Source organism: Amblyomma americanum, chromosome 1 (assembly GCF_052857255.1).
Source record: "Amblyomma americanum isolate KBUSLIRL-KWMA chromosome 1, ASM5285725v1, whole genome shotgun sequence".
Classification (NCBI taxonomy): domain Eukaryota; kingdom Metazoa; phylum Arthropoda; class Arachnida; order Ixodida; family Ixodidae; genus Amblyomma; species Amblyomma americanum.
Genome location: NC_135497.1, coordinates 264,752,178 through 264,824,266, shown reverse-complemented (window position 1 = coordinate 264,824,266; position 72,089 = coordinate 264,752,178). Strand labels below are relative to the sequence as shown.

Sequence of the window (72,089 nt, the reverse complement as noted above, 5' to 3'; positions counted from 1 at the left end):
GGTCGGATTCACAAAGCAAAGAAAATAAAAGAGTGAAGCCGCTCGCTTACACGATAATACTATTCCCTCTGAAAAACTGCGCAAGTGAACTGGTGACGGCATGACAATAAGCCGTATTCAACAAACAAAAAATTCAGCAAACATAATCTCGAAGCATCCGTATTAATCAACATGCGTGGCCGGATATAGCTACGCGAAAACGTGCTCCGCCAACCGGAATTCATGAAACGCAAAATTCTCGAGCCTGATTTCAAAATGTGTTATAGAAGTTCACCGCATGAACAGGTGTTACTCACGTCGCGCTGTCGGAATGAATCCTCGGCCATGTGTCCCCCGAGCGCATGAAGAACATTTTGGCAGCGCGGCACGCATTGTTGCTTCGGAGCCACGCGTGCACACATACCTCACAACGAGAACAGTACGCGGGGCAAGAATGGTAGAAAGCCAGAGCAAAGAATCCTCACGCTCAGGGCTCTGCACAGGCAAACGCGAAGCGTCAAACATGGCAGGAGTCGGCGATGAGCACCCCCGGCTCGTTCCCCGTTTTTTCTGCTACGCGCTGCATACTGGGAGCATGGGTGGCCGCGTCGAACGCTGGTGGCCTTGGAGGGGAAAAATGACTATGGATTAGCTCTGGTTAAACCTGGAGTGACGCGATAGCTACAGCTGGCCGCGTGGAACTCGCTGAGTAGAATTCTTTCGTCGCCGCGTTTCGCTGGGCGTTCCTTCTTCATCTTCGTTCCTGGACGTAGATTCACTCTCCCCCTCTCCACTCCTCCCCCGCTCGGTTTCGCCTGCGCGCCGCGCCGCCGGCAGCTGCTCCGCACCACGTGACCAGCCACGGAGCTCAAGTGCTGCCACGCTGAAGTCTCTAAGTGCTAGCGTAATGTAGCTATCGCTACAAAAAGTCCTTTTTTATGGTCGGACTACGTCGGACGCAAGTGGCTTTGAACTTTTTTTTTGTTTTCTCGATGGCACGGGGGTCAGAGAGCTGTTTATAAATTGCTGTAAAAGGAGTATCTCACTGTGTAAGCTAGGATCGCGAAAACCGGCTTTCCGTATAAAAAACAAGGCAGATTCTTCCGAATTTATGTAAAATCGCTCGTCTTCAGGTGTTGCAACCTTGACATTGGCCAAGAATAATCAAAACATTAAAACGACCCTCTTTTTAAAATTAATTCACGCGGCCATTACTGCTTGTAACTTCTATACAGGTAACGTTACCAGGTTTCGAGTGTATACTGATTAAAATTTTGTAGCGGCAGCAAACGTGCAGAAGTTTAGAGACCCGAGAAACTGTGATGGTAGGAGTAACTTTCTCAGTACAAGAATAGGGTAGTGAGAACTTGGTGTGCTAGAAACAAAGTTGCGGTAACAGTCAGCGCAAAACAAACAGTTTCAAGAAAGCGAAATACTACGTACTCTTAAAAAAAGTAAATGACAGTGGCGTGTTTCCAAAGGACATGCTTTGAAAAAGCGAGCACGGCTGGCAAATGTGAAAGCTAAACGTGGCCCTACTGTCACCAATGTTGGCCAGTATACAGTCACTCAATTGTTAAGGGAAGAATACTGCTGCGTTATTTATTCCATTTAGAGAATGCAGTGATGGCCTAGAAGTAGAGCATTGGTCTCACGTGCAAGAGGACCGAGGCTCGAATCCCGGTGCCGCAAAATTCTCCACTGGGTTACAAGAAAAAATCTCCGCATCTAGATGGAATTGGATAACCAGGCCTGGGATGCGGCCTGGACCTCTCGGTGTCCAGAACCGACGACGCACTCCCTGACCAGAGCAGGACATGGCCACCCTGGTGTCGTACTTAGCCAAAACCTTCTATGAACAACCCAATTCATTCTAGGCCTTCAGTCCATACTGGCTGCGAAGCAACTGGACAAGGCGAAGGTGAGACCTATGACGCAGCGGCGAGTGCTTATAATCTCTGGCTCCGGACAGGCCGCCATTGGGTACTGAACCTGGCATCGTTTAACGCTAGAACCTGATTCAGTGAGGCTAGCTCAGCAGTGCTGTTCGAGGAACAAGCGGGTAATAAATGGGATGCCATAGGGCTTAGTGAGGTGGGAGGACAGATTAGGCGTATACAGTACAAAGGGGCGGGCATGTACTGGGCTATCGTGAAATAGCGGACAGTGCGAGAACTGGGTGGGGGCTCCTCATCAATCAGGATATAGCTGGCAGCATATAGGAGCCGCGAGGTGATATCAGCTTTGCGGGGTGGTCCTACCCCGCTCACTGCACGAAGCAGCTTCTGAGCGGTCGGCGCCCACCGTATCGGACGGTGTCGGAGCGCCCGGTGTCGAGCTGCAATACCAGCGAGCTCGTAGCGGCACCCGTGGCCCCAGGCCTCTCGGCTCCCGGAGCCGCGACTCCCAGAGTCGAAGAAGAGAGAGCAGAGAAAAATATATACACAAACTCGGACCACCCACGCGGCTTCCGTACTCACTTGCTTCGGGGTCGGGAACTGTGCGGGCGCTAAGCCTCGCGCTCCCTCGATGCGGACCAAGTGGTTCTCGTGAAGAGACTCCAGGGAAAATTTCACCAAAAATGTGCTGAGCATGTCGAAAAGTTCAAACATGCTGCAGCGCAATACGCCTCGCACCCAAGAAAGCATGCCGCAGGTCCTAGCGATCAAAATTTGCTCTAGGCCTAGCACTTTTCAAGTCCGGACAAAGAGCGTTCCTCGAACCGAAATGACGGTCGTCCAATGTTCAAGAGCAGGCCATACGTTCGGCGCCAGATGTTGGGTTTTTAATTGGGGAGATCAATACGTTCTCCCCACTTAACCGCGGCTGACAAAGTTCAAAACCGCTAGACCCCACCCCGTGATCGCGTACGCTACCGAGCGCACGTCGACCACGGCGGGCCTTGCTCTCAGGAACAAAGTAAGGACCCATTGGCTCACACGAACAGGCATTTATTGCTACAGCAACAATAACGCCAGCAAGCAACAAAACACGCTAAGGTATGGATAACGTACGATAAGGTACCTTCTTCCCTTCTCTCACGGTGGGGTCGATGTATCCACCGAGAAATGAGGCAGTTACTGCACGTTTCCTTTCTTAAAAAAAAGAAAAAGACACTAATGCGATGTCCAGCACTAGTGAGAGAGTTAGTGCCTTATTCTTTTCCTACAAAAAATATATATTTTTGTTGGCCCCGATATTGCCCCATTGCGTAGTTAACGTGCCGGCATTTGCGCCGGGCGCCTTCAGACGACAAACAGTGCGTTTGTTTAAAAGGCATAGCAACGCGCAACAAGTGTCAAACTCTAGGTGGACGCCAGGCCGGAGCTATGAAGCGAGCAGGCAGCTTACGCTGCTCCCTTCAGGCAGACAGAAGTGAAGCTTATCCGTCAGGCAAATGTGATTAAATAAAATTGGGTTAAAATAATTTCGGAATAGTGCGCAATAATTGAAGGCTATACGGTGTGTGCTGAGATCTCACTGAAATTGTGCAGATTTTGAAGCAAAAACTTTACCTAGAAGGTAGATGGGTAAAAGCGGGCATGGTTTGTGGCTCCGCTCGGTTGATGATGCCTCGAGCTAGAGCATGTGCCCTCTCATTTCCTGCCAGACCCTCGTGGCCTGTGGTCCAGGCGATTTGGTGGTGTTTCGTGAGGGGTTTAGTGCCCATGAGCCGACTGACGTACTTGGGAACTTGGCCTCTCAGGAAGTTTCGACACGCGTGTTGCGAGTCTGTTATCACATGAGCGTTTCGACCTTGCGACTCGTAATGCCTAATGGCAATGGCCACGGCGGTGGTCTCCGCGACCGCTGGGGTTTCGGCTCACACTGAAGCAGTGAAAGAGTGGAGAAGCGGTGGTCCACTGCCGCCACTGCGTACTTTTTATGGTCAAGGTATGATGCGGCGTCAACGTAAACCACGTTCGGGGAATCGGCTAGGAGTCGGCGTAGGTAGGATAATCGCGCTCGTCGTCTGCCTGTGTGAACGTCTTTAAGCATATGTTTCGGGATCGGGGCCACGCTGATGTATTTCCTGCGTTGTTTTTATAGAGAGGATTGAGCATCAGGTGCGCGGATGTCCGCAACTGTGCCTACTCGGCAGAGGATAGCTCGTCCAGCTTGGGTGGTCTGAAATCTTAGTGTTAGAGATGCACGGATGGTTGTTAGTTCCGTAAATGTGCTGAAGATTCCTAGTGCGGTCAGACGCTTCGCCGAGGTGTTTTTAGGAAGGTGAAGGGCCGTCTTGTATACCCTCCTTATGATGATGTCAACTTGCTGCTCCTCTCTCTTTGTTAGCGTGTGAAAGGGTAGTTCGTATGTGATTCGGCTAAGTACCAGTGTTTCCACCAGCCGAAGAGTGTCTTCTCGCATTCCTTGGTGATGCTTGGTAATGCGGCTGATCATTCGAGCTATCTGGTTTGTGGTGGCTTTGAGAGTCTGGATGGTGTGGGTAACATGGAGGTTGATTTGTATCCGAAGGCCAAGAATGGGGATCAGGTTAACTTCCCTGATGGCTTGACCCTCGATCGTGAGGTTGATGGGACCTGGAGAGACGTATCTCGGGCCATATACTCGTGCGACCTCCGATTTCTCCGGGGCGCAGTGGAGGCCGCTTTGAGAGGCGAAGTCCTCGACGATCCGGGCTGCTGATTGTAAGGTGGTTTCGTTTTGGCCTAGGGAATCTTTTGTGGCCCATATAGTTATATGGGCCACAAAGAGAGGGCACGGCACCTGGCCTAGCGACATGTCTAAGCGGACGTTACTGCTGTTGCAGGTTTTGCCATGGATTTTCGTGAACGCTACATCGGTTTGCAGTCCGGACGAGGCACCGCTTTTCTTTACGCCTTATCAAGAGTTTGGGATTGATGGCATCCGGCACGTGGATCGTCCTTCGTCGACGACAGTGACGTCATCAGTGGACCGGCTACAGAAGGAGCCACACAGCGAGGGAGGCTTCAGAGGGCACGACACCTGGCCTAGCGACAACATATCTAAGCGGACGTTACTGCTTTTGCAGGTTCGTTATTTGCATAATGCTACTACTTTTAGAAGCGATAACCGCTTTTTGTTAGCCCTGCCGAGCCCTCGCAGCTACCTGATTTTTTTGGTTGACTCTTGGTCTCTGGTGTTGACACTGTTGGTTTCAGGAGATGTTGAAGAAAATCCTGGGCCCAAAACCGCAGAAATGTTGCAATTAATCATTGATAATCAAGATTCATGAGATGCTAAAATGGATGCATTAAAAGCTGAAATGACCGAAATGAAAGAGAAATGCGAGAAAATGACCGCTACACTTACCGTGATTGCAGAATTGAACAAGCGAGTACAAAGCCTAGGATCCCTTGTTCGTCATCAGGCGGATAAGTCGGTAGAATATGAAAATAGAAGCCGATCCAATAACCTTTTGGTTTTTGGTACCGATGAGGACAAGGGTGAATCAGACAGCGACCTGAAACAAGCTGTTATTGAGAATGTATTCAAAGGAACCTTGGGAGTACAAGTGAACTCGATCGACAAAATTCATCGTATTGGCAGAAAAAAGACGGTAGTAATCGGCCGGTAATCATGCATTTTTATGATTCGCGGGAAAAACAGTCTGTGATGCAAAACTGTGGCAAGCTGAAAGGCAGCTTGATAAGCATAAGTCAAGACTACGCTAAGGAAACTGCAGAAGTACGAAAACAACTATGGCAAAGCAGTGAAAAGGAACGAGCAAACGGCAACAAGGTAAAACTGGTACATGACAAGCTTAAGATCAACAATCATATCTACGTCTGGGATCGTGAATGAAATGAACGGTGTCTGTTCCGTACAGAGCAAGATAAGGTTCTTCGATTCAAAAAGAGGGGAAAAACTGCTAGCCAGGCATTTTTTCAGTTGAAAACTTCAGAGAAGGCTTCTGACACGGATAGCGATTCTTCTCGGTCATAGCTCAGAATTCTACTTGTAAACGCCCGCAGTATCGCAAATAAAGTAAGTGATTTAGAGTATCTTCAAATTTCTCAAAACCCTGATGTATTGATGTTGACTGAGACATGGTTACATAGTGCAATTAGTGACAGTAGTATTTTTCCTCCTGACTACAAGGTGTTTAGATGCTACAGGGATTCTAGAGGTGGTGGCGTGGCTATAGTTGTGAAAAGCACTATAAACGCAGTCGCTCTTGATTGCAGTCTCCCTGAAACGGTTTAGTGCAAGATCAGCTGTGCAGACATGTGGTACATATTAGGGACTGTGTATAGACCACCAGGCACTGCGCCAGAATTATGGAACAAACTGCCAAGTGATGTTGTTGAGAGTGCGAACGTGCAACAATTTGAGCTAGGTGTCGATATGTTTTTGAGAAATGGAGTACAAAGTTTGAATTCTGATTCATGATTGCTTACTGAAGTGCTTATGAAATGTATTTGTTTTTGTCCCCTCCCTGTAACGACCCTCATGAAGGGTTAACAGTATGACCAAATAAATAAATAAATAAATATCATCCGCGTATATGATAAACACTACATTTAGAAGTGCTTGTAGTGCACTCGACAGCCTGACCGTAGCAATGTTGAATAACAGGGGAGAAATAATATCTCCCTGAGGTGTGCCTTTGTGTGGCATATCTTTGACCTCGGAGCGGGTTTGACTGATGCCTATCGTAGCCGTGCGGCCCGTGAGGAACGCACGCACGTAAGCAAAGACATTTTCTCCGCAGTTAAGGTCATTTATGGCTTGAAGTGATAGCCTCGTGGGATATGTTGTCGAAGGCGCTCTTTAAATCTTCGGCCAAGGTGACATGTTTTTGACCTCTGGGGATCTTGGTAAGCACTTCTCGCGAGAGCAGGAAGACGTCTTGAGCCGCAAGCCATAGCCTGAATTCAACCATAGTAGGGGGGAAGAGATCATTGTCTTCAATATAATTTTGGAGGTGAGTGTGGAAGACCCGTTCATAAAGTTTTTATAAACATGATGTTAGGGAGATGGGCCGGATGGAATCAAGTGACAGCCGCTTGCCGGGCTTGGAAATGGCGATAATTTCGGCATGACGCCAATCCTGACGCCAATCCCTTCTGCCAGAGTTTATCATTGAAGTAGTCAGTGATGGCTTGGATATGCGGATGACTGAGATTACGAATAATAGCATTTAAGATTTTATCCGCTCCAGGAGCTGTGTTGCGCTGCGATGCACGGGCTACGGGTTGTACCTCGGCTATGGTTATTGGGGCATCAAGCGTGGTGTTCGGAAGGCCGTTGTAGGTGTTTGGACAAGGTGGTATTGGAGTGCCATCAATGTAACGCGACCGCAAAGCGTCCGTGAGTTCCTTGTAGGTCCCATGGAATTGTTGAGCTATTGTTTAGAGTGTACAATTTGTGGCCGATCTGGCTTTGTCGGGTTCAATGAGACTGCGGAGAATGGACCAGGTTTGCTTGCTTGCTTGCTGTTGTTGTCAGGAAGAATGAAAAGTAAAGTGCACAGGCCTGCCCACTGGCTCAAGCTGAGCCACAATTGCTACTACGTGCTGAAAGTAGGAGAGTTGAAAGATGGGATAGAAAAGACGCGCGCTATATGTCCCTTCCGATCCCGGAGGCAGTGCAATACGGGGCCAACCTGTGGCGGAGGCGAAGCAAGCTTCAAGCCCTCCGCCATATTTCCAAAAATAAGTTTAATATCTTGGGTCCAAATAGGACCAGGTTTGAGCAGTACTGGGGGTTCCTTTCAAGGCGGCACAGAACTGTACCCAATTTTTTGGGCAAGTTGGATGGAATATTGCTGAGCTTCCTTCGTGATGGAGGCAAGGCGCAGGCTGAGTTGTTTATTAAGGCTCTGCCCTCACATCCCTTAAACTGGCGCACCCAGCACCGCTCCACGAGCCCGCCACCTCGAGCTCGCCTCTCAAGCCACCGGACGGACCCGCCACACCGGCCCAGCCCAAGCAATGCAAGTCTTCTCCACCAACTATAGAGCGTCAGGCTGAAAATCATCTACCACCCGAGCGACGGCCTAGATCTCCGAAAACACAATGGAGGCAACATCCTATCCCTGGTATGCGCCGCCCTGAAACTCCCCATAGAGGCAGTACGTCAACAAGACGCCATACGCATAAATCCTCGAAACAACTCCTTCACAATCAGCACCCTATCAGAGAACAGAGCGGAACGCTACGTTAGGTTACAGTCTCTGCAAATCCCCAACATGACCTACTCATTAAATGCCTACATCGCCCAACCAGACAACGCCATCCGAGGCGTTCTCTACAACGCTATCTACGACCAGACGCCTGAAAAGATAGTTCAAGAACTAGACTTTCAACTAAAGTTGTTCGTATGACTTTACAGACACAAGACAGTTGGACAAGACTAAGTCCATACTCGTCACTTTCGTCAACACAAAGTCGGTTCCTAATCAACTACGTTTTTACGGATCCGTATATAAGTGCCATCTCTTCCTGGCGAAAGCCGAGGCATGCATCATCTGCCGGCAAGCCGGTAACAGAAGAGAGGTCTGTGTCAAACCCAAGCAAAATCTCTGCCAGCGCTGTGGAGAGACTGATCCACCAGTCGAGCCACCCACATGCGCAGCCAAATGCATCATCTGCAATGAATCCCACTTCACGGGCTCCAAGGACTGCAGCAAGCAGCGTTTCAACCGAGCGGGCAACAAAAGGCCTACACCCAAAGAAGATACGACAAAGAACGCAACCCTCCTGGAATCCAGCCGCAGGCAGCGATCAAGCTCGAGAAGAAGCGCCAACTCCCGTCACCGGTCCCGGTCCCGGTCCGAGTCATTCTCACCCCTGACCTGACAGCCCACGTTTGAGAATCAAGGAAAGACCGGACAGTCCACATCTGACAAACAGGTCAGTTGGGGTCCGCGATCTCCTTCTCGTGTCCGTGAGAATAATCAACTTAAAGCACAGCTCGAACAGCGGAACGAGCAAATTCAACTCAAGAGTCAAGAAATCGATAGCCTTAGCAAGCAAATTCAATCGCTGCTACAAAAGAATCCCACCAACAGAGAAAATTGAAATCTCTCAAGATATCCCCTCTCTCAGTTCGGTAGTTAGCACACCGAACTCACCCACCCAAAGCATTCCTGCTAAGCGCAGAGCAAAAGAAGACACTTCCACTCAGGAAGTCACAATGTTAGGAACCCTGATCAACGCGATCACTACCCTTAAACAGAAAATGGAAAAAGAAATTAGAAGTCATGACCAAAGACATCAGCACATGGTTCAGCAATGTGAACAACAGAAAGACGACATTTGAGCAGAGATCAAGCGCCCACGACGCCATCGCTGCTCAGGTGCTGATGAAATTAGACCAAGTGTTTTCCCCCAGATAAATCTAATACAACCCATTGGCCTCCAGACCAGTAAATGATGGCAGCAAACCAGAAAGAACTTCGAGCGTGGCAGTGGAATTGCAGAGGATATGGCTCCACGCGAAGCAATCTGCAACTCCACATTCAATCTCTCTCCGACACAGAAGTCTCCACAGTCTTCGCACTGCAGGAAACTCAAGCTCCTGTCAAATTAGTCAACTACACTCCCCACACTCCAATGAACAAACCCACACAAAGCGTAGCAACCCTAGTTCACAGAGCATACACCGCTACAGATCACCCCATAGATGTTGAAGACATAGATTTTCACCTAATATATCTCCTTCCTATAACTAGAAATAGCACTAGCCTATACATCCTCAACACATACAGCAGCCCGAAAGGCAAAGCAGCCCCTCCTCGCTGTCATACGCAAAGCGCTCCTTATCAGTGCTAAACACCCGCTTATAGTGGTTGGTGACTAACGCCAGACACGTCAGCTGGGGGTACAAATTCAACTGCAGGAAAGGAGCACAGCTCTGCACACTAATTCAGAACGAGGAATTCACCCTTGTCAATGTTCCGCAACAGCATACTCGCATCGGTAACAGCGTGCCACACAACATCACCCCCGATCTCACACTCACAAAAAAATCACACAGTGTCAGTGGTCGCACACACAGACCTCCCTAGGCAGCGACCACTAGATAATTCAAACCTCACTCTCGCTAAACTCAATCACCCCCTTCACGAAAAAGAAGGTGCAGGTCACAGACTGAGACAAGTTTTGGAACCTCCGGAACGACGCCCCCACCCAAAATCAATCACCTTGCGAGATTATTGGCAGGACTCACAAAGGACGTCGCTACAGCCACATCTGAGATCCCGAGCAATCAGGAATCGGACGCGGTCGAAGCAGACTCCTCCACATGTGGGAGGCCCACTCCGGCCTCCAAAACCGATGGCTTCGTAACAAACACAACAGATCACTCAAGTTAAGGATATCAGCCATGATCAAGGAAATAGAGACACACGCGGCATAACTAACCCGTCAGCAATGGGGACAGCTATGCAACCGCATGGAGGGCAATCTGGGCCTAAGGGATACATGGAACATGGAAATTTGTACTCTGCCTCTTAGAACCCCACAACACGAAGAGCACGCAACAGCGTAATGTAATGCGCCTCATTCACAGAATAGGTATGAATGATGATACCCTGATCCAGAATCTCAAACGCAGGTACCTCACAACAACTCCTAAATTACCCCTCCCTTCCTACTTGGGCGTAGAAAATCCTGAGCTCGACGCGGACATAACAACGTTGGAGGTTAGAGCAGCAATGTTCAAACTTCGCACCACGTCTGCGCCAGGAGCAGGCAGAATCACAAACAAAACGATCCAAAATTTGGACGAGAACTCCATCCAAGCCCTTACAGAACATTTCAACAAGTACTGGAAGGAAGGCACTCTTCCTTCCGAGAGGACCCACCTCGGGGTCACTTTCATCCCCAAGACCGGAAAACCGCTGGACCTTTTAAATCTCAGGCCAATCTACCTCACCTCATGCTTGCGAAAGCTATTTCAGCACGTAATCCTAAACATTCTTCAAAATTACATGCAGACAAAAGAGCTCTTTCCCCACACAATGCTGGGATTCCGAAGGCGTCTATCAACACAAGACGCAATGCTTCAAATTTCAGAAGAAATCCTCCATACCAGACATTGCAAACGCACACGAGCGCTGCTAGCCTTAGACCTCACTAAGGCGTTTGACAATGTCCAACACACAGCCATACTGGATGCCTTATCCAATCTAGGAGTCGGGACTGGAACACATACCTACTTAGCAGCTTTCCTACGAGACCGCACAGCGGAAATAAACTAGGCCCTATAGAGTCCCCCTCCTTCTCTCTGGGCAGCCGGAGGACACCCCAGGGGTCAGTATTATCTCCCTACTCTTTAATATCACTCTCATTCCCACGGATCGCAAGCTACAGCGCATCCCAAACCTCTCCCACTCCTTCTATGCAAACGACGTTGCCTTGTGGACCACCGTGGGCAATGTTGGGACCATGGAAGAAACCCTTCAAGCAGGTGCGGACGTGGTAGTGGAGTTCGCAGCCTCTATAGGACTCGCGTGCTCCTCTGCTAAGTTTGAACTCTTGCTACTCCACCCGACCCCGAACCGCAACAGGAAAGAAAACCCCTTTATACACGTCGAGGTCAATGGTCTACCAGTGCCAGAGGTTGAAAAGAAACGCATCCTAGGCATGTACTTACAAAACAATGGACGCAATACGGAGACCTTCTCCAAACTTACAATCACGACATATCAAACCATCCGACTGATTAGAAGAATAGTCCACAAGCACCGAGGCATGCGTGGACATATCCTGGGGCGGCATGTGCAGGCTTTCGTGATTTGTCGGATGGTTTACTCTCTTCCCGACCTCTACCTCGGAAAGGCGGAAAAGGAGAAAGCAGATGCACTAATAAGACACGCATACAAGTCAGCCTTCAATCTCCCACAACGAGCTCCCACCAACCATCTCCGACGTATGGGAGTACGCAGTACACTGCAAGAACTAACTGAAGCTAATCGTACGGCTCAGTGTGACATACTACTGCACAAATACAGGTAGACACATTCTTGCCTCTCTAAAGATTCAACCAACAGGTCCACGCCCACCCCCAAACAACACACGCCATCCAGACACACATCCGGGACAGACCCATAGTTCACCCTTTTCCCAATTATGTACACCCAGTTCACAACCAGGCCAGACGCGAAGCTCGTGCGAAGGCTTTACATAAAGCTCATGCAAACTACCAAGACGCGGTCTATGTGGACGCGGCAGAGTACATCCAAAATTCGGCCTACGCCAAGACTGTAGCATCGCATAACTTTAAACACCAAGCCTCGTGCTCGATCAAGACAACAACCTCACTTGAAGCCGAAGAAGCAGCCACAGCGCTTGTCATTTTCTCCTCCGCTGCAACACTCATTCCGAGTGACTCTAAACAGCAATCACGAATTTTGCAAGGGGACAGATTCATTCTATCACGCGGAAAATTCTCGATTCTTGCTCCTCAGAACCCTGACCACTTCAAAAAGTTTGGGACCCAGCCCACGCAGGCAACCCCAGCAACGAAGTGGCCGACTCTCTTGCTCGAGTGTACGTCAGCCGAGCAGGGCAGACCGTAGACCGGGGTAGCGCTAGGAACCGGCTCGTCACCTATCATGAAATAACCCTCCATTACAGGGAGAAAATGCTCGTCTATCCCCCCCCCCCCGACACATATCTACCTGTCGAAAGAACAACAAACTACCTTGAGGCAGCTCCAGGCTCAGACATTCCCTTCACCGGCTTTGTTACCCCTTATCCACCCAGGCCAATACAGACCCGAATGCTCTTTTGTGGGGCTCTGAGAGTGAACTTTGACCACATTTTAATCTCTGCCGAGACTTCCAACCACCATCTCGCTGGAACCACACGGACAAAGAGGATTGGGAAATCGCGGTCTCCAGGTCCGAACCAGCCTCACAAAGGCGGCGGTTAGAGAGGGCTGGACAGGTTGCCTCACGTTATGGACTGTTGGCCACCACCCGCGATCAAGAGCCAGAGCAATCCCAGACATTAACTCATTCATAAGGCTCATCAATAAAGTTTTCACCTACCTACTTACCTACCTGTCTCATGTATCGTTGGACACCTGAACCGCGCCGTAAGGGAAGGGATAAAAGAGGGAGTGAAAGGAGAAAGAAAGAAGTGCCGCAGTGGAGAGCTCCGTAAAAATATCGACCACCTGGGGATCTTTAACGTGCACTGACATCGCACAGCACACGGGCGCCTTAGCGTTTTTCCTCCATAAAAACGCAGCCGCCGCGGTCGGGTTCGAACCCAGGAACTCCGGATCAGTAGCCGAGCGCCCTAACCACTGAGCCATCGCGGCGAGTAAAAACGCAGAGAAGAGCGTCCCCCAGGTACCCGTTGTGGGGTCCACCGATAAACGACAGTTGCGGCACCTTTCATTTCCTCGAAACAAAAAAGGCATCGAATGAAGTGTACAGCGCGAGTGAGAAAATTACTGCGTTTTTGCTTTCCTGAAACAAATGTATATTTTTTGTTATCCTGGTAGTGCTCTTGAGCTACTCATTTGTTACCGCGCAGGCTCGTGCAGGTGCACGGCCGCCTTCAAACGACAAAGAATGCGTTCGTTGCTTCCTTCTTACACTCTCTTCTTTATCCCTTCCCTTACGGCGCGGTTCAGGTGTCCAACGATATGTGAGACAGATACTGCGCCATTTCCTTTCCCAAAAAACCGATTATTATTATTATTTATATGGGAAAAAACGCGACAACTGCCGCACGCTAAGTGGACACCTGACCGTTGCCATCAAAGCATTGATGACTAAGGTAGCGAATGCGGGCAGAAAGTAAGCTTATCCTTCAGGCTACTCTGATAAAGTAAAATTTGGTTAAAAGAATTTCGGAAGGGGCGCAATAATTGAAGGCTATGCGATGTGCGCTGACATCTCACGTATATTGTGCAGTTCAAGAAGCAAAAGCTTAAGAACAACCAGTGCTTGTACGACCGTTCGGCAGTACGGCATGAAGATATGAGGCCAGTATCTTCCTTGAACAGAATTAACACTGAGTCATGGGCACTGTCTATTGATATTGTTTGCGGCCCTTAGGAGACAATAGTCGCTCTTGTTCGATCATTTTGTTTAAGAGGAGCAAAGGCTCCTCAGACCAACAATTCTAATGAATGTATGTATGTATGGATAAGCTGTTTATTAAGGGAGGCTCAAGGCCGGTTGTTGGGGAATTGGGTTGTTAAAGAAGGAAGGAAAAATGTAATGTGGATTAGCTCAGCTAATCCAGGATATACAAAGCGAAAGACATCGGCGTTCACTGTGTTCATTGGCGTTGGCGTTGACAATGTTCTAGACGGCGATGGCTTTGAGCAAGGGAAGGGGGCATACCCAAGCAGCACAGGTAATTTGCCCAACATTGGTACGGTATTGGCGAAGGCCGGCCCTTCAAAGACCCGCCGCGGTGGCTAAGTGGTTAGGGCGCTCGACTACTGATCCGGGGTTCCCGGGTTCGAACCGGACCGCGGCGGCTGCGTTTTTATGGAGGAAAAACGCTAAGGCGCCCGTGTGCTGTGCGATGTCAGTGCACGTTAAAAATCCCCGGGTGGTCGAAATTATTCTGGAGCCCTCCACTACGGCACCTCCTTCTTCCTTTCTTCTTTCACTCCATTCCTTATACCTTTCCTTACGGCGCGTTTCAGGTGTCCAGCGATATATGAGACAGATACTGCGCCATTTCCTTTCCCCTAAAACCAATTATTATTATTATTAACCTGGGAACTCCGGACCAGTAGCCGGATCAGTAGTCGGCCGCAAGGAAAAGTTTATTTTTGGGGAAAGGAAATGGCGCAGTCTGTCTCACATTATGGAAAACACCTGAACCGCGCTGTAAGGGAAGGAATAAAGGAGGTAATTAGAGAAGAAAAATTTGGAGGACGCTTAAGCTTCGTCTTTAAGAGTGAGGTGCGACAGCGTGGTGCAGCGCTGCCAAGGAGTCCATGGAACGCCAACGTCCGTTGGGCGCCGCGCGTGGCCCGTCCGACAATTTAAGGAAAGGACGCCTGTCTCACATATCGCGGTGGACTCCCGAACCGGGCCGTAAGGGAAGGAAATTGAAATAATAATAATTGGTTTTTGTGTGGAAAGGAAATGGCGCAGTATCTGTCTGATATATCGGTGGTCACCTGAACCGCGCCATAAGGGAAGGGATAAAGGAGGGGGTGAAAGAAGAAAGGAAGAATGAGATGCCGTAGTGGAGGGCTCCGGAATAATATCGACCCCCTGGGGATCTTTAACGTGCACTGACATCGCACAGCACACGGGCGCCTTAGCGTTTTGCCTCCATAAAAACGCAGCCGCCGCGGTGGGGTTCGAACCCGGGAACTCCGGATCAGTAGTCGAGCGCCCTAACCACTGAGCAACCGCGGCGGGTCGAAATTGAAATGAAAATTGGTTTTTAGGGTAAGAAAAGGACGTCTATCTCACAATTCTCGCTGGACACCCGTACCGCGCCGTAAGGAAAGGAAAATCCCTTCCCTTACGACGCGGTTCAGGTGTCCACCAAGATGCGCCATTTTTCGCTCACGGCCAATGACGCCGATGACACCGGCTTTTCTGCGACACGAGCTTCTTAACGCTATCGCGTTAAAACAAGAAAGATGTGCCGTAGTGGAGGGCTTCGGAATAAATTTGATCACCTGGGGATCTTTACCATGCACTGACATTGTAAAGGACACGGGCGCCTTAGCGCTTCGCCTTAATCGAAACGCGGCCGCCGCGGTCGGGACTGCACCCAGGTACTCCGGATCAGTAGCCGAGTGTGCTAATCACTGAGACACCGCGGCGCGTAAATAATTTCGACTACCTGGGGATCTTTAACGTATGTGCACCGACGTCGCTCAGCACACGGGCGCCTTCAGCGTTTCGCCTCCATCGAAACTCGGTCGCTGCGGTCGGGTTCGAACCCGGGTACTTCGGATCAGCCACCGCGACGGTTAAGGGAAGGAAAATGAAATTTATATTGGTTTGAAAGGAAGGAAATGACGCCTCTCTCACATATCTCGGTGGACACCCGAACGGCGCCGTAAGGGAAGGAAAATTAAATTTCGTTTTAAGAAAAACAAATGAGACCTGTCTCACATTGCGCCATTTCCCTTCCCCAAAAGCCTATTTTTCAATTTGGCTTTCTGAAAATATCTGCAGTGCTTGCGCTTTGTTTGGAACCTGATTTGGTTCCATATCTCTGCATACAACGATCAATAATATACTTGTAAATATTACCGAAGTTATATTAAATATATTGCGGTGTTGCGGCCCTTGCTGGACGCCGAACGCAGCCGGGCAGCGGGCAGGAAGGAACTGAGCCTGACTCCGATGCCGGGCTGTACCCAGACTTGTGGCTGTACCCATACTTGGGTACAACCACCACTCTGCTCTTGCCGACGTCCAAAAATTTCATTGCGAAAGCAATACTGCTCGAGTTTTCCGCTTTCAGCCGTCGTCCCGAAAAATCCACCAATGACCTTTAGCCTGACCTATGTGTGACGTCATACCAGCTGCGGAAAAGTGGGGCCCCAACTCGGCTCGTCGCGATCGTCGAAGCGAATCCTCCATGCTGCAGCTGCGCGCCGCTGCCGCGAGGGGCGCTCGCTGTACGTGACGTCATGCCAGCTGTGGAGAAGCGCCCCCCCCCCAACTAGGGTACAAATGGTCCGTTGAAAATGATGACGGCTGTCGTTTTTCCCAATCTTCAGGCGCTGTGGATGGTGACGCCTTGCGTGCGGGACCATTTGTACCCAAATTCGTCATGTACGGCGGAGGCGAGTTCAGATGTTTTTCATACCAACCAACCAAACAATACTTTCACGTTTGCTGCCAGAATGGTCACCGGTGCGATGTTTGCCCAACACCGGACGCCAAGGCATGCAAACAATGCGGGACGCAAAACCCGACCGAAGGTCATCAATGCCCTCCAAGGTGCATGATCTGTGGGGGCGTCCACGTCACCGGCTCCAGAGAATGTCAAGAGTGCCTAAATAAAAATTCGAGATACGACGGCGGCAGGCAGAGTCGCCGCCGCAACAAGGACACCAGGAAACCGAGATGGTTCAGCTCGGAGGGAGACGCCTCGTCGCGGAGCCACTCGAGATCCAGGAGTCGAACACGGAGCAGTTCGAGGAGCCGTTCGAGGTCTAAGGCGCCACTACCACCACCACCACCACAGGGGGCCTGGGCCAACGATAACCCCTTTAACAACAAGAAGAAAAAGCCCGGCACCAAGGTGAGCTGGGGAGCAGGCCCTTCCAACACTGCTCCGCACTCGGGCAAACAACAAAATCCCCCCGCGCTTAAACAACAGGATGATACTGAAAAAGCAGAACTGAGAAGGAAACTAGAAGAATCGCTAGCCTGTAACGAAGAGCTTTAAAGACAAATTGCCGCAATTAGACGGGAAATGCAGGAACTGAGGATCGGCAGCCCTCCGCACCCACAGCCCCAAATTGTTAGGACACCGTCACCACCCATGACAAAGCAGGGAGATGACGAGTTTTCAAAATTCAAGGAAGAAATGCAAGCTACGATGCAATTTCTGTTACAATTTATGCAGCAAACACAATCACAGTTTGCTGAAATAAGAAGTAATATCAGAAAGCAAGAATTTTCGAGAAATATAAGGGAAAAGGCCCAACACTTTGACCGTCCAAGCCTCGCCGCCCTAGATCCCGAAAGCAACACAACCGCTAAAAACTAATATCGGCAGAACGACTAAAGGAAGAAAAGAATACTTCAACATCTGGCAGTCGAACTGTAGAGGCTACCGCAGAAAACAGGGCCTACTGCAACAATACATATACACAAACGACACCTCACCGGACGTTAAAGCGCTTCAGGAGACTGGCGCAACCCCCCACTATCAGGTTACACGTGCTACGAGCCGAACGAACAGGGCAGGACGGCCACCCTGGTCAGTAAATTGTTGGTGGCCATCAGCCACGACAGAATCGAGGAAACGGACGTAGAACACGTAATAGTCGAAATTATACCTAAAAAGAAGAGCAAACGCGGCAGCATTTTTATAGTAAATGCGTATAAACCTCGGAAACAAAAGGAAAGCAAAATTTAAGGAACTGTTTCAGGGCGCGCGAAAACTAGCAAAGGACAACGCCCTAATAATTTTAATTTTAAGACTAATGCTAGGAACGAGATCTCGGGATACAGGACTACCGAAGCCAAGGGGAAGGCAATCGCGGAGGCGGCCGAAATTACCGAATGCGAGCTCCTCACAGACCCAGACTCCCCGAATTTAACAGGCAACAGCGTCAATAACGACACGAGCTCCGACATCACTTTTACTCGCGGCACGGAGCTGGCGCAATGGAAAAACCTCATGGAGAATCTAGGTAGCGATCATTACAACATAAAAACGGAAATCTCTTCCGAAAGACTTAAACGTCAATTAGGAACCGCGAAAATTACTGAGTGGGACGCCTTCCGAAAGGCATGCGACAAACTAGAATAAAAGGGGATACAATCGATCGAGGATTGAACTAAAGTGCTAAATGGAAAAGAGAACCATTTCACCAAAGAGATAGCGAAAACGACCCAAACATCCGAAGTAGACACAAGGTTACTAGGGCTTTGGGAAGCTAGGCGAGGGCTCGCCAAAAGGTGGAAGTACCAAAAGTACAACAAGAAATTTAAACGCAAAATTGCGGAGATTACGGCGAAGGCCGTAGAGCACGCCACCCCACTGGCAAAGCAAAATTCGCAGCAATTTAGGGATTCACTTAACGGGACCCTGAGCACAGCGAGAACTTGGCGTATTCTCAAGGCGCTCATAGACCCAACCAAAACTAAATCGGAAAATAATAAGGCCATATACCGTCTGGTCCGTCAATACAAAGTAGCGGATGCGGAGTTCCTCGAGAAGGTTCGCCTTAAATGCTACGGGGACTCAAACCCGGCAGCCTACACGGACGGGTACAGGGGCAAAAAAAATAACGATCTATATATAGACAGACCCATTACGAGGGTGGAAGTCTAAGCGGCTATGCAGTGCACGACTAAAAATACCGCCACAGACGCGGACAAAGTTACAAACGCGCTCATCCGCAACCTTAGCGACACCCTGGTAGAGGAACTAACCGAATTTCTCAATACACATTGGGAAGCGGAAACCGTACCGGCGGAATGGAAACATGCCTAGGTAGTCATGATTCCTAAACCGGGCAAAAAGCTACAGATTGAAAATCTAAGACCAATATCGCTCCCCTCGTGATTAGGCAAACTATACGAGAGAGTGGTAACGCGCAGGCTACAACAGAATATGGAAGATAATGAGCTGTACCCCACTCTATGTTTTGTTTCCGAGCCACACTATCCAGCCATGATATACTTCTCCAAATCAAAGAAGTACTCTTAGGAGTACCTTACAACGGGGAACACGTTATAATGACACTTGACATAAAGGGAGCTTTCGACAATGTCACCCACGACGCCATCCTTACGGGTCTAGACGACCTAAACTGCGGGAGGAGGATCCATGGCTATGTTAAAGCGTTTCTTTTAGGCAGAACAGGTACGATTGGACTAGGAGAACTTAGATCGGATAAATTCTCCACCCCAAACAAAGGAACACCCCAGGGCTCAGTCATCTCTTCCACGCTCTTTAACGTAGCGATGATTGGGTTAGTTAAACAATTATAAACAATCAACGGCATACACCACGCCATGTACGCCGGTTATATCACAATATGGATGACCAGACTGTCGCTAGAGGAAAAGGAAGAGAATTTCAGGAAGCCGCGACATGAGTAGAAAACTATGTCAAGGCCAGAAGCCTCGCGTGCTCGACAGAAAAATCGGAAATTCTCCGCGCCTGGCAGGCAAACAGAATCGCACGGTTCCGCCAGACGACGAGGAGCTAAAACTCGAAATCTACCTCGAAGGCAAACCGATCCCAGAGAAACCCATGATTAGAATCTTAGGAGTGTGGATAGAATCGAACCAGCGCTGTACTCGCACCCTCTTCATACTAAAAGCATCGACGCTGCAGGTTGCTCGCATGATTAAGCGGGTCTCGCAGAGACGGTAGAGCATGCGCGAGGAAGACACGCTTAAACTCGTAAGGAGCCTAGTGGTGAGCAGGATGACCTATAGTCTCCCCCACTTAAACCTTACCCAAGGAGAAACACAACAAGCAGAAGCAATCCTACGTCGCGCCTTCAAAGCTGCCCTACAATTACCAAACAGCACACCGACCGAAAAGTTGATGGCCCTAGGAGTCTTAAACACGCTAGACGAGCTCAATAGAGCTCAGCTTGTAACCCAGCTACAACGTTTATTGCTTACACCAAACGGGAGGGAAGTATAAGAAAACTGGGTTGTGAAGGAGCGCTAGTAGAAATTCAAAGAACAGACACAATACCCGACGAACACAGACAAATATTAAAGGTGGCTCTACTGCCAAAAAATATGGACACAAATCTGCCCCGCCGCGGTAGCTCAGTGGTTAGGGCGCTCGCTACTGATTCGGAGTTCCCGGGTTCGAACCTGACCGCGGCGGCTGCGTTTTTATGGAGGAAAAACGCTAAGGCGCCCGTTTGCTGTGCGATGTCAGTGCACGTTAAAGATCCCCAGGTGGTCGAAATTATTCCGGAGCCCTCCACTACGGCACCTCTCATTCCTTTCTTCTTTCACTCCCTCCTTTATCCCTTCCCTTACGGCGCAGTTCAGGTGTCCAACGATATATGAGAAAGATACTGCGCCATTTCCTTTCCCCCAAAAACCAATTATTATTATTATTATCTGCACACTGCACGCAGAGCGGCCAGAGCCACCTATATCACCTATATACAAACAAAACTAGCCCTGAGGTACACAATTGTGTATGTGGACGCAGCCAGATACGCCACAATTCCAGGACAAGACAATTACAACATGGTGGCGACGGTGATAGGCTCGGACCTACGCGAGATCACTAGCGAATCTCTAAACGACTGCACGGTAGTCGAGGCCGAAGAGGCGGCCGTAGCTCTAGCGGCAGCGGAGGGCTACCGGTCCAAGCAGTCTTTAACGATCATATCAGACTCGCAAGCAGCCTGCCGAAACTATATGAACGCCAGAATCAGCCGCAGCGCGCTTCGCATAATGCGCTCTTGCAGCGCACCCCAAAAGGATAAGCAAGGAAGACCACTTTTGCATACGATAGTATGGACGCCAGTTCACGAAGGAGCGGCAGGCAACCAAGAGGCCGGCAGGGTAGCTCGAGAGCATACGAAAAGTCGAGCTTCCTGCGTAGGCGGCCCCGAGGTTTTCGTACCTATCCCTCAGAGATATACGGCGATTTTAGATTATTTTAAGGGGGTCAGAAGACGCTACCCCCACCACACAAATCACTTAGCAGGGAAGAGGCTGTAGCTTGGAGGCAGCTGCAAACGGGCACCTACCGTAACCTGCATATACTAAGCAAAATTCAACCCATACAATATAAAATTACATGTCCATGGTGTAACGAAACGCCCACGCTATATCATGTTTCGTGGGAATGCCCGAAAATACCCGTGGTCCCAGCCATACCAAACCCTAGTGCGGAGCAGTGGGAGGGATTGCTCTCCAGCCACCGCCGGTGCGACCAAATTGGTCTAATCCAGCGGGCCAAGCTGGCGGCGGCATCCAACGGAGCCCTGGAATAAGGGCAGACGACCCTGTGCAAGAGAAGATGATCCATGTAATCTGACACCGCAGATGAACAAAACTAGAGCAAAATAAAGTTTATTCTCTCTCTCTTCCCCCAACTCGGCTCGTCGCGATCATCCCAGCGAATCCTCCACGGTATGTCGGATGATGTGTATAAGGTGAAGCTGCAACGATGTGCTTCAGCTAAGAAGTGGCGCCGTGCGGAAGAAACAGATGAAGAGCGGGAACAACGTTTAGCTAAACGGCGTGCATATTGTAGTCGTTATGGAGAGCGCGAAAGAGACGCAACAATGACAGAAGCAAGAGACAACGCGCTCAAGAGACGCAGAAGAACGCGCCGCAAGACTCGATCAGCGTCGTAACGCAGATGCGGCTAGAAGTGACACCTCCCTTAGTTACTCTTCAACTGCGGAAGAGACCGCTTTGAATTCTCGAGAGCGTCGGAATGGGACGCTGCGTAGACGACGTGCCGAGGAAACGAAGCTTTCGCAATTCGACTAGGGTTAACCAGAGCTAAACCACAGACAATTTTTAATGGAATTAAATACGCTACCTTGGTTATAATATATTTTTACAATATTATTTTTATTTTTACAATTATCATTACATTTAACCATTTGGCAATAAACATCAGTCTCGACCTCCTGCGTGCCTTATGTATTTCCAGTTTCATTTCGCTGTTCCTTTTTGTTTACTTCTTCCTTCCTCAGCATTCATTTTATTTTCGCCCAGGAAATATTTATCTGAAAAACTCTCCGTGCCCCCAATTCTTGGCCAATCCCCCTATGTGGGCATGTGTCCTTGTAAGAGGGTAACAACAACAACAATACGCCGCCGTGGGTATTTGCCATTAATACCGAAAATATCATCATAATCATCATCAACATCTCGAGTCGGCTGCTGTAGCTCTGTATGCTCGAGCTGCACGAGACATCGAACGCACGCCATCTTTTCTTTAGAGCCGTTCCACCATGAGGCACCCCCAAGCTATGTGCGTACACACCGTCCCTCCCGACCAGTCGGCTGCTCAGACCCATCAGATTGGTTGTAGACTCCAGCTCGCGATGCAGAACGATCTTGGCCAAGGAGCTGCCAGCTGCCGTGAGAGCTGCCGGAACATCGCAACCTGTGCCACGCGGCCATCGGGGCAGCCACCGGACTTCGAGCTCTCCAAGTGCTTCGTCGCCTCGGGGCCACGCAGCACCATCGGAGGACAAGCCGCTGGTGACCACCACCACCTCCGTGGCAAAGGCGAAGAGGTGCTTAAGCTCCGAGAAGCGCCTGCGCAGAAATCCACGCAGCCGGCCACAGCCGTAAGCCGTTCCCCGCTACCGGCAGGGTGAGTTTGCTTCTAAGCCTTCTACTCTGCCGAGCGGCTTTGATGCACTTGCGGGATTTTTCTCTAGGCTGCTTGGAACCCTGTGTTCAATTCCTTCGGTCAGGGCGCGTGTTAAGGTTAAGCCGGGCGTCATGCTGGTCCCACCAGCTCTAGTTCACAAGTATCCAGGGGCCCGATTCTCGATATTCACATTCGCCTGTCGGCGCCATGTTTCCTCTCTGATTGGCTCTCAGAGGCGTCAGTTAGCATCATTGTGTGCGTCACATTCTGCAGTTACAGACGCTCTTTTCCCGTCGACGTCAATTTGACGTGGCGTCGAAAATAGATTTTTAGGAGCGCTGTTCTTGGTGCCCGGAAATTATGTATGATTGTGGTGAGGAAAAGAATCTACAGGTGGTACGTGCGAGAATACATGCTCTCGACTTGCCAATTTGGAGAAAACAGCTGCGTACTAGAAGTAGGCGCTTCCTTAAATCTGATTGCTGCAACAATGTCACGTGAAATACGTGATACGCACGTATTATGGAGTGATGTAAACATGACGTGTCACCATATATACAATGGGTCGCCATTGGCAAAAAAGGCTAAAATGAAAATTGGTTTTTGGGGAAAGGAAATGGCACATTCTCTGTCTCGCATACCAGCTGACACCTGAGCCGCTCCGCAAGGGAAGGGATAAAGGTGAAGTGCGAGAAGAAAGGAAGAGGTGCCGCAGTGGAGGGCTCCGGAATAATTTCAACCACCTGGGGATCTTTAACTTGCACTGACATCGCACAGCACACGGGCGCCTTAGCGTTTCGCCTCAACCAAAACGCAGCCACCGCGGTCGAGTTCGAAACCGGGCACTTCGAATTCGCCGCCTTCGAACCCGACCGCGCCGGCTGCGTTTTTATGGAGGCAAAACGCTAAGGGGCCCGTGTGCTGTGCGATGTCAGTGCACGTTAAAGATCCCCAGGTGGTCGAATTTATTCCAAAGCCCTCAACTAGGGCACATCTTCCTTCCTTTCTTCTTTCACTCCCTCCTTTATCCCTTCCTTTACGGCGCGGTTCAGGTGTCCAACGATGATGAGACAGATACTGCGCCATTTCCTTTCCTTCAAAACCAATTATTATTTTTATTATTATGTTTATTCACCACCATAATATCGCCCTGATTCAAGGTACCCGAATGAGTGAATGAAACGCTGGTTTATTCGGCATTATGTCGCCGCAGTTTAAGAGGTATTTATTTGAAGCCAATACTCAGCTCATAAAAGGGTGTGCAATGAAACGGCGTCATAAGGGCACATCTGAAATTAGCAGCGTTTAAGAGCATTAATAGCGAGAGGTTAAATGTACAGCCGCATAGGGCCGCTAACTGCTCTCCCGTTGCAAACCCTTCGCTCGCACTGATGAATCATCGGTCTGTGCGGTTAATGTAGGGCGGCAATGGCGGCGCCAGCCGGCTGTGCGCTTTGATGAGTTCTGCTGCTCGTTGCATTTATTCGTCCTCTATTTAAACCCGAGAACTGCGAGAGGTGATCCACTTTCGCGAGCACCACGGTGCTGTCGAGTTGTCTCTGACTAGACAGCTCGTGTGTGACCTGACGAGACGTATGATGTGGTGGCTATGCAAGGATGCATTGCAGTGAGCAGTGCCTAACTGTCGAGCTGTGAAGTGCGGTCGCCAGTCGTGAACGTCGTTGAACGGACGGGCTTTGCGCGCGTGATGAGTGGATGACACGACAGATGTTCGCGCTGCCGAGCAACAAACTCCAGGAATGTGTAGGCCTTCTCGACGAGACATCCGTGTGCACTGGCGCACTATTTGATCACAGCGGTGTCAGCGAGACAGCGTGAACGCCTGCCGGGAAAGGTACAACGTGACATCGTCTCTAGCATCATTGAGGTAAGGAAATAATTTGCGCAGTCTCATCCTCATTCCTTTTGCATGCAGACTGGAAATGAGTATGTGCAGGACGCATGCTTCGAATCCAAATTTTCTTTTCGGGATTTCGCTTTGCTTCGTGCACCATACTGTTTTACAGTTATTGCGCGCAGCGCCAAATTGAGAAGACAAAGGCTAGCATGCTAGTGCGTTGGACGATTTGTTGGTTTTTGGTGTCGGCGTATGTGAAAGAAAGCATAGGTGAAATCAGCTGGGAGAAGTCGTTTCCTTAAGTGTGCAAAAAAAATTGCGTGACAGCTTAAAAAAATTACTATAACCGGACTTAAGAATAATAAATCGCATAAAATTGCGCTGCTCAAGCTGAAATTTTCATAGGAGTGTTGATAGCAGTCACGTAGAAATGACCGCAGAAGGGAGAAAAACTTTGTGTAAGGGCACGCGAAAACAAATATATGAGTCGTGCATTTCTTTTTACAGGTGTGCTGTACATGCCGGCGAAGGTTCCAGCACATAAGTATGAGTGGAATTCATCCATGTGTGGAATATCTCTTCATTCTCCTGTACTGCCCGCATAAAAATCGTGAAACTGGTGAGCACATGCTTAGTGTTCTGTGACAGTGATGAAGGGATAATGTGTTCACCTGGAGTAAGATTGCATATGGCTAGTGATATCTGATTGCATTTATATATGGCTTATTGAGCAAAGAAGGACAACGTAAACAGAGCCTGCATATCAAAATAGTGTAAATGAATCTTGTCTATAATTTTCAGATGAGAGTAGAGATAGGTGTGGGTCATATGTGTTCGGTGGCTTTGGATTTCTCTTGCTGACCACAATGTCACGGCAGCCTCATTTTGATTGGTGCAAAACTCAAGGTAGTCATAAATAATTGACCTTGTGCCCTTCCCTGCAATGCATTGTGTTGTGGTTTCCTTTGAGTATATAAAGACGAATAATTTTTTTTGCCCATTTTTGGGAAATCTGCCATCAAGTACCTGTAGCAGTTAGGGAAACAGTTCGTTTCGGTACTAATAATTGGTTTTGCAGAGGGCATTACATTTTACATTTTTATGTAAAACTAGACTGTAGTTTGTAGCAGTTAGGGAAACAGTTTGTTTCGGTACTAATGATTGGTTTTGCAGAGGGCATTACATTTTACATTTTTATGTAAAACTAGACTGTAGTTTAACTTGCAGCTTCAACAATTTAACATACTTGGGAGCCCAATGTCTAGCCCGTTCAAAGGTTTCAGTGCACAGGGTTAACAGCCAGGTGATGTATGCACCTTGTGCAGATGTGGCGCACCGGTCTCACCATGGGGTCTCGTGTTCAGAGCCCTGATGCCAGATTTGTCTTCAATCACCTCTCGGCAGGAATGGCTACCTAGGTGGGTGGCTATACCAGGTTCCTGAACGACTGCATGGCATGTCTGCAAGGGTGTCGAGTGCTTTACGACATGGTCAAGGGTTCTCTTCGAAGATCTGCACAGTTTGCATTTTGCAACCCAACATATTCATCCACACTCAGCTGCAGGACCATGACACCACCAGAGAGTTGTTATAATAGCAGGAACACCAACATCTACAACATGGAGCAGGACATAGCACCTTTTGTATTTTGCCTGATAGACAGTAACTGCGTGTGGGAATCTCACTCAGTTGTTTTCTCGTGTAGCTATTGTCCAAGCAATCAGTGTACAATTTCTCTGCTTCAAGTTTGATAGCATACTGCAAGGAAGCTGGTGAAGTCATCACTTTGGTGCTCTTCTATAAACAGGACCATATTTCTGGCTTTCAATTTATTAGTGGTATGCATCACAATAGAGATCAGGTTTCCCTGGTGCTGCAATTTTTCGTGAGTAGAGAAGTGTGCAAAGTGTTGGAACACTTCCCGCCTACCGTCTGCCAACTTGCTAAGTGTGTGCTTCAACACAAGCTTTTGTGATGGTGAAGAAATGCCATTCCTTGGTTTGGCGCCTCCTTATGTGTTCTGCTTATACACACCGCACATTTTATTTGGTGCTTCAGGCTATCTAGGTGGGTGGCTATACCAGGTTCCTGAACGACTACATGGCATGTCTAGAAGGGTGTCGAGTGCTTTACGACATGGTCAAGGGTTCTCTTCGAAGATCTGCACAGTTTGCATTGTGCAACACAACATATTCATCCACACTCAGCTGCAGGACCATGACACCACCGGAGAGTTGTTATAATAGCAGGAACACCAACATCTACAACATGGAGCAGGACATAGCACCCTTTGTATTTTGCCTGATAGACAGTAACTGCGTGTGGGAATCTCACTCAGTTGTTTTCTCGTGTAGCTATTGTCCAAGCAATCAGTGTACAATTTCTCTGCTTCAAGTTTGATAGCATACTGCAAGGAAGCTGGTGAAGTCATCACTTTGGTGCTCTTCTATAAACAGGACCATATTTCTGGCTTTCAATTTGTTAGTGGTATGCATCACAATAGAGATCAGGTTTCCCTGGTGCTGCAATTTTTCGTGAGTAGGGAAGTGTGCAAAGTGTTGGCACACTTCCCGCCTACCGTCTGCCAACTTGCTAAGTGTGTGCTTCAACACAAGCTTTTGTGATGGTGAAGAAATGCCATTCCTTGGTTTGGCGCCTCCTTATGTGTTCTGCTTATACACACCGCACATTTTATTTGGTGCTTCAGTTCAGTGAAAAACAGGATGGCACCAAAATGTTTTCTTTCTAGCACCATGGTATTGACTGAACATGCTTTCACCACTGCTTTTCTCTTTGCTTTGGTGCTTGTGGAGAGCGTTCAGTCCACAACGTGCCCAGCGTACAGCATGGCCACTACGTCAGTACTCATTTACATCTCTTCTTCAGGGTCGAACACATTTTGTGTGGCGCTCTTTGTGTGATAAGATCGCAAGATTCTTTGCCCATGGCGTTTGGTTGCCTCTGTGCTTGCTTTAGACTGCTTTTTCTCGTGCTGCATGTAGCTACACATCAAAGAACTATTTTTCTTGGGTGAAAAGTCAGGCAATTGTTTCATGGTCATTTAATTCCTGATGAAAATGCAAGATTTAAACAGAGTGTTGGCAGGCAAACCATTCTTAGCTTTTCTTGTCGGAATGGGTACGCCAGATGGAAACCGACAAATTCTTCATTAATTCAGCTGAAGCTAACTGAAAGTATAAATTATCCAGTTGTACATAATTTATGTGTCATTAATTAAGCCGCAAAAGACATTTTGCAGCTGGAATTGAATGGTTTCCAGCTGGAAGGATATGATTTCCACTGCAGTAATCAAACATGAAATGAGATCTTTTTTTTTTTACCTGGGCTCTCAACCTTGTATACTTGTGACACAAGATCACTGTCGACCTGTACGCCCAGTGGCACTGTGTTATATCATGCTTTCATTGACTCCGCCTTTTGCACTTTGCTCTATGGAAGTTGGTGATGCTTTTTGGTGATTTAAGGAAAGCTGCAGACAACCTGCTTACCCTCTACAATCTTAGTATGACTGGGCCATCGATGATGAACATGTTGCCATTTTACAGTTTAACAAAGCTACTGTTGGCTTCTCCACTCTTTGTTCATAGAATGCAGCTCTGTCAAAAAAATTCATGTCCTTGTGCGAGCCACGCTAGCCAATTTTTAATGTTGCACCTGAAGTGGGTGGAGCCAAGTGTGGCGCTAAATTTGGAAGACCAGAAGTGTGAGCGAAGCCAGGCATGGCGCGAAAGTTGAAAACGAAGTGTGGCGCCAAGTTTGAAAACTCAAAATGGGCAATTGATGGAAGAGTGGCGAGGAGGCGTCCATGCTTTCGCATTCCTCTAATGAGGGTTACCGCAGTGATCTCGGACGTTTTTTCTTGTTGTTCATCCCTGAACTGTTTTTTTTCTTTTTTGCTCACCACAACCATGACCATGAAAACAGAACTTTTCTTGAACACTTCTGCACACATGAGCGGTTTGTTTGAGCAGTAAAAATTAAAGCCATTGTAAAATGTCTTCACCTTCCATCTTTACTCTCTGAATCTATGTTCCTCTCCTTCCCCAATCTTGAGTAGCATATGTGAATACATTTTTTCCATTCGACTTCACCTTTCCTGAAATTAAACCTTTCCCTTTTACGAGGAGTCTTGCTGCATTGAAAGGAGCAGGTTGGCGCTGCTGTAGATACATTGCAGTTTTTATCCAGCAAACGAATGTAGGGCTGTGCATGACAAACTTCGTTTCACCTCTCATTTTGATATGTACTTGCATCACACGAGCAGTGTAGCTGCCTATATGCTTTTGGTAAGAGCTATGTGCTCATGTCAGAGATAATTAATGAGATTGAGGGCCTTTCCAAACATTGAAAAGCGACTAGCATTCTTGAGAGCTTTTTTTCAAATAAAATAGTGTACCTGCCACTGTACACACTGGATACGTGTCGTGCTTTATAAAGTTTTTGTGAAGTCTGCATGCAGGCCCACTTCATATTGAATGTTCACAAAGCAAAGGTTGAGTACCTCAAGGCATGCTAATGAGGTGTATGTCCTCAAATAGTGAATATCTCTATTTTGCTTTCGCATTTCAAGCTTTTGACAATAAGATACTATACGTGTTCGGAGCGTTGCGTTTGACGCGATTCGAAGTCGTGTACGTTTCGTGTGCGGCCGCTTGCAGACGTAACCAAGGATAGCGTTAATTTGATAAACCTCGATTCCTCGATTGCCTTGCTAAGCATGCGTTTTCGCAGCCAGCACTCGCTGTGTAAAGCCCCACTTGTTTAGTCCAACCTCCTGCGCGCACTACACCGTTCCACCCCACGCGGTACACCGCTGAAGGGGACGCATTGAGGTTAAGTTTTACAACGCCATTGATGCGTTGAGGTTACGATAGGCATCCGATAGCCAGCCGTTTTTCCGCCAGTTCCTCTCACCGTGATGCTGATCCGCTTCGATCTCACAAGTGCGGAATCGCCGCATATGGAGAAAATTAGACGCGACGTGCTGCGCGGTGGCTTTGGGCGGTGAGCTGAGAGCGGTTACCCCGAAGCTGCCGACGCCGCTTAATAAATATCCATGGATTTAAATGGTTGAGTGAAAGCCTGGGATGAGTGGTGGAACAGAAAAGGCTGTTGTATAGGGCATCTCTTCATTCTCCTTCATGCTGTCGGATGTCTGAACGGGCTGCTACCGCAAGCCTACTGTCTCATAATGCGAGGTGACAGAACACAGAAGTGGCCACAACTGAGCAATGCTGCTGAAACGCGCTGATCGGCCGCCAAGTCTCATCGCTTCATGCTGATGTACCACTGGCAGCGTCGCGAAGATCGCTTCATGTATTATCGCTTCATGAGCATAATTACCGCTAAACTCTTGTTCCCGTGACGACCGGTTTGCTGGGTCTTTCGCGTTGCGTTCAGCACCATCGCCCGCAGCTGGCTTCAGGCATGAGTTTAGAGCATTGGAGCTTTTGTTCTCGGAATGAGGCAGCTGGCGCCAGCATTTATTTTTTCCTACTTTATTTTGCATTTTTGTCATCCTATTCAGCGTTTACATTCCTTGGTGCCGCCCCGATGTGGACGTCACGGACTCACGGGTACGCCCCGCTCTGGGCGGATTTGCGAATATCGAGAATCTGGCCCCAGATGATATTTTACTAGGAGCAGATTTTTTTAGGCAAAGCGCAGTTACATTTTCATGCATTGTGCTTGGAACGGGCATCCCGATACTAGTAAGCATTTTCAGAACGTAATGACACGGGTGTAGCATATCTTGTATGATGAGGAAAAGCTAGCAGCTTGCTGTTAGGTCTGACGACGAGCTGCTGATGGCAGCTGCCACCCCGGATTTCAAGGAACAACTTCACCTGTAAGACATGCAAATGAAAAAAATACGGGGCGTTTACTCCTGAGACAGCGAACTCGAGGGGAAACGCAAGAATGGTTTAGTAATTTTGTGGAAGGGGTGCCTTTTTGCGACCGGGTGGGAGTAGCCAAGTGCAGTCACCCGTTGAGGTGTGTGGAGGTGGAGTTCGGGAGTTGCGTGGGGATGAGGTCACGCAGGTCACGCACGTTGGCGCATGATCCCCATGTAAGACAGACGTTCAGCACGTCAGATACAGTGAACGACAGGGAAGAAGGGGCTGCAGAGGGAGACCGCGAGACCGCAGCTGTCATCCGTTGTTTTCAGACCAATCAGTGATCAGTATTCTGGCCCATCATCTTCGTGAATTGCAATGACGCATGCATGACGTCAGCTCATTCTGCTTTACGACAAGGGCAACGGCGCGGCATGAATGGAGCCAAAACCCAAAGAGCTCACGGGGCGGAAAAAAAATATTCGAGACTGCCAAAATCCTTAACATTCCTGGCCAAATAGCGGCCCTGCGCAAGAATACCAAGAATCACGTCAGGCGTGCTAATGCGCGCAAGGTTATTGTTACTCGTAATATCAATGTTTTTTTTATGCCTGACGTCACCTGTAAGCACAAGCTGACGTCGCAGTCATCCTTCGGCTGTTGAAATCGAAACAGCACGAGGAAGAAATTCTATTATAAATTATTTATTTGCCCTAGGAGAATACCACTTGTTGATCAATGTATAATAGTACCTTACGCATCCTTGCAAAGAAGAAAACATGCACCCAAAAGTCACCCGCCGTGGTGGCTCAGTGGTTTGGGCGCCCGGCTTCTGATCCGCATTACCCGGGATCGAACCCGACCGCGGCGGCAGCGTTTCGATGGAGGCGAAACGCGAAGGCGCCCGTGTGTTGGGCGATGTCAGTGCACGTTAAAGATCCCCAGGCAGCCGAAATTAGTCGGGATCCCTTCACTACGGCACCTCTTTCTTCCTTTCTTCTCTCCGTCCCTCCTTCATCCCTTCCCTTACGGCATGGTTCAGAGTTCCGCTGAGTTGTGAGAAAAATACTGCGCCATTTTCTTTACCCCAAAACCAATTTTCATTTTCATTTCCAAAAGTTACAAGTTAGCGCGCGTTGCTATAGCGGTATGCTTAGAATCTATAACGCACGGATGTTAGCTGATGAAGATATGGCATCCAGAGCAGAGTGCGAAACTGGCAGCGGGATGTTCAGCTACCGCAATGCAGTTTTCTTGGTCAACAAACAGTAGTGCGCGTCTGTTCGCGTCTGAATGTACAAAAAGCTCTACAGAGCACCTGCAGTGGTTGTGTGGGGTTTCTTTTGGCAGCGGGCTAGCCGAACCAACCTTATTCGGCGGATCCACTATGGAGGTTGTGGTTTGTTGTTGTTTACTCTGAAGTGAGTGCACATAACCCCGGGGGGGGGGGGATTGGCCAGGGTGCATTTGTTTGTCGGACACTTTGTGAACCACTTTCTTTTCTTTAAGGACGCTAGAGACCTTTTTTTAGGTTCTGTAGTCAGCTGAGACTGGACAGAGTTTTGCCTGCATTCTTCATGACATCACACTGTACTCAAGAAGCAATTAGTGGATATTTTCAGGAAGTTGTGCAGTCCTGTCATTTTCTGCATACATGGTTTCCTTCAGGTTGTCTCAGTACAATGACTGGAAAAAATCTGTTCAAAGATTTTTGTGAATCACTTTTTCTAAAACAATTGTACAGGATAATGTACTGTGCACGTCCGAGGCAAGGTGTTTTAAAAAGTGTTAAGAAACTTTCTCCTGCAGCCAAAACGCTTTCTTTTAAAGCGGTAGCGTTAAAAACCCCGCTACCCAGAACAACCGGCGTCGGCATTGGCGTTGTGAGCGATTAATAGAGTGGCGTACGTAGGGTGTCCCAGGCAGCCAAACCCGGAGAAGCAGCTTAGGTGGGCAGCCTATAGGTCACGAGGCCTTGCTGTGCACCACAATCTGCCCACCGCATAGTGAGCAAAGTGCCAACCGTGACAGGTAACAGTTAAATTAATGATTAGTCGCTCGGGAAGGGCAACTTAAACCGTACAAGGCACACTGCTGGGAGAACCTGCCATCGCAGGGCGGCGGAGCATGCTTAACCGCTGCACCACTGCGCCAGGAGGGGCATGAGGACTCCCGGGGATCTATGAACGTAAAGTAGAGAATGACCCTCTGCTTTTTTAGATTTGACGCATCACACTATCGCGTCATAACCTCAAGGCGGAGCTTACATAAGTATCCCCTCCAGTTTTGAACATTTGAACATTTATTTATTTATTCCACACAAAAATTGAAAAGGGAGCGTGGAGAAAAAGCTGTTTTAACACAGCTTGACAGGGTTCCATTACCCTAAAGGCAACAGTAACAGCTTGCATATATCCCGTTACAAGATTACAGAAAAAAAGATTAAATGCTGCATACAAGACTACAGGTCTCAAATACTAGAAGTTTACAAAGGCACCAGGCAAAGGACATTCATTGTTTACAGGGGAAAAAAGAAATATAAAAAATAAAAGATTGGGACAAATATACGTAGAAGAGAGACATACATACTCAACGCATCTGTCTAATGCAAAAACACTAATAATTTCAATGAAATGAAAGACTTATCTGAATTGATAATTTCTCTTGACATCACAAATGTTCACTATGACATGATAATATCAGTAAAATGCGGTTGTTTCTAAGCCTTTCCACATCCACGCCTTCCGAGTAGAAGCGGTTAAGAATGCTTGGTAGCGTGTGCGCAATTCTTTGTTGGCCATAGTATGTACGCGAAAAAGGAATGTTCCAGGGTACTTGACGACGATAGGGATAGACGCTGTGTGCGCTCTCTAAGTTTGCCTGTGTTAGGAATGTCTCAAGTTTCCCCTTAATTACTCGCTTGTAGCATCTAATTAACATGAAGCTATATATGTCAGTAGTTTTAAATATATTGTTTTTGAGGAAAAGTGGTTGAGTGTGTTCCAAGTAAGGAACATTCTCATTTGCTCGTATTGGTTTCTTCTGCAATAGAATTAAGCTATGTATATTCTTTAATGTCTTGTTGCCCCAAATCAGTGAGCAATAATCAAACTGCGAATAGATTAGTGAATTATAAAGAAGTTTTTTTACACCAGTTGGAAACGAGAGACGGCAGCTATTTAAAATATTGGCAGCTTTTTGCACTTTCCCGCAAAGAATCTTGACATGTTCGTTCCAAGACATGTCATCTGAGAAAGTCACCCCAAGTGTTTTTCACTTTCATCTCACGATATACTAAATGGTCCTAATCTGGTAGTATTTGTCATCTTGACGGAAGTCCCTCGAGCCCTGAAAAGGACGCATTTTGTTTTTGCTTCGTTGATAAGCAGGTTGTTTCTTTGCGACTATTCTTGAAGCGTATTGCAAACGGAGTTTGCTTTGCGAAGCATACATGATAAATCTCGGCCGGCAACGTACACTGTACAGTCATCGGCGTAGATTACAAATTGACATCTGGGGATTGTTTTGAACAACATCATTTACATAGTACAAAAACAATGTGAAACCTTGGATACTGCCTTGTGGAAAGCCAGTTTTTATTTGTTGAGGGCTTGATTTATGTTCGTTTATTGCTACAGATTGGGTTCGTGAGTGAAGGTAAGAATTTAGAAGCTGGAGCTATAGTTCTCGGATACCATATCTTTCTAATTTTGTGAGCAATAAGTCGTGGTTAACGCGGTCAAAAGCTTTACTGAAGTCAAGGTAAATACCAAGCGTCATTAATTTTTTTCAAAGTTATCTAGTATTATGTCTTTCTTAATTAGGCGGTTTCTGTAGAGCGATTTTGTCTGAAACCATGCTGACTATCTGTTATTAAATTATATTTGCGAAGCTATCCACTCGAACCATAATTACCTTTTCAAGACCTTTAGAAAAAATTGGCAGTATAGAGGCTGGATGATAATGACTCATATTGTTCCTATCTCCTTCTTTGTGTATAACTGTCACTTTGCGACCTTCATGCTGTGGGGAAAAACGCCTTTTGACAATGCAGTGTTGAAAGTATGAGCTAATACAGGTGCAATAAGATCCACTACATGTTTAACTGGTCTGATTTCGATGCCATCTGCATCTTTACTGCGGCTTTTTTTGAGGCTCTGGATAAGCGTTTTTACTTCTGAGGTTACACAGCGGCTGTTCTCCCATAAAAGCGTGGCTGTCGGAGAACGAATTATTTGTGCTTTGGTGAGTATTTCTGCGTAAAAAGGATGAAAGGATTGAGCATGTTTTCTTTGTCGGCTGGAATGCAGTTTTTTTTTCTGTGACGTTGTCCAAAGGACGTTTCAGCCCTGTGGCATTAGATACCTGCAGATTGAAAACGAGATTGGCGGGCCTTACGATCTTGTCATGGCTTTGGAAGAGGCCTTTGCCCTGCAGTGGGCTGTTGGGGATGGGGGGAAAGCACTCGGTTTGGCACTCTGGTGGGACCACAGGTCAGGAACGACGCTTGCTCCGAACACCGCCACCACCACCTGGACAGGACTGCCGACGAGTTAAAGGAGTTGGATGAGGGGAGGAAGGTAACAAGCGGGTTTATTTACATTATTTACATCTATAGAGATCAAAAGAAACTTCTCTCTGAAGAGAGGATCTTAAGGTAGGATCATAATGGAGGATCCCAAAATGGAGCATGGATCCCTAAATGAAGCACCCAGAAGGAGCATTAAAAGGAAGCATGATTCAGCGCACTCACCGTCCTGTTTTTATACAGTTCTCCGTCCCTAGATTCCCCAAGTTGAGGACGTCTCCGCCAGGATGGGAGTGGCCTAAAACTTACATTATCGCGCAAAAACACGCACCACCACACACAGGGACACGCCCTCGTCACGTGTCGAGCCAGGGAGAGAGGAGGATGACTTCGGGTTCACTCCGAATGCGAAGGGGATGATCTCGTAGCCATCCGAAAGATCCCAAGCACCGCCGACACCTCTTCTTTAGATGTCAGCCGACGCGCCGGGCAAGATCGCACGGCCGGGTCAAGAAGTGGGAAGGAGTCGCTTCATCATTTGCCATGCCTGCGAAGATTAGAGGACGACGACCTCAAGCTTGCTGTTGTACCCCCACGCTGAATGTCTTCTACCGGGAATGAGGTCACATTAGTTCCCTAAGCTTAGTCACGGGCATTTGGGAAAAATAGTTGCCGTTGTATCGCTGCGGCGGCGCCTCCCCTTCAATTACTTGGTTCCCGGAATCCACCCGGGCGATGCTCTCTGGTACTCGGATCGGGACCGGAGCGATCCTTATAGCGTGGCTCGGAACCATCCCGAAGCAGCGTAGTGTTGGTTTCCAACAGGTGAGCCTTGCCGACGATGCCGCTAATACAGATGGGCGGACGCCCGAATGTAACACGGCATAGTCAGGCGGATGATGATGATGATGATGATGGTGATGATGATGATTATATGAAGGAGCAGGATGGCGGTGCGTCACGCAGACCTTGACGTACGGCTAGTTAGAGAGTATTAAAACAACAGTTGCAAGATATCATAAAATATTCAGACTTCAGGGTCCGGCCCCTTACTGCCTCCCGTACATTGAAACGTTAAACACCATTAGAGAATTTTAGTTTTCCTACGTCAGTCACTGGTTGGCTCTGGCTTCTTGTGTACATTGTTGGTATTCAGGTAGCAGCATCCCACCGCTGCCGCCAGTTGTTGGCATTCAGGTAGCCTGACTGGGCCGGAGAAGAGAAGAGGACGATCGAAGGAAGAACACTTTGAAAAACTTTATACAAGGACTATTTACATAATGTACAAGTAAGGGCAACTGAGAGTGCCTCTCAGTAAAGAGAGCTTCTTAGCAGTCGGGAGTCTTGGGTATCTCTCAAGAGGGGGGCTCTCCTCTGGTTCCAAACCAGCAGCTCCTTAAATACTCTTCGTATTCCCCAGATCCCTAGCTGGGGAATATAGCTCGAAGAATGATGTCCAATCACACGATGGCACTGATGGTACCACCCACGGCAGGGCGGTCCTGGTGTTCTCTCGCAGCTCGGTCGAGGGAAAGGGAACAGGACCCGGTCACGTTGTCGTCGCCGCGGCCTCCAGGCGGGTGCGCATGTGTGTCCGGACCGCGCCCATGGGGACCCAGAAGGCGCCTGCGTGACACAGGAATGCAGACTGTCTCCCAGCAGGGGTTGAAAGATCTAGTACTGATGACCGGAACGCGGAAGCTCTGTCGAAGGCGCGGCACTCGGGCAATTGTTAAACCCCAGCGTGACTGAAGAGGGCAATGCTGATCCTGTACTTCGTCGCCTGATGACTGGAACGATTACGTGGGGACGCCGTGGTCATCGCTGCTTCCGGCGATGCTTTTCGAACACGCGGGGATGCTATTATCGTCGCTGCTTCCGGCATTCCTGCAGCCACGTCTCCCCCAGAGGGCTCACTCACCTTCGCGGGGGTCCTCACGGAATCCTCCCCATGTCCAAATTCGCCGAACTCAACAGCAGCAAGGAAGCACGAGCACAACAACATATTGTATGATCCAGTTGGCAATAAAGGGAATTAAAAACAAAGGAGCGGCAGGGGCGTAGTAATCTAATGCAGCGACCAGCAAAGCTGATCTGTTCGCGCTATCGCGAATTGGTATCCCCCTCGTGGCCATAAAGTAGTTTATTAATTTGTTTATTTGACTACGTCACCAAAAAATGTGGCACAATAAATCCCCCTGATATGCTTGCCCTCTCCGTCAGCGATATCCATACCGTCGCAGCCTCCTAGTTGCTCCTGTGGTGGTGGATCTTTAAATTAGGTGCTGTGCCTTTATAAAAATGGTCTATAGGGAGTCTGCATACGTCTTATAGACTATATTGCCTTACTGTTGATATTTATTTTGTCTATTCATAGTCTATAGACGTTATATAACAAATGTATACCAAACGTGCATGATTATAAATCTATAGATTGTGAATAAAATGTCATAGGAATTGTATTGCCTATTGTCTATTCTTAAAGATTATCTATAGACAGTCTATAGACTGTGCAGACAGAAGTCTGCAGCTGCCGCGGTGGCTCAGTGGTTATGGCGTTCGGCTGCTAACCCGAAAGACGCGGGTTCGATCCCGGCCGCTGCCGTCGAATTTCGATGGAGGCGAAATTCTAGGCTAGGTTGGTGAACATCTATGCATAGTAGTGTATCGTGTAGGGTAGATCGGTGAACGTCTATGTATAGTAGCGTATTGGATAGGTTTCGTAGTAGGTTGTCAGTAAAGACCGCGTGGAAAAGACAGGCACAGGGAACGAAAGGACACGACGCAAACGAGCGCACGAAGAATGCGATGTATTTAATGATCACCTACCAAGAACCCCTATGTTTAATGATAATCAACCTGATTTGTCCTTCGCGCGGACCTTCACGTTGTGTCCTTTCCTATGTGTGCCGTCTTGCCGCGCACCGCAACTGATTTAGACGCCTTTAGCCAGGACGTGTCTGCGAAAATTAAATTCTTTTAATAAAGTCTCATGTAGCTCGTTCTGCGATGTTTGGAACACTTAACTCGCGTGGCGCGACGATAAATGTCTCGAAAACGCATCGCGGGCTTCTGCAGACGACGGTTTTAAAATTCCTCGTCTTCCTATGTGTGGGTGTACCGAGCCAATCGGCCGACCATATCCCGGCATTCTGTGGCTGCGTCAGATAGCACGATGAGCTCATCGGGCTTTACTCTTCTCTGCAGGATCAAATTATGGGCTGGGCAACGGCAAAGTGCAGTCGTGTCCTTGAGCCCAGCTGCGACGGTGCAGGCCATGGTGCTGTTGAAGATGTACATGGACGGCTTCACTTACTCCCACATCAGCGAGGCGGCCACCGCACCGATAAGCACGCAGTACACGTCGTTTAACCTCAACGAACTCTTCATCACGTTCCTCAATATACTGACGGAGTACAAAGTGGTGAGTACGCTCTCCGATAACAACGGCCCGACGCTGAAGGACATTGACGAACCGCCTAATGCCGGGGCCGGTTGAAGATGTCCTGTCAAGCGTGCCTAAAGTCCGGGGAGGTCGGGATCGGCATTTATTTTCCTGCAGCAGCCGTATGGCCGGCAGGATCGTAATACCACGACGACGGGCACGCGCACACTTGGGTGCCTCGATGGGCAATCGCGGAGGCGAGCGGACATCCGGCACCCTAGCGGATGGATAGATGGAAGATAGGAGCGTCCCCTTTCAAGCGGGGAGGTGGCAGTTGCCGTAATGTTGGGCTTTTTTCCTTTATATTTCTTTAATTCGCTGTTAGCAGTCTGTAAATTCGCTCTCCTAGCGGTCGCGCCGGGAAAAACCTAGAGGGGAGGGATACAGAGGGAGAGAGCAGAAAGGAAGAGAATCCAGATGAATGAGCTAGAATGGATGGATTAGGGTGAACCCTTTAAATCGTGTTGTGGTTCAAACCACCTAGCCATCACTTGTGAAATTTTACTCTTGTTTTGATTTTAGCCACCAATCAGATAACCTTCACTTGGTTGCTTCTACCCGCCTAAAATTTTTCCTTCACTGTCCTTAAACCCCAATGCATTTATTAAATCAACCCCGCTGCTTTCCACTGCAGGTTGAAGGCCTTTGCAGAAGCAGAAGCAGCGCGCACTGCGGTTGTTTCGCGAAACACTGATCGAGGACAGTTGGAGAGCTTATTTAGGGTGAAATTCTCGGTAAATAATTCTTTGACCCCACCTTGGGTACAAGAAAAATTCGGAGGAAACAAGCTGCCATGACAGGCGCAGTCTCATCGCCGACCTCCACTTCCTATATTCCGAGGGACTGTATAGCTCTGCCTTTAAGGTATGACGGAATAGCGTTAATGTCTCTCTTGAGTGAGCTGGGGAACTATGCATATTACTTCGCAGACAAGCCCACTGTCGGATAAGGCAGGCAACGCCTCTCTTTAACCAAGTCAAACAAACATGCATCGAGGTATGCAAACATGCATACGGATAGCGTGTCTGACACTCAGCTTAAGAGGTCACAGGTTAGATTCCGTTCTAGTTACCTCTATTTTCTTTTCAGGGCAATTAAATTACAATCTTATATGTTTAAGTGACAATTGAATCATGCTGCGAAGCTATGCTCACAATTTATCTGGTGTTTTAAACACTTTTCAATTCCGCAGCTCTATGTAACATCAGAAACTTTTTGAGCAATCCCGATTTTCTCTACACACCACCGCCAACTACGTCGAGGGGTTCTCCGCCGAATGGAACCCCTCTAACACAATCGCGCTACAAGCGTAGCTGCTTATAAACCGTATGCTGTTCGCTGTAAATATGAAGTGTTCTAAGTTATTGCGACAAGCGATGACTTAGCTGAAATTAGAAAAATAGCTGTGCGCCCAAGTAGTATCATTGGGTGCCTGTCTTGAATATGCGACATGCTCTCCGACGCTCCAAATCGAAACACGGATCCGTATCGTCTTTTGCTGCTTTTAATTTCTTGTTTAGCGGACTGCAACTACAGGAACAAAAGGGATACATTGTCGACGTGCAATAATGATGCGTGGCTACTTTCTATAGGTTTCTTAGCATTTGTGAAACACCCTCGCTTGATCGTGCCATCTATGGTAAATGAGTGTAAGCGGAGCTAGTGAAGAGTTTAAAAAAATAAGAATCCATTCTGTAAATATACAGTGAATGCTAATGTATACCAGAGTTAGTTACAACGAGTTAATTTTTACGCGTGTGCAATTATCTATTTTTTTTAACACAATAGCGTTAAAGACACCGTTACGCAGAAGTCCGGTGTTGGCGGCGGCGTCGTTGTGAGCGAAAAATGGGGTAGCGTAAGGTGGTCCATGTGGCCAACCCCCTATGAAGCAACATATGTTTACCATCTACACAATCTGCCCACCGGATTGTGGGCAAACTGACCTCCGTGGCAGGTGGATGTTAAATTAATGATTGATTTCGATAGATTGCTCGAAAAGAGCAACTTGGGTGTCACAAGCCCCACCGGTGGCAGCGTCTGCCATCGCCCGACAGTGGCGCATCGCTTAACCGCTGCACCAATGAAGAAGGCGTTTTGTGAGCACTCACAGGGATCTTTGAATGTAAGGTCTAGGATGACCAATTCCGCATATACTCCCATTAACTCATTAACACTATCGTATCATATCGTTACGACGGAACGTAAGTGTCCTCTCCAATTTTTTCTCTTAGTCATTGTTTGTCATGTTGTGGGTTATTTGGAAATGTTAGTATTGATATCGCAGGTTTATTTGTAGGCAGAGCTAATTTTGAATGATCTTAAACCTTTTTTATGCTGTATGCCCGACATCGTTATTTTGTCTTATGTTTTCTAATATTCTGCTCAAGTGCGTGGGAGCACGACTGCATTCCTTATTTAGAGTTTGCGAGAGACGGTGTAAGCCAGGTTTCAGCCCTCGAACCTTACACTACCTTCCATAAAACTTGAACGTTGCTTTTTGAGAAAGATGGCTCGCACTACCAACAAGACAACTTCGGCAAATTTTTCTGCCTTCTGCCTGTGGCTCGGCGGCCCACACGAACTGTGTACCAACGCGCGTGACGCGGTACAGGGGTGCGGCAATCATGAATAAGTCGGCTATGAAGCGGCGGTAGTATACACATGGACCCAGAAAGCGTTGGACACTTTTCTTGGTTGTAGGAACGGGAAAATCAGCGACAGCCGCAGTGTTCTCGGGGTCGGGCTTAACACCATTGGCACTCACAAAATTACCAAGAAGCTTCAACTCTTTGTATTAAATGTGGCACTTCTCGGGCTTGAGCGTTAAGTCGGCCGACCGAAGGGCATCTAATCCAGTGCGCAGGCATTCAAGGCGTACAGCAAAAGTTTCGGCAAACACGACATCATCGAGTTAAACCAAACAAGTTTGCCACTTGAATCCAGCGAGGACTGTATCCATCATGCGCCGGGAAGTTGCCGGCGCTGAACAGAGCCCAAAAGGTAGCACTTTAAATTCGTACAGCCCGTCGGGGTTAACTAAATACGTTTTTTCGGGGTCCCGCTCGTCTACCTCTATCTGCCAGTACCCGCTCTTTAAGTAAATTGAGGAGAAGTACTGGACGCGATGAAGTCTCTCGAGCGAGTAGTCGATACGGGGCAGCGGTACAGACGTCTTTTTTAGTGATGTTGTTCAGCTTCCGTTAACCAACACAGAATCGGAAGGTCCCATCCTTTTTCTTCACCAGCATGGCAGGTGACGACCACGGGTTGCTTGAAAGTTTAATGATTCCACCAGAAAGCATCTCCTTCACCTGCGTTTGGATCACGTCACGTTTCATCGATTAGATACAATACGGCTGCTGGCGGATAGGGCTGGCATCGTCGGGCGTAATGATGCGGTGCTTCAGAAGAGCCGTTTGCCGCAGTTTCGACGAAGACGCGAAAGAGGTAGTGTATTCGATTAGGAGGGCACGGAGTCCTCGCTGCCGAGTCGCCGAGAGGTGCGGCGTGATATCAAGGCCGTCAAAGGACGGGCGCACAGGTTCAACAGCTTCAAACGCAAAACATTCAGAAATCTCCGGCAAGGGGCCAGCGAATGCGATCGCAGTTGCACGAAAAAGATGCCAGGGTTCGTCAGTGACGTCAGCCACAAGGACAAGGTCGAAAATGGGACAGTGCGCTTTCGGAGGTCAGTAATAACTGTATAATCCCGGAGAAAATCAACGCCAATGATACAGTCACCGGAGCAGTCTGGTAGAACTGGGCAGCTGACGACAAATGTAGAGCTGCGAATTTGGACCCTTGCCGTGCACAGGCCAAGCGGAGTTGCGACATGTCCGCCAATCGTTCGGATATGCGTGCCAGACCACGGCGTCATTGCCTTTTTAAGAAGCGCCACTAGTTTTCTGCTTCAAATCAAGAAATCAGCGCCAGTGTCCACCAAAGCCCTAATCTTATAGCCGTCGAGGAACGCGGGTGTATCCAGCGAGAATCCATTTTCGAGTTCAGTATCTGCCTTCGACGCCTTTAAGTCACGGTCGGTCGCTGTTCGCGCTGTGGGGGGGGGGGGGGGGGTATTGTTCGCATCGACTGCCAGGGGCCTCGCCCCTGGAGATCGCTGACTTTAGTTTTCCCGGCGGGGGCTTGGCGGCCGGCGATGCGCCATCCGGGAGGAGCTTTGGGGCTGCGTCGAAGGTCGGCGTGGAGACGGAGATCGGGACTGCCGCTGGGAAATTGTCGCCATGCGCTGCTGGGGCACGTAGTCTACTATCTCGCGGGGTCGGTGACTAAATGAGGGGGGGGGGGAGGTGAGCAGATCATGTAGACGGGAAACTCATAGAGTCCAAGGTGTCAGTATCGGCAAGCCGCATGCTCTCTCGCGCTGAAACAACCTTTTATACTACGAAAGAGGAATGCCTCGCGGTTGTGTGGGCAACCATCAAATTTCGTCCTTACCTCTACGGCCGTCCGCTCAAAGTGGTTACCGACCAGCATTCTTTGTGCTGGCTGGCCAATCTTCGCGAGCCATCGGGGCGCCTAGCCCGATGGAGCCTCCGTCTGCATGAATTCGACAGCACTATTGTGCACAAATCTGGCGAGACGCACGCAGACACTTACGCACTTCCGCGCACACCCGATGAGACCATGGAGGACGAGAGTTGTTTTCTTGGAGTTGTCAGCGACTTCGACTTAAGACACGACAGCGAGCTGACCCAGACCTGTGACCTGTCATTGATTATCTGGAGGGCCGAGCTGCTGACGTACGTCGACAGTTTGATCAAGTCGGCATCGATCTTCGGGGCCCATTTCCTTTGTGATAGGCCGGTCACAAATAGATTATAGTCGCGACTGACTACTTAACAAGGTATGCGAAAACTAAGGCAGTGCCGCGTGGCACGTCATCTGAGATCGCCCAGTTTTTTTATGCAGCAAATCGTGTTGCGTCATGGTGCACCGTCCCAAATAATCACTGACCGATCGAAGCATGGCGTTTACGGTGCAGCTCATGCGTGACGTGTTTGAGCTCAGTCACAACAGTCATCGCAAAACCACTGCCTATCACCCACAGACGAACGGTCTCACAGAGAGAGTTAGCAGAACAATCTCCGACATGATCGCAATGTGCATAGACTCGCAGCACAAAACCTGGGACGAGATTCTCCCGTACGTCACGTACGCCTACAACACGGCCACCCAAGAGACGACCCGCTTTACACCATTTCGTCTGGTCTACGCACGTGACGTTCAGACGATGCTGGATGACATGCTTCCGTGCTGCACTGATAACCACCCGCTCATGCCAGACGCCGAGCAGTTCGCTCAGCGCGCCGAAGAAGCACGTAAACTGGCCCGTATTCACATTCAGCGGCAGCAGGGCACGGATGCGCGCCGCTACAACCTCCGTCATCGGCATGTAACATACTATCCCGGCGACCAAATTTGGATGTGGACCCCGCTACATCTCCCAGGCTTGTCTGAAAAACTTATGTGCTGTTACTTCGGACCTTACAGAGTTTTGCGCCGTTTCACGGAAGTGACCTACGAAGTTATTCCAGACGGGACTGTGCAGCCTCAGCGTCGCCCACTCTGAGGTCGTGCACGTAGGCCGCATGAAACCGTATTTCACGCGGTAAGGGTAGCACGCTTTGCGCTCATCTAGTCGCGTGGGACCACTTCGCCCGCCTTCTTTGTCCGTTCTTTTCTCGTGCTAATATTTGTGAGAGGGAGTAATGCCCCCTTGTGTTCTCAGGTGGCGCAGGAAGCCAACGACGAATAGTGTTCCTAGATATGCTCCAGCAGGGAGCAGAGTTGCGCGACTGTTTTCCTCGCACCGCTCGTAACACTTCGCGGAGCGGCGATCACGTGATCACGCTGACGTATTTTGTTCCAAACTGTGTCTGCTCATGCCCAACACATGAGCTGGAGGGGGACAGCCGCTCCCATCTTGAGCAGAGTCTCCTTTGTTATCCGACTGAGGGGGTACTGTTAAGCCCCGACAAGGATGAGAAGGGGTGCTTCTAAACGGCCTTCTCATGAGGCTCCTGCCACACGAGAAGCAGCTTTCCCACAGAGCTTGGAACAAAATTGCGGACCTTCGCGCAACTCTGCTCTCTGTGGGAGCATATACAGGAACACTAACGATGACGAAGTGTAGCGCGCGGGTTAGCTGCCGAACTCTGTCTTCTGTCTGTGAATTTTGTCGCCCTGTCTTTCGTGACACTGTTTATCTACTTATATTGTAATATCTATTTTTTTAATCAATACTGCAGCCCAATGGCTAAGGAGGGTGGAAAAATCAGAATAAAAAACAAATAAGTAATGTTAGTGCAATACAGAAAATAAGCGCTATCTGACATGGAATTAACAAAAAAACACCTGGAAGCAGCGAAAGGCAACGAACGGGGCGCGATATAGGATTATTTTTTTTTCTGGAAAAGTAAAAGTGCTGATAGTTAGTTTTGTGCCGAACAGCTTGTTTTACTGGACAAATATACGAGTAAGCAGATAATCCCACTGGTTGCGCACGGATACCTCTACATGGCCCTGGAGTAGCATGCCAGGCTGAGAACCAGCCAGACCTCTCCTGTTCCATTGAAGTCCCTCCCTCCCTCTTCCTCCTCTACATGCCAATGAAAATACAAAAAAAAATTGGAACATGTCTATGATCTAAATAATGTGCCCAGGTTCGTTCAGGAGCTCTGTGCGGCATTCAGCATCACGACACTGTTTTCTTGAGAGACGAGGACGAAGGCATAGCTCGCCCGCTTGCACACTAACAGGCACACATACACCCCGGGCACTTGCAACCTAGAGATGACAAAATGAACACCAGCGTCCTACTGTGAATTCCAGTGCGACAGCCCTTGTCGGCGCCGAAGCACACGGCAGAGCAGGTACCGCCCGGTCACCGGGTTAGGTATCCGCAAGCAACCGGTTCACGGTCATGTCCCGGATACCCGGAGGCTGGTACCAACAGGTCACAGTGCGTCGGCACGCCGCCTGGCTACCGGGAGGCTGGAGCCAGCGGGCAGGGTAGCGTGGTGTTGCGCGGGCAGCCAGACCCCTGACCTCAATGCCCGGCCAGTGAAGGCTAGCTGGCCTTGGGGAAACGCCAAGCTCCTAAGGACGTCCCGCCACTCAGCCACACACTGCCTGAACTGTCTCGAAGCCGAGCTCCAACGTACCATCGTGTACGCGCACCGGCTCGCCCCGCACGCGGCCACTTTTGCTGTCTGCCCGGAACCTATAGTGGCACAACCCACTTCAACACAATGTCAATCCAACAAAAAAAAGAACACACGCCCTCGGAGCCCAACACCATTGTGTGGAGCATGGCGTCATTCCAATGCCTGATAGTGCCCACGAAGATCGAGTATTTGAAAAGGCTGGTGGTGTGGTAAGGATTGTCGTTAGGCTGTATTCATGAATGGAAGTGAATTTCGGTTATACCTGGAAGGCTTAGTATGCAGTACGGGAGTCGTTGACCGCTAGGTGGGGCTTGTGTCGTGGCGTATCGCGCAAGTCGGCCCGAAGAATGCAGTGATGACACATTAGACACCTTTAGCATAACGTGTACCGTGTTACCGTGACCGGAGTACCGGAATCCCGCACATCGACAAGTATGCGTTGATTGGTCCCGATGCGGAAGGCTAGCGCGCAGCTAGCCACTGTAGCGCATACAGTGGATGGATGGATGGTTGGATGGACGGACGGACGGACGGACGGACGGACGGACGGACGGACGGACGGACGGATGGATGGATGGATTGATGGACGGATGGATGGACGGATGGACGGACGGACGGATGGAAGGGCTGAACAATTCAAATCGGGCGGTGGCTCAAGCCACCTAGCCATGACTTATGAAATTTTACTCTGGTCTTGATTTTAGCCACTCAGATAACCTTCGCTTGGTTACTTCTACCCGCTTAAAATCTACTTTCCCTTCACTGTCCTTAAACCCCAATGCATTAGATGCCTTGCAGTTGCCCACTGCCTTGCAGCTGCCGAGTACCTGGCGCCATCTGTCGGCCTCTAGGCTATCTGCACATGCGCAGTGACGGTGCGTGGGCTCCCGGTACTCCGGTCAGGGTAGCGGTAATACGGTATGCTAAAGGTGTATATTAATGGGGGCAGATATTGAGCTTTAGCTTTTTTCCGTCTATTTCGAGTAAAACTTCGAGACACGGACACAAGAAAACCACTGGACACAGCGCTACTGGCAATATTTTTTATTCAAATGCTTGTTACATACACATTCACAACAACACAATCACACGCCTCCTGCCAGCATTTTGAGCGGAACACTAACACGCAAATCGCGTTCGATTTTTCGAAGAAACCTGTCTCCGTTACAGACAACCCGATATACATATCTTTCACTTATGAGTCTAGTTTTTAAGACGCGGAAAGATTCCACTAGCTCCCGCGTCACCTGCTTGGCACAACATGACTGCACTAGGTAAAATAAAAATGCATAGCGCTAAGCACGAGGCCGCGAATCCTTGCCGGCGCCTCGCATGCTAAAGTCAGCGTAATTGCTGTTGCAGCCGTTTTCCTGCGTTAGCATCGCAATGCTGTGCTCCTTCATTGAACATCTCTTCAGGCCTGATTGAACACGTGGCTATTTGTTGGAAGCAAAGTGACTTACCCACTGCTGATCGGTGATTACCACCCGATCTTCTAGTTTGCTGGAAAGCATTCCTGAGGGAGGGTGGTTCCGTTGGTATGAATTGTAGTACTCTATTTCGCAAGCCGGCAGCTCATCTACCACGATGAAAAAAAAGAGGAAAGAAATCCTACACAGAACTTTTTCTTTAGGCATGAATGGATGTTTTAGATTACGATACAGCCGGTTATATCTACCCTGCTTTCCTTAATTTCCATCAAAATCTCTCTCTGCTCCATCGCGCTTTCTGCTTGTGACTAAGCCGATGTCTGTAGAGTGTTTCAGTTGGCGCCTTCCTGCTGCGAACGTGTATACCCGTGGCCTGTTCATCAGAAAAGAGGAGGAAAAAAATTTCCGAAGGGCAGCTAGCCGATTTCATACCCCAGTTTTTGGCGTTGGTACCCTCGTGTGCGGCGTCGGTTGAAAGGGTGCCCTTTCTTACAGAATACTACGAGTAACCGGCTTTCCCTTCCCCTGACCCTTTATTTCGCCTTGTTTGGTATCGGGTGGACGCTCCGTATGCGAATGTATTTGTACTACGAAGCACTTAACGGTTTGCCTTATCGCGTAACTTAAGTTTCGTGTCACTTCTGGACGAAAACTGGGAAAATGAAGCACAATTGGAAAATGCGCGCATTTAAATAAGGCCGAGACTACTGTGCCAGCAGCCGGCAAAATAGCCCGCAGGGAAATTTGCCGGCAGTTTGACCCGATTGCCTGATTCCGGTCACATCACAGCTCACAGCCAATGATACGACACTGACAGAATTCTATTTTTCCACCTGTTTTGCTGGCAGAATACCCTGCACAAAAAGCTGCCGGCAGATGGAATTCAAATCTAGCCCAACGAATCTCACAATGCTCCAGAGGAAACACATATTGATTTGTCCTGATTGATTGATTGATTGATTGAGTGAGTGATTGATTGGACAACTTTTACGTTGTTTGGAGGCTCGCGCTGTGGTATTCTGAAGAAATCAGTTAAGAGCCTTGCAGGCGCACCCAAAACGGAAGTTCTTTGTTCGAGAGCAAGCGCCGGCGCCTCCCAAAGGTGCCGCGGTTGGAAGGGGCTTAGGACGGCGTGGGGAGAGTTCAGCTGTACTCCGGACGCCGAACGACGAGCAGCTAGCTCCGCTGACTGCTAGAACGCTCAGGGAGATGTGCAGTTGTTGGCTATTGATGCTTTCTACTTACTCTAAATAAATTCAGTGAGTTAAGTTTTCATGGACTGGATCAAGTGTGATAATTATTGATTAGGCCATCGAACAGCGGCAGTGGCGCACAGTTACAACACTAATCGCAATGAAGAATCACACTGATTGCCACTCTGAAAAATAGAATACAGAAAAATCGCTCGCTTTTTCTTTACAGCGCTTCATGCAGTGACACCAGGACGTGTCGAGAGCAGAGATTGATTGATTGAATAACTTTTATTTCCATCAGAAAAGACGTTTCTCCCCGCCACCGACACGCAGCACTGCGAGACAGGGAGTTGCGCGTCCGCGGTTAGAGGCTGGTTGGCAGTCCTTGACTGGTAGCGGCCTCTTCCGCCGGATAGATGGTGGTGCGCTGAAGCTCAGGGTCCGGGCTTCTTAGCAGGGTCTCCCAGGCTTGTCTACTATCAATAATTTTGCCCGCTCCGGGAGAATATCGGCACTCCAAAATTATGTGGTCGAGGATCCTACTTTTGACATGTATTAAAAAAAACAATACTTCTCGAGGGCGGCTGCGTTTGTCACGTGATCACAGCGAGCTAATTAGACGGCACTGCCGACATTGTTTTTCAGGGGGTACTGCCAGCTTCCGGTAATATATAGCCACTTTCTTTATTAGGGCATGCCCAATAAATGCCGAAAGCAAGTAGCCTTATGGTTTCTTTTTCGTGCTGCAGCTGCTCGCAACGCTGGATATTTTCTAAAATGAATCAGTTGAGTTTATGCTAATTACAGTTTTTCGCATGTTAATGCTAATTAGTTCGTCTTATACGGTTCTGGCTAAGAGTAGTGGGTGGATCATGCCTGATGCCGCCATCTAGTAGCCATCATGGCCAGGTTGATGGTGGACCGGCAGACCATATATAGCGCGCGCGCTCATTACAGGGCTCTTCACGACTGGACAGCACTGCTTTGCAGATTTAAGGGTGTCATTTGTGGAATGTACTTGTTTTGTATATTAGCTAATATTCTCGATGTACTTTTTCCATTTCTTTTTTTTTCATGAACGTGTGTTAGCCTTGCTAGCTAGGGCACCCATCGGACTACTAAGAAATTGCTTGCAAATCGTGGCTCGTATCCAACTCCTGCCTTGTTTATCAATTTCATTGCAGTGCTACAGATGCTACAAACGCACCAACTTCTGGCACTGGACCAGTTCTACCCGCGTCATTGTCTCTACTCAGACAGAAACAGTGCCTGAGGTAAGCCTGACGCATCGCGAGCAAAGTGGCTGATACGCCATCGCGTTCAAGCACTACAGACTGCTAGCATATACACACCGGAATGTGCAAGGAGATTGATCGGGTCGTAATGACAACAAATCAGGGCCATTGATCTGTTGCAGAGCCCCCCTTCAAGAGCAATGTCCCTCCGTTAGTCAGTTGTATCCTTCTATAGGACAATTCTGCCTCCCTACGTTCTGAGTGTGTGAGGGTCAGAGATGCCGGAGGACGTCGAATAGCGACAGAAGTACGTTTGGAGGTCAAGAATCGCACATTCAGCAGAGCTAGTGCTCACCCTCTAGGGAGGCCTGAATAGGAACTCGACTCTATCGCCATGAATTCCCCTGCTGTTCCCACTCCTCTTTAGCCTTCAGCTCTCACAACCAGTTCCCGATAAACAAATTTCCTTTCCCTGCATCGCATCTTGCCCATCTTTTCTAAGGCAGAGTAAGATAATCTTCCCGGACACGCTACCCGGAAATGTGGTTTATCTCGGGTAGCTTCTTCTCTTCGTTTATATTTTCACCTACAGGTGTAACAATTGCTTTTGTCCTTCCTTAATTGTAATTGGTTTTGGGGGAAAGGAAATGGCGCAGCATCTGTATCGTATATCGTTGGACACCTGAACCGCACCGTAAGGAAAAGGATAAAGGAAGGAGTGAAAGAAGAAAGAAAGAGGTCCCCTAGTGGAGGGCTCCGCAATAATTTCGACCACCTGGGGATCTTTAACGCGCACTGACATCGCACAGCACACATGCGCCTAAGCGTTTTGCCTCCATAAAAACGCAGCTGCTGCGGTTGCGTTGGAACCAGGGAACTCCGGATCAGTAGCCGAGCGCCTTAACCACTGAGCCACCGCGGCGGGTAATTGTCCTCTCTTATAGACATGTTAATTAACATCTAATATTGCTTTGATGCTCTTGTGAGAAAGCGGTGCAGGTGGAGGCCTATTATTTTTAATTTTTTCATTGCAGCCACAACACACTGTTACTACATAGTAAAGCCCATTATACTTTGCGACACGGGCCGGGGAACTTAATTTTCATTAATTTATCCCTCCCATCGTAGTATCTACCACTGCACTGTATGTATCTCCATGAGCCATTCAGTGACCACGGCTGGCGTGGGCAGCCCTACCCTGAGACTAAAAAAATAGTCCCGCTCACAGCGCTATGAGCGCGTGAGACACGGGTTGCTTTAAACAGCCTCTGTAAAAGCTCCTTCTGTGGGTCTCAATTTTGCTTTTGCAGAGTGCCCTGAAGACTCGGACGTAATTGAAACTCATGTCGAGACTCATACCTTGACGTTTGAGTTTCGTGCATAAAAACTCTGCGTGTTCGGTGCTTTGTTTGCATTTTGACACCACCTGCTTTATTGTTGATATTGTATTGATGCTTAGTGAGCAGTGAATCGGGAAGCGCTGCTGCTTTAAAGGGCGGCTCTTCGTTAGAAATACATATTGCTGCAAACAAATTTTATGTTTCTTTTTATATTCTTATCGCCGTCGTCACGCGGCTTTTATCAGTGTCTCTTCGTTTTGCGCCATGGAGATGGGGGTTTGATCCTGGCCGCGGCGGCCGCATTTTGAATGGAAGTGAAATGCACAAGGCGCCCCTGCTCTGTGAGTGTCAGTGCACGTAAGAACCTCAGGCGGTCTGGTCTACATTAATTCAGAGCCCGCCACTATACGGCGTCCCTCTTAGCCCATGTGTCAGTTTCGTATGTTAGACACCACAATATATAACTCGTTTGCAGCAGCCAACTAATCTAAATTATTCTTTCGCAGTTCTCGCTGTGGAGATATCTCGGCACACGGGAGCTTGCCGATGTGGAAATAGTCGTGCACTGGGAACACGCTCCCGAACAGCACGCATCTTTCAAAGCGCATCGCATGATCCTGGCCCTGCAGAACGACGTCTACAGGGCCATGTTTTTTGGGCACTTCGCCAGAGAAGATCGCCTCACTATTATGGACCTGCATCCGGACGGCGTTGAAGGGCTGCTACGGTAGAACCTCCCCTCGCTAACGCTTCATTTATGTATTTTGCTCAAAAGCACTTGACGGCCTGTAATTCGTATTACATGCAGAAATATAAGCTTGATTATTTTGCAGTGTATTCTAACAACATCTGTAGAGGGGCCATCGAATTAACATGCAAGTAAAGAGGGGAATGCGATAAGTTAACACTTCATCACTAAAACAAAATTTGAAATGCCATCTAAGAAACCAAACATAGAAAATACCGAGAAAGAGAAGAGTATCAGGTCTCTGTGCTGTTCGTTAGGCGCCAAACAAGGCGAAGTACGGCTCTGAACCCTGAGTCCTCCAAGCCTGCTTGACCTGCGGCCCACACACTGGACTCATCCACAGTTACCATACTGATTCTATGAGACTTAAGCTCGCTGCCTGCTCCGTTATTCTCTCTAACGGCCCTGCTGTGATCGTCCGCAGGCATCCCTATAAAAGTTGTAAGGTCACGTGATGACGTTCTCCATTACACTGCCATTAACAGCCATAGATTTTTGCCGTGTCCTAATCCATGCATGTTCCAACCAGCAAATGTCGCATTCATAACTTGGTTAAAGGATTACTTATTGGAAAGGTCTTTTTCCTTGGCGATATTTAATCAAGGGAACGACGTTTGGGCGAACGGCCTGCTTGTTTGAGCACTAATTCCATAGCATGCTGGTTACGGTACCCTGCCACCCAGAAACCATTACTGCCCACAACCAGAGCTTTGCCTTTATGTTTTATCTCAATAGACTACAGGAAGCGTTTCCTGCTTCTCAATCAAATAAGAATAAAGTGGGACGAATCTGTTCCACTTTTGTTTTTGTAAAACGACAAGGGATCCTGTTATGCTCACCTGCTCTGCGACGCAGGTATTTCTACAGTGAACAGTTCGAGGTGGAAAGCGTTCACCAGGCGACCTGCACCCGCAGCGCTGCAGTCAAATACATGGTGCCTGAATTGGCAGCCAGGTGCGTCGCATACGTGGAGCGCTATATGGAGCCCGATGACGTATGTCCGTTTCTGGACTACATCCTGACGATGGGCGAAGACGGCGTGGACGGGTGCGGCAAGGCCGTCCTCCACAACAATGGCCTCTTCGTTCTCGCGTCAAAGACGTTCGAATCCTGCCTGCACTACACCGCGAACTACATTCTCGACAACGTGCACAATGCACCCGAGATGTCGGTGCTGCAAGCCGTCCACGCCTGCGGCCGCAGGCAGTGTATCGAGAGAGGCAAGGTTGACGGAGAGGCAGCTGGCCTCCGTTCCGCGGTGCGGCCTTTCTTCCTCAAGCTCCGGTTTCTCGTGCTCACGGTGACCGAGTTTGTTCGCGGTCCTAACGTGTGGGGTATGCTGAACGCCGGGGAATCTCTGGCCATCCTTTGCAACATCATCGAGGAGGACTCGCTGCCCATGCCGGCTGATTTCTGCACCGTACGCACACAGCGCGTTTAGTGGCGGAGTCCGTTGATGGCACGCCCCAGTGCAAGTCGGTTTTATGAACAAAACGCCGTTTCATTCAGAAAAGCAAGGACATGTAATTTACAGTCACAGAAATTAGTGCTTGGAACGGAAACGCGACCTTCGGCGAGGCCTGCTTGATTAGTCCTTTGACATTTTCTCGAATTTTCGACTTTAACGTTCGTTTCGCATTGTAAAATGTCTAAGCGACTAAAACAATATGAATCAAGAAAGCGGGTTAAACGTTTTTGTTCCTTAAATCTTGGTACCGCAGTTGAATCTCACTCGGTCATTAGATATATTTTGTTTAGCACTCGTGCCTCATCGTGTTCATAATTGTCCGGCTGCATCGTTAAGCTGTTTTTCAATAAAATTTTGAAGACACCCAGTAGGCAAACTGGGGACCAGTTAGTTGATGGTGATTTAGTGGACAGAGTGTGAGTGCGAGGAATATGAGGATGAGAAGCACTGACCCAAGCGCGGTGTGTCTGTCGTCTCGTCCTTTTTCATGCGCTGCCTTTTTTTCTCATGTAATGCCACATGCGTGGTCCAAAAGCTTTTTCCAGGCGACATTAAGAAAATTCTCTAGCAGTGTTGCCGGGTTGAGCAAAGCCCTGGCATTGCTTGCCTTCTTGTACTCTAATCCTGTCTTCGTGCTCTGCGTGGCTGCCGCCGAATCACACACAACTTTCTGCGCCATCTCCCAGCACGGGCTGTCCTTAAGGAGCAATGACGTGATAATTGCAGCAACACGTGCTGCTACATGAGGCTGTGGGATGACCACGTCGCCCTCGTTGAAGTAGGTCGTGGTGAAGACATACTGATCTTGGGAGTTCTACTTGAAGCTTTGGGTGTTGGAATATGTGTAATGTTACTTAGATCGTCGGCGCAGAATAAAAAGTAATGCTGCAACCCAATTTTTGAAAATTTATTTTAGATATCGCCGCCACGGTTGCTCAGTGATTATGGCGCTCGGCTGCTAACCCCAAAGACGCGGGTTCAATCCGGGAGCGGCGGTAGAATTTCGATGAAGGCTAAATTGTATGCGGTGTGAAACGGTGTCTCAGTATTCGTGCGTACGTGAGAAGGGCAAAAAAAAACAGGAAACCGATCGTCAACGGAGTTCTGTTGCGTTCCATTTAGTGTGCCTTCTCGACGGAAAGTCCTCACAGTGCTGTCTTCTCCCATCTCAGGAAACAAGACGACTCCGGAGAGCGCTAAATGCCAAAAACCGGAGCACGAAAAAGAAAGCGTGTCTGCGGCCATGGTTGTTTGTTCGAATAAGTTCACTCGGTAGGACCACTTTCTTCCTGGTAGTTATGAGTTTACCTTCTGAGCACTGTTTAATGTCGCATAGTTGTCCTGTGATCAAATTTCGAACTATTCTCCAAGGAACAAACTGGGATGTCGTATAGAGCTCAGAAACTTCTGATGAAGCGTATAATAATTTCTTGTCTCTATTTCTAAACGCGTATCTCGTATCATTTATTTCAGTCCCTAAGCAAAAACGAACAATCAGGCAGAACAACAGCATGGGCGAACACTGGGCGAAAATTGGCAAACATTGGCATGAACGGCGGTCCTACATTGGCATTTAGGCAAAGCGCTACCACTTTGACACATTCGTCTCACTTTCAGGCCAGTTTTGGGCCAACGTTCGGCCAATCTAGGAGCCAACGCAGGCCTGGCGTTCGTTCCGCGACATGGGCCTGTAAAAGCCTCGAATTGGCTTTCTAGATTTCGAACACTCGCATCGAGCTTTCAAACATTAACAGCCAGCTTTCAAACACTTGTATCCTGCTTTCGACAATTGGCACATGCAACATAACCCATTGCCCAATGACTGGAACTGTGTATGTACCATTCAACCTAGCAAATATTCATAAATGAGGGCGCCTAATTCCGGAAAAAGACCGGTTTATTGCATCGAGTTGCAAGGATCACGCTTCTAGCGCACGCAGAATGGCTTGCGCTGCTACAAGTAATCCTGGGAATTAATGGAAAGGAGGACCCAAGACCACGGTGGCAGAGGCTGTGGGAAAAAATTTATTTTTATCATATTACATGGAAGTGCATACACAATGTAGCTTTCCGAGGTAACAAAGAGCCAAATGCGGAGCATTGGGAGGACCGGCTAACCAGCAGTCAGCTCAAGGTCCAAAGAGACCTAGTGAGCCACGCATGCCCGATGGCCACGGACAGTGACGCCTTGGACTAGGGGCGCCAACCACGCTCAGCCTGGAAGACATCGGCAATCTTCGGGCAAGCAGCAAGACTCCTTTATTAGAGCAATAAAGTTTATTCACTCACTTATTTTCAGGTGGGCTGCGTGCTGATGATTCAGGTTGGACAACACAGCTCGGCAAGATGCTGTAGAACGGCTAAGACATCTATAAAGTGCTTAACGGAGCTGTCTTCCTGTGAACTGATCAGTAATATCTGAAGCAATTGTAGCACTCCTCTTGCAAGCCGACTCTTCCACTACACTCCGGTCCACCTCTTGCACGATGACCTCACAATGCTTCGAGCCTGCAAAGAGAGATGATGTCACGGTGAACCTAAATATGGCCGTCAAAAGACAAATGCAGAAATGATTAAATAACACTGAATTTTGTGAGGCACGGTCAGCGTGAAAACACTCGACACAATTTTACAGGATACTTTGTAACAAGTGGCACCGCATTTTTTGCACAAAGTGAAAGAAATTTAATTCGCCTTGTACCAATTTGGTGATTTTGAGTTTAATGCGCAGTTTCGCACCTCCAGATAGATATTCAATGTGAAAAAAAACAAAGTTATGTGATATTGAAAGGAATTTGATGCAGAATTTTGTTTTAGTTTAACTACGGATCTCTAAATTGAGAGCGCATTTTTTATTCGAGTAAAGATGCACAGGTTGTAGCATTTCCTCCATATAGAGTCGAAACAGTTTTAAACAAGGGTAGTTTTTTTTGATTGGGTTCCAAAAAAATATACAGGATGTAAAAAAACTAGAACACCTTTTTTTATAATCCAGCTGTTTATCTTAGTCGCTTTCACTGCATGTAATACAGATTGGAAACTGACTTGAAAACCAAACAAAACACTCGTCTTACATTCCAGAGTAATGCCTTTTTTTTATTGAGAGATAACTTGGCAAAAGCTTTAACCATAAATTGCGGATTTCCTATTGCACCTGCAAGTGTGTTAGCCAAAGAGAAACAGCGCGGACGTAGTACACATATCCTCACCGACTGGTCTGTAGTGGAACACAAAACAGTTCCGATTCCTCTGCTGCATAAGCTGTACATGACAAACATATTCCTGAATGCATCGGATGTCAGGTCACATGAATTCAAACCTGCTGTTCGACAATGTAGCGAATGTTCGGTGAATTCATTGCACCAAAGACGAAAAATAAAGTTCTTACCATTCGGGCAGATCTGCACTGAGCACGACGTCAAGCCAGACATTTGGCAATGAGAGCAAGTACATAGAAGTCGTCCTCGTGCTTCGTCTCGTTCTCTGTTCCTACCGAAAAAAATAAAGCCGCATGTAGTCAAAGCAACACTTACTCCTCAAATCACATTAATTTCCGAACGTATCTCGAGATAAAATATTTGTAGTACTTACAAATAAGATATTGCAGGCCAGGGAAGGAACCGCGTCGGAGCTCTTCATATAGCATCAGATGTGGGTTTTCGCTTGCCCAGACTACGAATGGAGCCAGCTCGAGTATGCATGCTCTTTCGTCGCGCTGGTTGTGCGGTTGGACGCCCGCCGTGCCAGACAAGGCAAGACGCGTCCAGTCATGTATGTGTCGTGGCGATGCATAGCGCTGTGACGAATGACAGGGAGACAACGGTGATGTGGGAAGGAGGGGGTGGTGGCTGCAGGGGGTAGAGCCATTTTTTTACACAACTTTTGTGGTCGCAAAAATAAAGTTTCCAGCTGAAAGGTACAGGAAACAAAATCTTGCCGGAGGGGGGGGGAGGGGGGGGGGGGCGAACGGTGCAGCGGGTAGCTGCGCACGGGAAAAACAGCTAGGACAAAGTGAGTAAAAAGAAAATCGCTTCGAGTAGTAGGGGTTAGCACCCTGCCTTGAAAAGAGCATGTCCGGGAGATGAGTAGGGGAGATACGAGACTTCAAAAAGGGGACCGGGGCCGAAACAACTGAGAGAGTTTTGGAATTCTCGGAGAATGAGTCATAAGCAGTTTTGAAGGCAAGGGTGTGGAAAACGCGGAAGCGTCAAAGTATTTTTGTAAAGCCACAGGAGAAGCATCGTAAAGCAATAAATCAAATATTATGCAAGCAGATTCGCATACGGGACATGTGGAAAACAAGCTAGGTTAACATGGGCCTAACACCATTTGGCCGTAGAATTATTCGCTGGTCGTCGAAGAATCCTCAAACTTTTTGTTGGTTTGGAAATTTCATGCAAAAAGCTAAAACGAACAAAACTGTATTGAATAGTGGCTCGAAACTATTTCCGATGCTTTTCATCGATAAAGGTATTGTTCGAAAGCAAAAAAAATTAATTTTCGAGCAAATAAGTAAAGACGTCCACAAGAGCTATAGCCCTCAATGAAAATTACGCAACAGAACAATAAAATGCACAAAAAACAACATTTTGAAACTTTATGATCTGCAGAAAAGGAAGGAAAAAGCAAATCGAAAAACACAGGGCAAGGCGCGATCACAGGGAACGACGTACGGAAGCGTAGGAATCTCTCACCGCGTGATCGCGTGCGTGTATGAAGCGGCGAGCTAATATTTCACGCGTGCGCCACTTATATGTCTAAATTACGAGGCCACTGTTTCGTTTCTGGGCGTTACCATAATTGTGCACAAAGTCGGCTTACGGAATGCACTTGCACTAAGTTATTATGTTTTATTTAGAATCTCTATTAAGCATACACCCACTGCGCAGTGTGGCAGTGAATTCTCTAGAGTGATGCAAAAAGCGCTTTTTTAATTAAAAAAAATTATGAAATGAAAGTCATTTGATTTTTTAGAAGGAAGTCCTCTTTTGCTGGTTTCCAGATAAGCAGAGCGTACAAAAACGCTTTCAAATACATAAATTCCAAAAAAGCCGGTTATTCTGCCCAGAAATCGGACAAAGGCGACAGCGTGAGCTCTGTCTGTGCACTTCTAAAGAAAAAAGTATATTTCTTTATTAGCGGCTTGGCTAAGCCATATATAAATACAGAAATCGTTACAACAGGGTCATGCCAACACACATTCGTTAATTGCTAAATTTACGAGACATTCTTGAAGGAATCTTAGTGGTTAGTTGCAGCGAACGAACAGAACAGAAGTCGATGGCAGCAGCAGCATTGTTATAAACCAAGCGAATGCGTTTGGAATGCTTCCGAATGCGTTTAGAAATTGTTGCGAAGCACCTTAGAACTCAACTGATCAGCGACGGAGCCCGCGGCAGACGCCGCCGTGCCGAGCCCCGACGGCGTTGACATATACTCCTCCTTTAGTTTTTCCTGTACGAGAGCTCACTTTGAAGGAAGGAAGGAAGCCCTCAGACGTTGCTGGCACACACCCACAACGAGGGAGTGGCCAAGACACAGGTGGTTAATTACTGGATACAGGAAAGTTTTGACGGGAAAAGGAGTGGCAATAGTATGTAGTCTGATAGATTGGAAGAGGGAAGGAAAGGGGTTGAGTTAACTTGGAGATCGAAGACGGGACAATTGCTTAATGTGCATAATAGTACACAATGCCTTTAATGTTGCAATGTCGTACTGACTGAGAGCGGCAAAAAGAAATTAGAATGGGAGTCGCTGCGTTTTTTGAAGAAAATTTTGCACAGCAGAGCGCACACTCCTGTCGCTTCGTCCAAGCAAAGAAGCGCCAATGGAAAGAACACCCGCGGAAGACACAGGCAAGCCCAGTTGATGAAATGGAATTTGCAAAATACGCTTCCTCAAATGAGAAAAGCGGCGGCAGAACAGCAGGAAGTGATCTAGTGTCTCAGGTTCGGCACAAAAAGGGCACAGTGGGGAAGCTGCCAGGCCAGATCTGTGAAGGTAGAAATTTAGAAGGGGAACCCGGCAACGCAAGCGCGTGAAAGAGACCTCTAGTCTACGTGAGCGCCAGTCTTTGCTACTCCAAGGATGCAGAAGATGCTGATATTCGGGAGATGATGTAAGAGCCGAGGCAGCAAATTCCTGAAATATTGTGTAGCTGCGAAACCTCACCGCAGCTGTATATGCACACGTTGGCAGGACAGCAACAATTGGGCCGCTGAGAGAGGCTCTTGCTAAGGAATCTGCAACCTCATTTAAGTGAAAGCCCATAGGACCTGGTACCCAAAGCAACCTTACCGAATTTAGATGGAGCGGAATCAGGAAATTAAAGAGGCGTAATGGCCGAGAGTCAGTGGGTGAGGATAAGGAAGAGCAAATGGACAGAGAGTCTGTCATAACCACGACCTGGGAAACGGTAGATTCTAATTTTCGTAAGGCTAAGATTACTGCTAATAATTCAGCCAGAAAAATGGGAGTGAAATCAGGAAGATGGAGGAAAAAGCCCAATCCAGTGAAAGCGAAAAAATTCCCACACCTGCCTTTTCGCGATCCTGCGAGGCATCGGTAGCAATAAGAACATGAGAGGGAAAGGACCATAGGTGGTCCTGCAATAGACTCTGAAGAAGCGGGAAGGGCTGCAGCTTTGCATTCGATAGGAAAATGTCATCGAATTCAATCTGGACAGATGAGGAGTTGTTATATATTTGGCGGACATCTGTGAAATGAATATTTATGCGATCAAGGAGGGACTGCACGTAACATTTCTGCGGGGTATGAAATTGAGACCAGGCAGCACTAAAAAAGGCGGAAGGTTGACTAAGAAATATTATACTGGAAGCGTGAAGAGGTGAGTCGCACAATTTTAAAAATGTTTGAACTGTTAAAAGGCGAAACCTAGCTGATAACGAAGGCATTCGCGCCTCAAGGTGCAGAACAGCATTGGCGACATATTTTGGAAGCCCCAGACAAAGGCCCAACGCCTCACGCTCCAAAAGCACAAGAGGGCGAAGTTTATAGGCAGGAGCTCCTGAGAATAAAACACACCCGAACTCCAAAATTGGGCGGACGTACATGTTATAAATCATTAGAAGCGTATGCCTTCTCATGCCTGACCTAGCACTACAAAGCCTGCGCAGGATGCCAACGGCCCGAACTCCTTTTGCGGAAACTTGCTCAATGTGTGGCCGCCAGGAGAGAGTAGAGTCGTATATTACACCGAGATACTGCACCGTCTGAACTTGAGGTATTATGTTATTTCTATAGACCAGGCAGATATTTACAGGAACAGAAACTGGAAATACTAACAATGCGCATTTCTTCACATTAAGGGACATATGAATTCTTCCTAGCCAGTTGTCAAGAACATTGAGGTAATTTTGCAGGGTTCGATAAAGAGTGTGAATGTCACCTGCTGATGCAAAAAAATGCAATATCGTCGGCGTACACAAAGTTTTCGCATTTTGAATGCATAGAATTGAGCTTAGAAAAATGTTAAAAAGAACAGGTGAGAGAACTGATCCTTGCGGAACACCTCTTGTCTGTGGAAATCTCCTTGAGGAAACACCATTTTGGCAGCAGTAAAAGTCTCTATTTTCCAAAAAAAACAGAAATCCAGGGTACAAAATAGCTTGGAAAGTTGAGTTCCTGCAATCTTAATAATAGAGTCGAGTGCTCCACGCTGTCGTATGCTTTACTGACATCCAAGGTGACAAGCGCAGCAAACTTTTTTCTATTGCGAGCTAATTTAATACGACTCTCAAGGTCAGTATGAGCACACCAAATTGAACAAACCGGCCTGAAACCAATTTGACATGGATTCAATACAGTATTTTCTGAAATGAATAACATGACACGGCTGAGAAGGACCCTTTCCACTAATTTCACTATGTTCGATGTTAACGAAATAGGGCGTATATTGTCTAAACTTAAGCCCTCCCCTTGCTTTTTAAGCAATGGAACTATTTCAGCAAGACGCCACTCATGCGGTATCCAAGGACCTTTAATAGAATGGTTAATTAGAGCCAACAGGTCTGCAGGAGATTCATTGAACAAAATTTTGATCATAGATGAATTGACCTTATCGGGGCCAGGAGCCGCTGGGGATAAGCGCAGAACAATTTGCGACAGCTCAGGCATAGAGACCTCAGTGAAATCACTTTAGGTGCATGTGAATATAGTAGGAGAAGGTAAAGCAGATGTAAAGCGAAGCTCTAGGCCACACGCAATATCCTCTAAGGCCTTTGCGATGTCAGCAGGGCACTGATCGAGGGATTCAATGTCGGCAGCCGGAGGAATCACCTTGTTGCGCCTCATGAAATTAAACAAAGCTCGTTTATTTCCTGATTGGGAAAGGAAATCATAATGATTTGTATTATACTCCTCGTTTGCACGGGTGACAGTGCGTTTAAATGTTGCTGCAACATACTTATAATCCAGCGAATTTTTTGGGCATTGATTGATGAGAAGTTTCTTCCATGCACAAAACATAGATGTGCAGCCTTGCTTTCGTCACTTCTCTGAGCGCGAGTGTCTGAAGTGATTTGGAGGGCTGATTTTAGTGTGTCTTTAAATTAACTGTAATTTATTAACGTGCGCTGATGTCCCTCAGGAAGAGTTAATTTACACGCAAACTTGAAACTAATCGGTAGATGATCACTATTTGTGGCACAGTCAACAGGCGCCCAAGACATAACAGAGACTCCTGGGGAGGAAAAAGTTAAATCCAAGGCAGAGCGGCATTGCCTGCAAACAAACGTAGGCAATCCGGAATTGTTGCAGATCAAGTTGTTGCAAGAAGCCCAATCAAATAGTCTAGAAACAAAGCTGTCTGTTTTAAACCCGCAAGTCACATGGTGCGAATTGAAGTCGCCAAGTAATAGAACCTGAGATCGGCTACTAGACATGAGTGAGTCAAGGGGCCGAGTGTCACGCACACCAGACGGGAAATATGCATTAGCTACCGTAAAGGGCTGTTGACCTGGAAAACTGAGGTCAACCGCAAGGATTTCACATTCATTGTCCGCATATAGAAAAGAAATGCATGCCCTGTGGCAAAACTTTGTAGATATGAGCACTAACAACCCTCCCCCTCGTGATGATTGGTCAAGCCGGAACGGATGGTAATGATAATTGAAATTTGAAGTTAGCCATGTTTCCTGTAAAGCAACTAAATCAGGTAGAGGCTGATTGCATAGGCAATTTAAATCTGTTGAAGCTGAGAATATAGATCGACAATTCCACTGGAGTACACTTAAGAACCCTATCTTAGCGGCAGTGCCGCAGCCGCGACTGCCTTTTCTAGAATCCTGGTCTTAGCGTTTTGACTTGCGTTACTTTTCTTTGTCTTTGACTGGGGGCAAGATGGACCGGCAATATTCAAAGGAGACCCACTTCGTTTCTGGGCGCGGAGATCAGACTCCATATCCATACAATCCATAGAGGATGCGTCCATAACGCTATTCGAAGGAGAGGCCTGAGAGGTCTTTTGTTGCTCACATTGTTTTTGGCTCTGTGGAGCGGAATCGATTACTACAGAACGAGGGGTAGCTTCCGAAGCCAAAGAAGACAAGAGCGGAGCGGTGGACGCCTGCAGAAGATTGGTCATCTGAGCAGCTATGACCTGCGAAATGCACGTGGCCACGGTTTTCATAATGCGATCCATTGCATTTGCCACAGCTTTCTCAACTGCCGCTGTAATAGCCTGGGACCACCTAGCATCCATTATGGGTGGGCATTTGGCGGCCACACTACAGTAGGCGAGGCTCTTTCCTTGACTGCGGCAAAAGCCTCTCTCCGCGTGCATCTGCGCTTGTCTATAAGCTCGAGCACCTGAACTTCTTGTACTCGTCCAGGACAGTCAGGCGAATAAGCAGAGTGAGCACCGCTACACAAACAACATTTCTCTTGCTGTTCAGGACATTCCTCTCTGCAATGACGTTCCCCACAGGCACAGCAGCGTAAGGCCGATTTGCAGGCTTTGCCGCTTTGGCCAAATCACCAGCAGTTTTGACACTGGAGGTGCCGAGAGTTAAAGGCATCTACTCGAAAAACCCATGGCCACACCTTAATCTCTGACGGGCAAAATATTCCTGCAAATGTGGCAATGACGGACTCCGTAGGAATTTTTACTCCGTCAACCATCCTGCTGCATCGATGGACAGCAATCACTCCCGCAGGCGAGAGGTTCTCAAGCGTTTCCACAGGGCTCAATCGAGAGTCGACCCCTCGGACCAAGCCCTTGGAACATGCTAGATGAGGCGGAATGAATGCGCTCACCGGGTGGCTGGCGAAGGTCGTACACTTTAGAAGATCTTCAATACAGTCTTTATCCGGCGACCTGCAGAAAATACCACCCCTGCCGAACTGCCGGACATCGGTAATGTGCATGAAGTGCTGCGATGTGGACCTAAGAGCTTCCTGCACTGCCTCCGGGTTGTTCAGTCGGATAGCGCCGCCATCGGTAGGCACTAAAGCGACCGGAACGCTTGAAACACCACTGCGGAAAGAGAGATCAATTGGGAGCTGGTCTTTAGGAAGAGATGCCGACCAAGGGGAAAACCCCTGGCCAGGAAAAGAAGTAGACATTAAGCTCTCGTCCCGCACCCAATCACCCCAGAACAGGAGCAAACAGGCACAGACAAAAAGAAGGAGAAATTTAGCAAGCTAGCGCAACACCGCCAGGTACTTAGCCACTGCCCCGCAGCCTGGGTAGCTGAGCCACGTCGGAGGATGAGATTGAGAGAGTAAAACTACTGGTACTGGTACGCTCAGTGGCAGAGTCTTCTACTTTGGCCGGCTCACTTTGGCTCACTTTGGCCGGCGCGATCTGCTGACAGCTTCGGTTTCATTTAGTTTTTTTTTTCATAACTCTCCTCTATCTTCGAATGCGCTGTCGGAAAATATTTGTTGTTTATCCAACTTCACGCATGTGCTGCGAAAATATTCGGTAAGAAAAAGATTAATAAACTTAAATTTTTGAGCTCGCACAAGCTCAGCCCTGGAGCTCAAACGAGTTTTAGCCCGTTCGAAAATTATAAAATGCCGAGATGGTACTCGACAATAAAATCAATCTTCTACCCAGTATAATAAATGGTACAATGTTCACCAACATCTGCCATGTACGTTTAACACTGGATAAGGGGTGGCAGGCCAAGACTAATATAGCCAGGTTTCGAAAATGGCCTAGTCAATTCTGGCAAATAGTGGGAGAACTCTGGCTAACATGGCCCACGATAGCCAGATTTCGGAAATGGCTTAGCCATTTCTGGCAAAGAGTGGGAGAACTCTGGCTAACGTGGCCCATGATAACCGGGTTTTGAAAATGGCCTAGCCAATTCTGGCAAGCTGTGGGAGAACTCTGGCTAACACGGCCCATGATATCCATGATATGATGATGGCACAGCCAATATCAGATGCCCATTGGCAACTCTGGGCCTACTTAGGGCCACGCATTGCCAGTGGCTTTCTAATATTGGCCCGCTGTGATGTGCTACCTGAGCAGGTGGTAGGCGACTATGGCATAGGCTCCAGGAATAGCAGGGGGAAGGTTTTAGTAGAGTTCGCAGAGAGAAATTATTTGCGCGTCACGAATCTAGGTGAAGCTCTTGGCAATGTAATGAGCAAACACTTTTTAACTTTTGGAAGTTTCGATGGGGCTGACTCCGGACATTTCTAGAATTGCTTACAGCACAGGCTAACAGATACCATGTTTTTGTCTCCAACTAGCCCTGAAGAGATCTACAGCCTAATATATAATTTAAAAAACAACTGCTCCTCTGCTTATGATGGTATCAAAGCAGCACCAATAAAAGCAATTTCTGACTTCATATGTGATGTGCGCTGTCATATAGCAAATCTTACTTTAACAACGGGCATTTCTCAAGAGAACATGGAAACAGCGAGGGTGGGGTGGTTCTTTACAAAGGCAGCACGGTGAACAATCTTGGAAATTACAGGCCAATTTCAGTGCCTCCGCTGTTTTCAGAAAATTTTGAAAAGGTTACTAATTCTCGGATTACTAGTCATCTACAGAAACACAGCTTGATATGTAGCAGTCAGTATGGGTTTCAGAATCATAAGTCATCTGAATCTGCCTTAGTATAAAAGAAACACTTATTCGGAGGATAGAAACACACACACACACACACACACACACACACACACACACACACACACACACACACACACACACACACACACACACACACACACACACACACACACACACACACACACACACACACACACACACACACACACACACACACACACACACACACACACACACACACACACACACACACACACACACACACACACACACACACACACACACACTTGGCATATCCTTGGACTTCAGCAAAGCGTTCGGCTCCATTAAACATGACCTACTTATTAAAAAAACTCCAGTTCAGTGGAATAAGAGGTATTTCCCTTACTCTACTAGAAAGTTATCTCTCAAACCGTTCCCAATATGTCGTGGCCAAATGTGAATTAAGAAATATAAAATATGGTGTACCGCAAGGCTCCATACTGGGTCCTATGTTATTCCTTCTCTATATTAACGACATTTTACCCATAGCAGGCTTGCCAGAAATCATTCTGTATGCGGACGACACCAGCGCTTTCTTTTCTACACCTAATTTATCAACTGCAGTTACTACTATAAACTTATGGCTGACAGATTTGTCACAGTGGGTAGATAATTGGCTTTTGATAGGGTGTAAATAACACAGCTTTGGTTTTTGCACTGTTGATCTGCAGGGAATTTCTATTGCTCCATTCGTATAAGTTTTGTAGTGTCAAATTTACGTTATTGCACAAATCACTGGGATTACCTGACTGAACAAAAATACTTGTGTCATCGGCATAAACAATAAGTTGTGATTTCTCGGCTACATTCCCTATATCATTTATATACAAGTTAAAAAGCAGTGGCCCCAATATGCTGCCCTGAGGAACGCCTGCATTCAAGTTCATTAGAGAAGAAAAATTGTTATTTATAGCAACGCATTGTTTTCTGTTTGAAAGATTTGACTTGAGAAATTCCAAGGCAATGCCTCGAAACCCATAAAATTGTACTTTTGCTATCAGCGTTTGGTGATTTAAGCTGTCGAATGTTTTTGTGAAATCTATGAAAATGCCCATTATTAACTTCTTATCCAAAAATGACTTAAGGATTATTTCTTTTTGTGTTAGTAAGGCTAACTCTGTGGACATACCTTTCCGGAAGCCAAACTGGAAAGGGGAAATTAATGAATGCTTATTGCAGAATGAGTCCAGCCTCAGCAATACTAACTTCTCGAGCGGTTTTGAGAGAACGGGAAGGACAGATATGGGGCGATAGTTTGAAAATGCGTTTTTATCGCCTGATTTAGAAATAACAGTCACTTTAGAACGTTTTATGCTATCGGGAAATACACCTGATGACAAACATAAGTTGTATATGTGATTGAGCACAGGCAAAATGTAGTCTAAGACAAATTTGATTGGTGTAATTCTAAGACCATCAATATCTCTTGTGTTGCTATTGCTTAGTGATGTAAAGACCGAACGTATTTCATTCTCAGATGTTGGATAAAAAAAAGCGGTATGTTCGTTACGATTACGCAAGTAGCTCGTCACACGTTCATCATGACCACTTTTTACTAAGTTAACAAAATAGGAGTTAAATGCGTCTGCGAGTTGAAGGCCCTCGAGAGTTTTTCCGTTTTGTGTTACTTGAATATCGTCATTTCTCGATTTATTGCGGTTCATGATGGTATTTAGAGCGCGCCATAGCTCATTGGTGCGATTATTTATAAACCTGTTTTGCATTTCGAAGAAAGCGCGTCACAAAATTTCTGTACTTTTTAAAATTAGCGAGGTCTGCTGGGTTCCTACTTTTTATGAATTGCGCATACATGGATGTCTTCTTACAAAACGTTCATTTGGGCGAGTTGGTAGATATTCATGATTTGAACAGCGCGAACTACAAGGGACAAGAAAGGAAGGGAAACAGGACAAGCGCTTGTCCTGTTTCCCTTCTTTTCTTGTCCCTTGTAGTTCGCGCTGTTCAAATCATGAATGTCTTCTTACGGATCATAGCAAGGCATTCGGCCGTAATCCAAGGCTTCCGTACTCTTTTAGGTTTTTTAACATTTTTAATTTTGAAGCAATCCCTGTAAACGCGCTTGAAAATATTGAGGAAAATATCATATGCCTCATTTGCTTGGCGAGATTCGAACACGGCGTCCCAGTTTGTTAAGGAAATTTGAGTCCGAAAATTGTCAAGCGCATTAGGAGATATGTCCTCAACTGTGAACGTTTCTAGAATAGCTTTTCTTTTATTCTGAGTATCAGCATTCCAAAACATATATACTGGCAAGGGGTCGCTTATACTAGTCGCAATGACACCAGCCTTTATATCGTCTATGTAACGGTGGGTGATGAACATATCTACTAGTGATTCTGATTCTACTGTGATGCGCGTTGACTCTGTAATGACGTTCTTGAAGTCGTGTGACTCAAGGAGTAATGTGAAATCCTGTGATGCCGTAATATGTTTAAGGAGATTAATATTTAGGTCCCCACCTATAACTAGTTTTAATTGGTTGCTATGGACAAAAGAGAACATGTTTTCCAGGAACAACCTCACTTGAAGCCGAAGAAGCGGCCACAGCGCTTGCCATTTTCTCCTCCGCTGCAACACTCATTCTGAGTGACTCTAAACAGCAATCACGAAATTTGCACGGGGACAGATTCATTCTATCACGCGAAAAATTCTCAATTCTCACTCCTCAGAACCCTGACCACTTCAAAAAGTTTGGGTCCCAGCCCACGCAGGCAACCCCAGCAACGAAGTGGCTCACTCTCTTGCTCGAGTGTACTTCAACCGAGCAGGGCAGACCGTTGACCGGTGTAGCGCTAGGGACCGGCTCGTCACCTATCATGAAATAACCCTCCATTACAGAGAGCAAATGCCCGTCTATCCCCCCCCCCACATCTACCTGTCGAAAGAACAACAAACTACCAGGACAGCTCCAGGCTCGCACATTCCCTTCACCGGCTTTGTTAGCCCTTATCCACCCAGGCCAATGCAGAACCGAATGCTCTCTTTGTGGGGCTCCGAGAGTGAACTTTGACCACATTTTAATCTCTGCGGAGACTTCCAACCACAATCTCGCTGGAACCTCACGGACAAAGAGGATTGGGAAATCGCGGTCTCCAGATCCGAACCGGCCTCACAAAGGCGGCTGTTAGAGAGGGCTGGACAGGTTGCCTCACGTTATGGACTGTTGGCCACCACCCGCGATCAAGAGCCAGAGCAATCCTAGGCATTAACTTATTCATAAGGCTCATCAATAAAGTTGTCACCTACCTACCTACCTACCTACCTACCTACCTACCTACCTACTTGTCTCATATATCCTTGGACACCTGAACCGCGCCGTAAGGGAAGGGATGAAGGAGGGAGTGAAAGAAGGATGGAAGAAAGAGGTGCCTTAGTGGAGGGCTCTGGAATAATATCGACCACCTGGGGATCTTTAACGTGCACTGACATCCCACAGCACACGGGCGCCTGAGCGTTTTGCCTCCATAAAAACGCAGCCGCCGTGGTCTCTTTCAAACCCAGGAACTCCGGATCAGTAGCTGAGCGCCTTAACCACTGAGCCACCGCGGCGAGTAGAAACGCAGAGAAGAGCGTCCCTCAGGTAACCGTTGAGGGGTCCACCGATAAACGAGACAGTTGCGGCACCTTTCATTTCCTCAACAAAAAAAAAACATCGAATGCAGTGTACAGCGCGTGTGAGAAAATTACTGCTGAAACAAATGTATATATTTTTTTGTTATCCTGGCAGTGCTCTTGAGCTACTCCTTTGTTACCGCGCAGGCTCGTGCAGGTGTCCAACGATATATGAGACAGATACTGCGGCATTTACTTTCCCCCAAAACCAATTATTATTATTATTTATAAGGAAAAAATACGCGCAACTGCCGCACACAAAGTGGACACCTGACCGGTGCCATCAAAGCAGTGATGAATAAGGTAACGAATGCAGACAGAAAGTAAGCTTATCCTTCAGGCTACTCTGATAAAATAAAATTGGGTTAAAAGAATTTCGGAAGGGGCGCAATAATTGAAGGCTATGCGATGTGCGCTGACATCTCACGTATTTTGTGCAGTTCTAGAAGCAAAAGCTTAAGAACAACCAGTGCTTTACGACCATTCTGCAGTACAGCATGAAGGTATGAGGCGAGTATCTTCCTTGAACAGAATTAACACTGTGTCATGGGTACTGTGTTCTATTATTGTTTGCGGCCCTTAGGCGACAATAGTCGCTCTTGTTCTATCGTTTTGTTTAAGAGGAGCAAAGGCTCCTGAGACCAACCCTTTTGAAGAATGAATGTATAAATAAGCTGTTTATTTATTAAGGGAGGCTCAAGGCCGTTTGCTGGGGAATGGGGCTGTTAAGAAGGAAGGAAAAATGTAATGTGGATTAGCTCAGATAATCCAGGATACACAAAGCGAAAGATATCGCCGTTCACTGTGTTTATTGGAGTTGGCGTTGGCAATTTTTTAGACTTCGATGGCTTTGAGCAAAGGAAGGGCGCATACCCAAGCAGCACTGGTAATTAGCCCAACATTGGTACCGTATTCGCGAAGGCCGGCTCTTCAAAGACCCACCGCGGGGGCTAAGTGGTTAGGGCGCTCGACTTCTGATCCGGGGTTCCCGGGTTCGAACCCGACCGCGGCGGCTGCGTTTTTATGGAGGAAAAACGCTAAGGCGCCCGTGTGCTGTGCGATATCAGTGCACGTTAAAAATCCCGAGGTGGGCGAAATTATTACGGAGCCCTCCACTACGGCACCTCCATCTTCATTTCTTCTTTCACTCCCTTCCTTATACCGTTCCTTACGGCGCGGTTCAGGTGTCCAGCGATATATGAGACAGATACTGCGCCATTTCCTTTCCCCAAAAACCAATTATTATTACTATTATTAGGCCCTTCAAATGACCAGGATGCATGGGACCATCCTGTTGCTATATTGGGCAGATGACCCGTGCTGCTTGGGTAACTGGCTCCCTGGATATGTGGACGCCTCATTCGTGCTTTTATTCGTGGTGAGAGAGAGATGTGGAATGAATGAATTAGCGCTGACAGCGTTGTGGCTGACATGCGGCACTGCAGCAGTTCCTAGGCCGCAGCTATTATTTGGTGATCAATCTATCGCGATCAACCATTAACTGCATGCGACCTCCCAGGGTGGCAGGGAGGGCGCACTGCCTATCCAGTGTGCGGAACGCAATCAAAGCAGGCTTTTGACACCGACGCCATGTACATGAAAGCGAGATTGAGGTCTCCACTGAGCCACGGAGCCGGTTGTGCTCTTTTCTTTCGTGAAAATGAACAGCCTTTGCAAAGTTGTCAACGCAAATGAATTCTATCAACGCCGTCGGCTCACTTGTTTTGTTTGGTTTTTGAGGAAAGGAAATGACACAGTAACCATCTCATATATCTCGGTGGACACCCGAACCGTGCCGTAAACGAAGGGATAAAGGAGGGAGGGAAAGAAGAAAGAGAAATTTTAAAATCGCGACCGCGGCGGCTGCGTTTTTATGGAGGAAAAACGCTAAGGCGCCCGTGTGCTGTGCAATGTCAGTGGAGTAAAAGTCCCCAGGTGGTCGAAATTATTCCGGAGCCCTCCACTACGGCACCTCTCTCTTCCTTTCTCCTTTCACTAACTCCTTTACCCTTCCCTTACGGCGCGGTTCAGGTGTCCAACGATATATGAGACAGATACTGCGCCATTTCCTTTACCCCCAAAACCAATTATTATTATTTTTTAAACTGAAAGTTGCATTTTGAGGAAAGGCGCGGCGCTGCGCAGTGGCGGGACACCTGTGGCTCGGTGTGACTAGGGAGCGAGAGAGAGAGAGAGAAAAGGCGACGGAGTCGGCGGCGGCCACCTGCGCCGTGCGTGACGTCACTCGTGCTCCAACATACGCCGGCTCGGGTGTTGACTAGCGTTAGGGTCCCTAGAAATACTTGATAGTCGGCCGTTCGCTCGGGGCTCTCTACGGAACCAGTTGGCCGCGCCTCTGATGATTGCGCAGGGGACGCTGCACACATTCGGAACGTCGTGCCTGCAGGAGCGGTCGTGCCGTGGCTGCGGTAGTGGTGCGCGCTGCTTCTTGGTCGCGAGCCCATAATACTGGTTTTTATGCGAAGCATACTAGCCGCACAATCGAGCTCTTCCTTGCTGCGCCGCGCGCGGCCGCGTAGCTACCACTTGACCTACACCGGCGCACCACATGATATGACATCACAACAGCTGTGAAAGCTGGGGCTCAACTCTTGCCTCCGCCGGCGGCCTAACTCCCGCTCCTATCGCTAGGAGATACTGACGTCACGCAATTGTATAAAAGGTGACGCACTCGTTGAGTCAGGTGAGAAGCGAGATGTCGGCCAGGGAGAGGGCGGCTCGCCAGACCGCAAAGCGCAAGTTACAAAGAGCCACGGAAACGGGAGAAGAACGAGAAGTACGGCTTGCCAAGCCACGTATGCTTCCCATCCTACACTGTAAAAAAAAATCCGTCAAAATGACGGGAAATACCTTGGCAGCTCTATTTCCAAGCATTTGACCGTTAAAATGATGGCACCCCGTCATTTTAAAATGACGGTGCTTTTTCATCATTTTGATGTTTTTCTTGTCAATCTGAAATACAACTGAACCGTCAATTTGATTACATTTGACCATCAAAATGACGGCAGAACATCATTTCTAAATGACAGTTTTTCCATCATTTTGACGTCTTTCTTGTCAATCTGAAATACAACTGAACCGTCAATTTGATGACATTTGACCATCAAAGTGACAGCAGAAGATCAT

The 72,089-nt window shown here is 47.9% G+C and overlaps 1 protein-coding gene and 1 pseudogene across 1 annotated transcript; one reads left to right on the top strand and one right to left on the bottom strand.

The window, feature by feature from the left end:
* Nucleotides 1–7,530: 7,530 nt before the first annotated feature.
* On the bottom strand, nt 7,531–7,660 carry LOC144116725 (U2 spliceosomal RNA; annotated as a pseudogene).
* Nucleotides 7,661–38,392: 30,732 nt separating this feature from the next.
* LOC144096863 (BTB/POZ domain-containing protein 6-B-like) lies at nt 38,393–53,241 on the top strand. The gene is made up of 4 exons (XM_077629710.1): nt 38,393–38,593; nt 49,612–49,701; nt 51,509–51,729; nt 52,606–53,241. Exons 1-4 carry the CDS (start codon nt 38,447–38,449, stop codon nt 53,189–53,191), a joined length of 1,044 nt encoding a protein of 347 aa, XP_077485836.1. The 5' UTR covers nt 38,393–38,446; the 3' UTR covers nt 53,192–53,241.
* Nucleotides 53,242–72,089: the final 18,848 nt, after the last annotated feature.

What these genes read in the sequence shown, in the direction of transcription:
- LOC144096863 (XM_077629710.1), top strand. Translation starts at nt 38,447, where the DNA reads ATGGTGCTGTTGAAGATGTACATGGACGGCTTCACTTACTCCCACATC. An exon ending in AGACAGAAACAGTGCCTGAG is followed by an intron (nt 49,702 to 51,508) that starts GTAAGCCTGACG and finishes ATTCTTTCGCAG; the next exon opens with TTCTCGCTGTGGAGATATCT. An exon ending in GGCGTTGAAGGGCTGCTACG is followed by an intron (nt 51,730 to 52,605) that starts GTAGAACCTCCC and finishes TCTGCGACGCAG; the next exon opens with GTATTTCTACAGTGAACAGT.